This window comes from Carcharodon carcharias, chromosome 2 (genome assembly GCF_017639515.1).
Source record: "Carcharodon carcharias isolate sCarCar2 chromosome 2, sCarCar2.pri, whole genome shotgun sequence".
NCBI classification, from domain to species: domain Eukaryota; kingdom Metazoa; phylum Chordata; class Chondrichthyes; order Lamniformes; family Lamnidae; genus Carcharodon; species Carcharodon carcharias.
In genome coordinates this window covers 135426221-135497951 of record NC_054468.1, presented here as the reverse complement: position 1 = coordinate 135497951, position 71731 = coordinate 135426221, and the positions used below count along the sequence as shown (strand labels likewise).

General features: G+C 49.2%; 1 protein-coding gene and 4 pseudogenes across 1 annotated transcript; 4 read left to right on the top strand and 1 right to left on the bottom strand.

Moving 5' to 3' along the window:
• Positions 1–23755: 23755 nt before the first annotated feature.
• LOC121274372 (cystatin-like) lies at positions 23756–41557 on the bottom strand. The gene is made up of 3 exons (XM_041181657.1): positions 41300–41557; positions 26074–26190; positions 23756–24012 (listed from the first exon to the last, which is right to left on the bottom strand). The coding sequence occupies exons 1-3, from the start codon at positions 41507–41509 to the stop codon at positions 23923–23925; spliced, it is 417 nt and encodes a 138-aa protein (XP_041037591.1). The 5' UTR covers positions 41510–41557; the 3' UTR covers positions 23756–23922.
• A 13181-nt stretch (positions 41558–54738) lies between these two features.
• LOC121275562 lies at positions 54739–54857 on the top strand (annotated as a pseudogene).
• Positions 54858–56682: 1825 nt separating this feature from the next.
• Positions 56683–56801, top strand: LOC121275561 (annotated as a pseudogene).
• Positions 56802–58712: 1911 nt separating this feature from the next.
• Positions 58713–58831, top strand: LOC121275558 (annotated as a pseudogene).
• A 1825-nt stretch (positions 58832–60656) lies between these two features.
• On the top strand, positions 60657–60775 carry LOC121275548 (annotated as a pseudogene).
• The last annotated feature ends 10956 nt before the right edge of the window (positions 60776–71731 follow it).

The window sequence follows — 71731 nt, the reverse complement described above, 5'->3', positions numbered from 1 at the left end:
ACACTCCCCCTCACCAATACACACTGACACTCCCCCTCACCGATACAGACTGACACTCCCCCTCACCAATGCACACTGACTCTCCCCCCTCACCAATACACACTAACATTCCCCCTCACCAATGCACATTAACGCTCCCCCCTCACCAATGCACACTAACTCTCCCCACCCACCAATACACACTGACACTCCCCCTTACCAATGCACACTAACACTCCCCACTCACCAATGCGCACTAACTCTCCCCTCTCACCAATATACACCGACGCTCCCCTTCACCAATGCACACTAACTCTCTCCCCTCACCAATACACACTGACACTCCCCCTCACCAATACAGACTGACACTCCCCCTCACCAATGCACACTAACACTCCCCCCTCATCAATGCACACTAACTCTCCCCCCTCACCAATACACACTGACACTCCCCCTCACCAATACACACTGACACTCCCCCTCACCAATACACACTGACCCTCCCCCTCGCCAATACAGACTGACACTCCCCCTCACCAATGCACACTAACACTCCCCCCTCACCAATGCACACTCACTCTCCCCCCTCACCAATACACACTGACACTCCCCCTCACCAATACACACTGACACTCCCCCTCACCAATACACACTAACGCTCCCCCCTCACCAATACACACTGACTCTCCCCTCTTACCAATACAGACTGACTCTCCCCGCTCCCCAATACATGCTGACACTCCCCCCTCACCCATACAGACTGACTCTAACCCCTCACCAATACACCCTGACACTCCCCCCTCAACAATACAATCTGACACACACCCCGCACAATACACCCTGACTCTCGCCCCTCACCAATACACACTGACTCTACCCCCTCATCAATACAGACTGACTCTCCCCTCTCACCAATACAGACTGACTCTCCCCACTCACCAATACACAGGGACACTTCTCCCTTACCAAAATACACTGACACACCCCATCACCAATGCACCCTTACATTCCCCCCTCAAAATACACCCTGACACTCCACCCTCACCAATACAGACTGACTGTCCCCCCTCACCAATACAGACTGACACTCCCCCGTCACCAATGCACACTGGCTCTCTTTCCTCACCAATACAGACTGACTCTACCCCCTCACCAATACACACTGACTCTCTTCCCTCACCAATACACACTGACACATCCACTCACCATTACACAATAACAATCTCCTCTCACCAATACACACTGACTCTCCCCTCTCAACAATACAGACTGACTCTCCCCCCTCACCAATACACACTGACTCTACCCCCTCACCAATACCCACTGACTCTCCCCCCTCACCAATACCCACTGACTCTCCCCCCTCACCAATACACACTGACTCTCCCCCCTCACCAATACACTGTAACTGTCCCACCTCACCAATACACACTAACACTCCCCCATCACCAATACACACTAACACTCCCCCGTCACCAATGCACACTAACATTCCCCCCTCACCAATGCACACTAACAATCCCCACTCACCAATGCACACTAACGCTCCCCCTTCACCAATGCACACTAACTCTCCCACCTCACCAATGCACACTAACGCTCCCCCCTCACCAATGCACACTAATGCTCCCCCCTCACCATTACACACTAACTCTCCCCCCCTCATCAATGCACACTAACACTCCCAACTCACCAACAGACAGTGACTCTCCCCCCTCACCAATGCACACTAACTCTCCCCTCTCACCAATACACACTGACACTCCCCCCTCACCAATACACACTAACACTCCCCCCTCACCAATGCACACTGACACTCCCCCTCACCAATGCACACTAACTCTCCCCCCTCACCAATGCACACTAACTCTTCCCCCTCACCAATACACACTGACCCACCCCCTCACCAATGCACACTAACTCTCCCCCCTCACCAATACACACTGACACTCCCCCTCACCAATACAGACTGACATTCCCCCTCACTAATGCACACTGACCCTCCTCCTTCACCAATGCACACTAACGCTCCCCCCTCACCAATGCACACTGACACTCCCCTTCACCAATACACACCGACACTCCCCCCTCACCAATACACGCCGACACTCCCCCCTCACCAATACACACTGACTCTCCTCTCTTACCAATACAGACTGACTCTCCCCCTCACCAATACACACTGACTCTACCCCCTCACCAATACACACTGACACTCCGCCCTCACCCATACAGACTGACTCTAACCCCTCATCAATACACCCTGACACTCCCCCCTCTCCCCCCTCAACAATACAATCTGACACAGAGTGACTTTCCCTGGCAGAATGGAGGAAATCATTCATCCTTTTGTAGCACTGGATGGCTGTCCTCTTTTGCAAGGCATTGGCGCTAACCACCGCTGCCACCGCCTCCCAAGCTGAGTTAGTGCTGTTGCCTCCCATCCTGCGGCCAGAGCTGGGGCAGAGGACATCCCATCGGGCATCCAAAAGGTTCTCGAGGGATGCGTCACTGAACCTGGGGGCTGCAGCCTTCTTCAGTTTCAGGGCCATATCTTCCGTGTAGCAGGGGTGGACTGGGACCACTGAGACGTCTGCTTGCACCTGAACTTTAAGTATGATGCCCAATGTGATGCAGCGGCGGGGTGAAGCGGGCAGGCGAACGAAAGCCCGCTCGCCTGTTTCCCGGGAGTGCATAAATAATGTAGTGGGTTTGGGATGATGTGGCGTGAAAACCCACCATTATGGGAAAATTCCGCCCGTGGAATTAAAGGCAAATTATTGACCCGGTCAGGTAATTGGTTGACCGGCAGCAGACAAGTGATGTGTACTTGAACCTATATGCAGGGCCAGGGAGAGAAATGATGGGCCTTGGCGCTTCTCCTTTTTCTGGACCCCTTATTCCCCCTTCCCACTTTGACTCTCCCCCTCCAGTCATGCATGATATTTCTTCCCTTTTCAAGATCCACCAATCAATTCACCAGACGATCACAGGAAGGTCCTAGTAAAATGATAACGCCCATTGTTGTCACTTGGTTACAAATACTGTCTGCCAAATGTGCAGCATTTGTTATTAATATTAAGGGCAGCAAAAATAAAGCAGTGTTAGTTTGTGTGCACCCCATAGGTGACCCAACGCGGCTATTAAGCAAACCAGAGATTACAAATTTTACTTTAACAGCATTGTGCAATATTGTTCATTTTTTAGGAAATGTCCCATTAGTTATTTATAACACTGCAGATGATTGTGGTAATTATCTCAGCCCTCATTAACATTTTCTGCACATTGCACCATGTGGAAATGGTGACAGTACATTCATATTTGGGGAAAGACTCAAGACTTGCAACCCAGATAAACTGCACAAGATCTTTTCCATTCTGTAGCAGTAGAAGATTTCTTCTGCCTAGGTACATGATATTATTCAATATAATTATTTCATACAGGGGGTGTAATTGAATTCTATTTTATCAGTAATATCACAGGGCAGAAAGATCAAATGACTCCTGAGCAATAAACTGGAATGATTGAACAACATAGGTCTTCACTGTCAGTGAGAAGCATTGGAGCCTCCAATCATTTGACAACAAAGGTTGTAATTTGGAATGAGTTTTTCATCAGTGATCAGTGCTCATTGTCACCTTTTAACATCAAAGGTGATCAAAAGCAATCAAGGCATCAAAAGTGATCATTAGGCCAGCCCCTGACACTCACAGTCATGCCCTCCCTCCCCCGGGTCTCCGCTCACTCGTTCATGCCTTCCCTCTCTCCTCAGCCCCCATTCACTTACTCATGCCCTTCTTTCCCTCCCCACTGCACCCAATCACTCACACCTTCCCTGCTCACTCAGACCATGCTCACCCCCTCAACCCCCAATCACTCACTTATTCCTTCCTCCTTCTCCACCCTCTCCCCACCTTGCCTGGATGCGAGAGCTAACACCCCTTCCTCCCTGACCCCATTCCCACCCCAGGTCCCAAATTGCTACCCCAGGCCTCGCTCATAGCCTCAGACCATGGTCCAGCTTACGTCCTTGGGCTTGGTCTTGGCCCTAGGCCACGGTCCCACTCTCGGCCTCAAGTCTGTTCTTGGCCGCAGGCCAATGACTAGCTCACGGCCTTGGACCCGCTCTTGGTCTCAGGTTGCAGTCCCACTCTCTCTCCCCATCCCTCGGACCTGCTCCCTCCCTGGCTGCAGACCTGCTTTCTCCCAGATGGCCTCTGGCCAATCCTCTCCTGGCTGTGGTCCTGCTCTCTGCCCTGTATAGTGGCAGTGATTCACACAGGGGAGGAAGCACCATGAAGAAGACCGAGCTCAGGGAGGCACCCTGCAGGCTGCATATCAGCTGCTGGGGGCATGACCTCTGCCTCTCCTAATCGCAAAGTGAGTTAAAGATAGGTGACTTTGGTTCAAACAATGCCAGAAATGTATGCACCCATGTGCATGTTTCTTAGATGCAGTCACAGGGTATGTAAATCCTTTCTACTGAGGCTTGACAGTGAAAGACATGGATCGGAGACTGAAATGATTATATTTTTGTTGTTTGTTGTGCTTATGCCGTTGGGAAGTTGAATTGCCTTCCATTCAAATTTGTCTCTCATGTTGCTGCTGGAAATCCTTGGTGAATTGGATAAGTAGACTGCTGTGTCACAGCATGAAGCACTTACAAGTTCCCTAACACTGTGGTGGACAGCATATTGAGTTACAGCCTTTCTAGTCTATGGCAGGATCTAGAGATGTAAACATCAATGCAATCCTCAATTTTATTGCCAAACAGTTCTTTTTTTTTATTCATTTGTGGCAAAGGGGCATTGCTAGCTAGGCCAGCATTTTTGCCCATCCCTAGTTGCCCTTCAGAAGGTGGTGGTCACCTGCTTTCTTGAACCGCTGCAGTCCATACGGTGTAGGTGCACCCACAGTGCTGTTAGTGAGGGAGTTCCAGCATTTTGACCCAGTGACAATGAAGAAATGGTGATATATTTCCAAGTCAGGATGATGAGTCGCTTGGAGGGGGACATGTAGGTTCCCATGCATCTGCTGCCCTGGTCATTCTAAATGGTAGTGGTCGTGGGGTTAGAAGGTGTTGTCAAAGGAGGCTTGGTTGACCGTGTCTCCAGACCCGGATTTAGGAGCTAGGATAGTTTTGTGACTAATGGCCCAGATTTTCTTTTCCCAATAGTGGTGAATGCTGAGGTGTTTGCCACCATTGAGGGCCGCAATGGCGCTGCAACTTTTGGCAATCTCACTTGTGCCAAAATCCAGAAATTGCAGTGTGCCTCGATGGGCTCTGGGTGAGCACAATCTACTCAATGCATGTGTAACGTACTGTATGAGCTGAGATTTAGAAAAATCCATGGCATGATATTGTTGACATTTACTGATGTCTTCAGGTTAGCCAAATTTTTTCATGGTCATTAGAACTTCAAATTTTTCCTCATGAGCAAGCGTTGTTTGCTTTGAAGGTTATTAAATGACGCTAATTGATCACAAATGATGTTGTTTGAGCACTGTGTGCTTTCATTGATGTCAATGAATGACTAATGATGTCAGTTGATTGCTACCAAGGATGTTAAATGATGGCCAAATGAGCACTTCTGAATTCTGCAGATGATGTCTAATGGTGGCTAAATGATCACATTTGAATGCAGATGATCACAAATAAGCACGATGCCTTTTGAACACTATTGAATGCAAGTGATGTCAAAATTCTTTGGAAGGGAAGCGAGTGAGAGAAAGTTTGACAGATGGAGTACAATGTGAGGTTGTCTGCTTTGGCAGGGAGAATAGAAAAAGTAGAATATTATTTAAATAGAAAGAGACTGCAGAATGCTGCAGTACAGAGGGATCTGTGGCTTCTTGTACATGAATCACAGAAAGTCAGCATGCAGGAACAGCAAGTAATTAAGACAAACAGAATGTTGGCCTTTATTGCAAGGGAGATGGAGTACAAAAGTAGGAAAATCTTCTACAGCTGTACACAGCATTGATGAGACCACACTAACTGTGAGCAGTTTTGGTCTCCTAATTTAAGGAGGGACATGCTTGCATTGGAAGCAGTTCAGAGAAGGGTCACTAGGCTGTGATGAGGGGTTTGTCTTATGAAGAAAGGTTGAGCAGCTTGGGCCTATACTCTTGGGAGCTTAGAAGAATAAGAGGTGATCTTATTGAAACATATAAGATACTGAGGAGGCTTGACAGGATAGTTGCTAAGAAGATGTTTCCTCTCATGGGGGAATCTAGAATTAGGGGACAGAAATTCAAAAGAAGGGGTTTCCCATTTAACGTGGAAATGAAGAGGAATTTCTTCTCTCAGAGGATCATTGGTGTCTGGAATTCTCTTCCTTAGTGAGCAGTGGAGGTTGAGTCATTGAATATATTCGAGGCTGAGTTAGACAGGTTTTTATTTGACAAGGGAGTCAGAGTTATGGGGGCAGGCAAGAAAGTGCAGTTAAGGCTGCAGCTGGATCAGCCATGATCTTATAGAATGGCACAGCAGGCTCGAGGGGCCAAATGGCCTCCTCCTGCTTCTATTTCTTAAGTAAATCCTGAGGGGAGGCACAAGACTTAGACATGCTGCTTAATGAATACTTTGCATCTGTTATCATAAAAGAGACGGACAAAGTAGACATTGTATTTAAGGAATAAAAACAGAAAATGCTGGAAAAGCTCAGCAGGTCTGGCAGCATCTGTGGAGAAAGAAACAGAGTTAATGTTTCGAGTTCGTATTACTCTTCTTCAGAGCCTGAAAGTGCAACTCTGAAGAAGAGTCATACAGACTCAAAACATTAACTCTGTTTCTCTCTCCACAGATACTGCCAGACCTGCTGAGCTTTTCCAGCATTTTCTGTTTTTGTTTCAGATTTGCTGCATTCGCAGTATTTTGCTTTTAACGTATTTAAGGAGGTGTATGAAATATTAGATGGGCTGAACATAGTGAGCGGGGAAATATTAAGGTATTTAGCATCCTTGAAAGTGGATAAATTGCTAGGCTCTGATGAAATATATCCTAGGTTCCTAGGGGTAGCAAGGGAAGAAATAATATAAGCTCTAATCATCATTTTCCAATTCTCTCTGGCTAGAGACATGGGAAGACAGCAGGCATTGTACCATTGTTTAAAAAGTGAGGGTGGGTAGCCTGCATAATTAGAGGCCAGTCATCCTGTTCTCGGTGGTGGGCAATTTATTGGAAAAAATTCCAACAGGCAGCATAGATTGTCACAGAAAAGCATGGATTAATCAAGGACCATCAGAATGGATTTGTTAAGGGACATGTTTGACTAACTTCATTGGATCTTTTGAGGACATAACAAGGAGGGCCAATGAAGGTCACACATTTGATGTTGTCTACATGGAATTTTGCAAGGCTTTTAATAAGGTCCCACATAGCCATCTGGTCAATAAATCGGGTCCAAGAGAAAGACAAATTGGATAAAAAATTGGCTCAATGGCAGGAAGATGGGTGGTTCTGTGAGATTCAGTAGGGGTCATTCCTGGCTCCCTTTCAATTTGTGGTATATATCAATAATTTTGACTGAAATGTAGAAGGCACTGTTAAGAAGTTTGCAGATTATATGAAAATTGGCCATATGGTTAATAGTAAGAAAATAGTAAGGAAAATATCAATGGACTGGTTAGGTGGGCGTAAAAGTGGCAAATGGAATTCCATCCAGAGAAGTATAAGGTAGGCTGCAGCTAGAGTATCACGTACAATTCTTGTCACTGCATTACAAGAAGGATGTCTTTGCACGAGAGAGGGTACAAAAGAAATTCACGAGGATGTTGTCAAGAGTGGAGAATTTTAGCTATGGGAAAGATTGGCTAGGCTGGGGATGTCTTCTTTGGAACGGGGGAGGCTGAAGGGAGATTTAATTGAGTTGTATAAAATTATGAGGGGCGTAGAGAGAGTGCTTGGAAGGTCCAATTTCCATTAGCAGAGAGTTCTATAACCAGGAAGCATAGAGTTAAAGTAATTGGTAGAAGGATTAGAGGGAAATTGAGGAGTAAATTTTCCATTGAGACTGTGGTAGGGGTTTGGCACACATTGCCTGATAAGGTGGTAGAGGCAGAAACTCTCATCTCATTTAACAAATGCTTTTATATGTATTTGAAATGCTGTAACCTAGGGCTATGGACCAAAAACTGGAAAGTGGGATTAGGCTTTTTATGGCTGACACAGACATGATGGGACAAATGGTGTCCCTCTGTGCTGTAAATTTTCTGTTTCTATATCTTTGCCATCATTAAGATCTCCTATTTCCAACATTGCCTGACTCTGCTCTTGTCTCAGCTCACCTGCTGCAGAAATCTTCATCCCAGCCTATGTTACCTCTAGATTTGGTTTTTTTAAAAATTCTTTCATGGGATGTTGGCATCGCTGGCTGGGCCAGCATTTATTGCCCATCCCTAACTGCCCTTGTTCAGAGGGCATTTGAGAGTTGACCACATTACTGTGGATCTGGAGTTACGTGCAGGCCAGACCAGGTAAAGACAGTTGATTTCCTTCCCTAAAGGACATTGGCGACCCAGATGGGTTTTTACAATTGACAATGGTTTCATGGTCATCATTAGATTTTTAATTCCAGGTTTTTTCTATTGAATTCAAATTCCACCTTCTGCTGTGATGGGATTCCAACCCGGGTTCCAGAGCATTACCCTGGGTCTCTGAATTACCAGTCCAGTGACAATACCACTACACCACCGCCTCCCTGAACTCCAATGCATTCCTGGCCAGCCTCCCACTTTCTATCCTCTGTAAACAGAGGTCATCGGAAATCCGCTTCTTAATCGCACCATGTCCCATTGCCCTGTTGCCCCCTTGTGCTCGCTGACCTACATGGACTTCCAGTTCAGCAACATTTTGATTTGAAAATCCTTATCCTTGATTTCATATCCCTCTCTGGCCTCCCCCTCCCTATCTCTGTAATCTCTTCCAGCCCCACGATCATCTGAGATACTTGCACTTATCTAATTCTGACCTCTTGAACATCCTCATTTTTAATCACTCCACCATTGGTGGCTGTGCCTTCAGCTGCTAAAGCCCTCAGCCTTAAAATTCAACCCTAAACCTTTCTACCTCTCTCCCTCTTCCCTCCTTTAAGACATTCCTTTAAATGTTTGGTCATCTGCCCTCATATCTCCTCATGTGGCTCGGTGTCAAATTTTGCTCTATGATGCACATTTCATTGGACATTTCATTAAACTAAAGCTGCTAAACAAATGCAAGTTGTTAGTATTCTTGTTGCTTGATTGTAAATCATACACATACTTTCTCTAACCTCTAGATTTTCCTCCAACTGAAAACCATTAAAATAACAATCATATGCATCTATGAAGGCCCTATTAATATTTTATAATTTTTTTTTGTCCTTTCCTATACTGTCTCTGTACCTTTTAACACAAAGGCAGTGTTACCTAAGTGCACTGCTCTGTCCGGCTACAGAGAGTTGTCAAGATTTCTTGGATGGGCAACTCATATAGACTGGGGATACTCCCTGGTACAGGCCTGGCCCCCTGACAGGGCCCAACACTGTTGGGAACGATGGGAAAATGAGGTCTAGCTGCTGGCATCTTAGGACCAGGTATTGGGATCTTCGATAGAAGGTCCTGATCTCATTTGATAATGTTAGGAGATTGCTGAAAGTTGAAAAATTGGTCTTAATTTCACTCCTTCCACCCCACCTCCACAATCTCTGAGGTTTGAGGAGGTGGGCTGGGGGGGGGGGAAGCTGAGGGCATCCTGCACTCCCATTACACTGCCTGCTTAGATAGGAACAAACCAGAAAGTAAGATGCAAGACTAGTGAAGCTTTTGGCATCTCATCTACCTGCCTCCATTGGGCATGTTCATGCCCTTGTGCTCCAGGAAAGCAATCAAACAATGTTAAAGGATGATAGAACCCATGAACCAGGCCATTGTAGCTTTCCTGAACTTTTCACGCAGGGAATTGTGTGTTCCCTTGGCAGATAGGACAGGGAAAGTCCACCCTATGGTTGGCTATTAGTGCAGCATGAAAAATAATCACAGAATCACACAGTGCAGAAGAGGCCCTTCAGCCCATCGAGTCTGCACTGACATGTGAGAAACACCTGACCTACCTACCTAATTCCATTTACCAGCACTTGGCCCATAGCCTTGAATGTTATGATGTGCCAAGTGCTCATCCAGGTACTTTTTAAAGGATGTGAGGCAACCTGCCTCCACCCCCCTCCCAGGCAGCGCATTCCAGACTGTCACCACCCTCTGGGTAAAAAAGGTTTTTCCTCACATCCCCCCTTAAACCTCCTGCCCTTCACCTTGAACTTATGTCCCCTCTTGACTGACCCTTCAACTAAGGGGAACAGCTGGTCCCTATCCACCCTGCCCATGCCCCTCCTAATCAATGGAATTAAACTGAAACAAATCAGGAAATATTTGAACGACAATTCAAATGAACCCAAATGTGCTCTTCGTTACCTAATTGAAAAGTTCAGAGGTTGCTAAGAGTGGCTGACCTTCTGAACCTCGCCAGTATGGTTAATAATTTCTACTATTAATCACTCTAGTAAGGAGTATTAAAAGTTAAGGTTAACTGTATCCAATAGGTGCGAAATCTAAAAGCTCAATACCCAATTTTAAGGCTAACCATAGCTTTTTTCCTTAACTTATCTAAATTTGAAATGTTTCTTTAATAATTTACTGGTGATGTGATGCCTCCTCTGAAGCTGCCAGGCCTTGATTGGAGGCTAGATGTGAAATATGTCCAGTTGGGTCATTGTTTTTAAAATCCACATGACGAAGAAATAACACCGAGACGGGACTCCCAACAAAGCCCAATCACAATACGTTAATGATCAGCTGGTGTTCAGCCACGATTCAGTAGTAACTCTCTCATCTCTGAGTCAGAAAGTTGTGGGTTCGAGTCGTACTCCAGGGCAAAACATTTTAAATGCAGGACCATGAGTGCTGCATAGAAGGATAGAATGGTGAGACAAAGTTCATACATAAGCAAGGGATGGAATGGTGTATAACTGGTAGGGAAGCGCATAAATTTGCTCTGGATAGAATAGAGTGATATAGTACGGCTGTCCCCTAAATAGGCTTCGTATAGAATGATAAGTTATTAGGAGGGAATCCCAGAGGGTTGAACACAATATCTAGGCTAATGCTCCAGTGCATTGCGAAGGAAGTGTTGCACTGTCAGTTGGGATGGATGTATAAAATTGAATTATTTCAAAGAAGAATGGGGGAGATCTCCCTGGTGTCCTGGATAATACTTATCTCTCAACAACATCACTAAAAGAGATATTGGCTATGAAGTTTGGGGCGGGGTTTTTATACCCTGGTGGGGGTGAGTGTGGAAGTGAGCATGAGAGAAAATTCATCCATGGCTCCACCTCGGCCTCAGGCTATTTTCTCATAGGGATGATCAGAGATGGCAGGGGTACTGGAGATGCCTGAAAGCCAATTCGGGCCGATTGTCAGAAGCTGAATTTTCTAGTTGGCCTCCAGGCTACCCAGCAACCCGCATCCCCCCATCCCCCCATCCCCCCAGGCATTGGGAATTAGGCCAGCTGCCTAGACACAGCACTCCAGCACTCCCACCGCCCCAACCTGCAAAAGTCATAATTGACTCAATAACTCTGTTTCTCTCTCCACAGAAACTGCCAGACCTGCTGAGTATTTCCAGCATTTTTTTTTATCAAGCAAGAGATTCTGTTGCTCAGCCTCTGTTGTTCCTTTTTAAATGCTTTCAGCACCTTCCCTGTGCATGCCACTTAACAAAAGTACTGTGAGTAATGTGGCTGCACGTGTGCCAAGAGAGTATTTGAGGTGAAGCAAGGTTCTTACCTTGGCAATTCTGGTGAGGCTGAAGTTTTTTCTACATGTGAAGCATGTACTGGGGGCTAAACTTTTGTCAATGACCTCTTGAACAACTCTTCTGATTGGATCACAGAATCACAGAATCATACAGTGTAGAAGGAGGCCATTCAGCCCATCATGTCTGCATCAGCTGTCTGAGCATTTTAACTTAGTGCCAATCTCCTGCCTTTTCTCTGTAAGCCTGCACATTGTTTCTATTTAAATAATCATCCAATGCCCTCTTGAATGCCTCAATTGAACCTGCCTCCACCACACTTCTAGGCAGTGCATTCCAAACCCTAACTACTCGCTGTGTAAAAATGTTTTTTCTCACCTCGCATTTGCTTATTTTGCAAAACACTTTAAAACTGTGTCCTCTGGTTCTCGATCCATTTACGAGTGGGAACAGTGTCTCCCCATCTACTCTGTCCAGACCCCTAATGATTTTGAAAACTTCTATCAAGTTTCCTCTTAGCCTTCTTCTCCCCAAGGAAAACATTCCCAACTTCTCCAATCTTTCCTCATAACTGAAGTGTCTCATCCCTGGGAATCATTTTCGTAAACCTCTTCTGCACTTTCACCAATGTGTTCATGTCCTTCCTATAGTGTGGCACCCAGAACTGTACATAATACTCCAGCTGAGGTCTAACCAATGTCTTATATAAGGTCATCATAACCTCCCTGCTCTTGCACTCTATGCCCCTATTAATGAAGCCTAGGACACTGTATGCTTTAGAAACAGCTCTGTCCTCCTATCCTGCCACCTTTAATGACTTATGTACATATATACACAGGTCTCTCTGCTCCTGCACACCCTAAAGAATAGTACCCTTTATCTTATACTGTCTCTCCATGTTCTTTGTACCAAAGTCTATCATCTCACACTTCTCCAAATTGAACTTCATCTGCCACCTATCTGCCCACTCCACCAATGTGTCAGTGTCCTTTTGAAGTTCTACACTGTCCTCCTCACAGTTTACAATTCTCCCAAGTTTTATATCATCCGCAAACTTTGAAATTGTCCCCTACACACCAAGATCTAGATCGTTAATCTATTTCAGGAAAAGCAAGGGTCCCAATACCGACCCCTGGGAAACTCCACTACAAACCTTCCTCTAGCTCAAAAAGTATCCATTACTCTCTGCTTGCTATTTTTCAGACAATTTTGTATCCACGTTGCTACTGTCCCTTTTATTCCATGAGCAGTAACTTTTCTCACAAGTCGGTTGTGTGGCAATGTATCAAATGCCTTTTGAAAGTCCATGTATACCACATAACAGCATTACCCTCATTGACCTTTTCTGTTACCTCTTCAAAAAAGCTCCAAGTTAGTAAAACATGATTTCCCCTTTAGAAATCCATGCTGGGTCTTCCTTATCAACCCATATTTTTCCATGTGACTAATTCTATTCTGAATAATTGTTTCTAGAATCTCGCCCACCACTGAAGTTAAACAGACTGATTTGTAATTGCTGGGCTAATCCTTACAACCCTATTTGAACAAGGGCATAATGTTTGCAATTCTCCAGTCCTCTGACACCTCCCCTGAGTCTGGGGAAGACTGAAAAATTATGGCCAGTGCCCCTGCAATTTCTACTCTCACTTCTTTCCATATCATTGGAAGTATCTCATCCAGTTCCAGTGACTTATCAGCTTTAAGTACCAACAGTCTATTCAACATTTCCTCCTTATCAATTTTGAACCCTTCTAGTGACAGAGTTTCCTTGTCTGTCACCATTGCCTGGGTAGCATCTACCTCCTTGATAAAGAGGGGTGCAAAGTATTCATTTAACACCTCAGCCATGGCCCCTTCACCCACCTGTAAATTCCCTTTTAGGTCCCTAATAGGCCCTACTCCTCTTTTTACCACCCTTTTACTATTTCTATGCCTATAGAAGACTTTGGGATTCCCTTTTATGTTGGCTGCCAGTCTTTTCTCATAACCCCTCTTTGTTTCTTTTATTTGCTTTGTCAACTCCCTTCTGAAGCTTCTGTATTCCGCTTTGTTCTCAGTTGTATTTTCTACCTGACACCTGTCATAAGCACACTTTTTCATCTTTATCTTAATTTCTATCTCCTTTTTCAGTCAGGGAGCTCTGGATTTGTTTGTCCTACCTTTGCCTTTCGATGTAAATGCCTTGACTGTGCCAGAACCAATTCATTTTTGAAGGTAACCAATTGTTCAGCTACGGTTTTTCCCGCCAATCTTTCCTTCCAATCTACCACCAGCATAGACCAGCAAGCAAGGTCACCAATACAGCATGGGAGGCGATGACAGTGGTCAGAAAAAGTGGGCAGGCATCCAGTGCAGGAGGATGAATGCTCTTATCCATTCCCCCAGGGTATGTCAACTACCTCATCACAATCAATTCACAAACACATCACATATCTCATGCCTCAAGGGACAACCCCACTAACTCTCACACACACCCTTACATTTCCATCAGGCTCAAAGACTCTGGAGCTTGCTTCCTCATTCCACACAGCACCATGCGTCTGTTCTCATGCCGGAGAAGCTGGCTCACAACAGCAGGGAGCGATCCCAGACTGGGGTTGGAGTGGCCCACATTAGGCCCCACACTCACTTTGAGGAGCATGCCATCGCACTGACTGGTGAGGATGTGGACTGTGCCTGTGTTGATGGTGAAGTTGGCGGTGAACACCCACGTGAGGACTGTGCACCACATCATCTCTCTCTCAACACAAATGTGAGTGCTCTCTCTCCTGCTTTTGACTCTGCTGCATTGTTGGAGAGCTGTTGGAAGCCCTCAACAGAGTGGCAGGCAAGTCAGAGGAGTGTATCCGCCTGCTCTCTGATGAAGTGGTGCCCACATGTGCATGTATGGAGGTCTCCATGGGGAGGATGGCAGATGCAATGGAGACCCTGATCCAACAGAACACAGAGATGCTCGCAGACCTGCACTCCATTGCGGTAGCCATGGGTGAGTTCCTACAATGGCAACGTGAGAGGGAAACAGGGCACCTCAACGTCCCTCCAGGTGCTCCTTCCCCTCAAGGAGTCAGGTCGGGGCCCTTGGGCACCCAAAGGGAGGTGGAGCGGCAGCTGGATACCCCTGGGTCATCCACTCAGGAATCTCAGATGCTGTCCTCTCCCTCTGAGACCCCTTTGCCTGTGACCCCCTCAACCTTGTCCTCTGTCACTGCAGGGGGAGCAGCTGGCCTACAGGATGACAGCCAAAGCAAGGGCCTCGGCTCTCTAGAGGGCCCACGCCAAAATCATCAGAGACAAAAGGGACAACCATTGCACAGGCTGTCTCCACCCCTCTTGTGAATGTCAGGGCAGCACCTAGAAGAAGTGGTAGGTCTAGGAAAGTTAAGAAGTTCTGATCATATATGGTTGCATGGGTGAACACATTTCATCACTTTATAATCTGAAACTATATTCACTTTCACTGAATAATGTGTAATGTTGTCTTTCAGCTTCATTTACAAGCTTCCTGAGTCCTCCCCCTGTATTGGCCCCCCGTGCCCCACACCAATAGCAGTTCATCTCCCCACAGCTGACCCATGAGTGATCTGGAGGGAGAGGTGTGTGTGTGGCAGGGCCTTTTGGAGCTTTGTGCTTACATTCTCCCATGTACACAGATCCTTCCCACATAACACACAATTCAATGCCCTGAGCATTTCAATGCAGCCCGCTGGGGTTCTCTTTCAGTTATCCAGCTGAGCTGACCTACATCTCTGCCCACCCACCCACTGTTTGCACTCCCACGCAGCACCTGCGCCTGTCCAACACAAGGCTCCTCTTACTTTCAATTTGAGAAAAATGGTAGTAGTCACATTTCTGCTCAGCTCCCCTGTCTTTTCCCATCCCGTAGTCACTCATGTTTTGACCCCCATGACATCACCTTCCACCTCCTCACCGTCACCTATCAACCAGAAACCATTTTTCTCTTGGATGTCCAGGTGAACTTGTACGTTTCCTACCTTTCCAAGAATCCCACCCCCATCCACACTGAACTCCCCTACTGCCTCCTTCCCACCCCCAGGGTCTGTGCCTGCCTCTGAGTCCCCACCAACCACCCTCACCACCACTTCTACCACTACCATCGCACCCTCATCCTCCCATTCTTCTGGCTCACTTTGCCCCCTCTCACTCTCGCCTTTCCCTCCTAGCATGACCACCCTCAGTTTTCTCCCCAGGAGGCAGTCACTGACTACACAGCCCCTCCCTTGTACGTTCACCTGGACATCACTCCCTTACTCCATCCTCCACCCTGGACTCCTTCACCCCTTCAAACTCCTTCCACACACCCCCAGATTCCTTCCCCCTCCAAACTCCCTCCCCCCTTACACCTACCTCTCCAGTTGCTGTATCCTCTCCTTAACACCATCCTCCTTCTGTACTCCCTCCCCCCGTCAACCTCACCCCCCCCCCAATAACATTGTTCTCACCCCATCCCCGACACCTTCGTTCTCTCCTCCCAACCTCACCCCCCGACACCTTTGTTTCCCCATCTCAACTTTGTGCCCCTGTTATACCTTCCCCTCCAAGTGAAATCTAGATCCTTCCTGTTCCACTCACAGGTGGACCTTCCTCTCCCCACCCGCTCGACAATCGTCTATAGCACACTGTGGCCAAGATCGTGATGTCCTGAAGCAGACCCCAGACATCAACGGAGACCTCCCACCTTCTGTGAGCTGCTTTGCGGTGGAGCCATGTCCATCAGAATCCACCCAACATGTGACGCACACGCTCCTCCAGGGTCTGGTAGCTGCAGGGCTAGAGCATCTTCTGCTCCTTGGATGTCTGCGATGTGAGCAAGGTCCTAACTGTAAGTCCCGACGTTTGAATGTCAGGCTTGTCAAGACATTCTAGGCTGGTGTGTTTTCCCATTGTTGAGGTGGTAAATTTGACAGGGTGGAATGATTCCAGTGGGCAGGCAAGATGATGAGATGCAAGTGCACTGAAATTAGGTTCTCGACATTGGACAGCGACAAGGTGGCCTGCCATTGACAGGTGGACCAGATGATCGCAAACTGGTTTCACAAGGGCGTAAAAATGATTTTTGGCCTTCTCCCCATATTGTCTGCTCATACCCGCCATGAGGCCCAACGCCAACGGGGACAAAAAATTCCAGCCAAATATTAGTGCCGCTACTACCTTCCTGGTTGTGGTCATCTAGCTCAGCTGAGACTGAGAACTCTGCCAATGCACTTGTAAATTCTAGCTTTTCTACGATTGCTCTGGAAGAGTGACATTCAAATGGTACCACTTGCTAGTGTGTAATGAAGGCTGTGGGACAAATGTGAAGAATGCCATTACAAAAGAATAAAGACAAAAATACTTTCAGAACAGTTTAAGTGAGTGAGCAAGAACATGGCTGATGGAATATAATGCAAGAAGTTAGCTACTTTGGAAGGAAAATAGAAAAGCAGAATATTTTTTAAATGGTAAGAGACTGGGAAATATTGTTATAGAGGGGGATCTGGATGTCCTTGTACACAAATCACAAAAAATAAATATACAGGTACAGTAGACAATTGAGAAAGCAAATAGCATGCTAGCCTTTATTACAAATGGATTGGAGTCTAAGAATAGAAAAGTTTTACTGCAATTATATCAAGCCTCGGTGAGACCATGCCTGGAGTACTGTGTATAGTTTTGGTCTCCTTACCTATGCAAGGATATGCTTGCCCAAGAGGAAATGCAACAAAGGCTCACTAGGCCAATTCCTAGAACGTGGGAATTATCCTATGAAAGAGTGGGTAGATTAGGCCTATATTCCCTAGAAGTTAGAAGAATGGGAGGTGATATGAATAAAATATATAAAATTCTTAAGGGAATTGAGAGGGTTGATGCTGGGAGGATGTTCCCCCTGGCCGGAGAGTCTAGAATTACGGGCTACAGTCTCAGAGTAATAGATTGGCTATTTAGGACTGAGATGAGGAGAAGTTGCTTAAGTCAAAGGATGATGAATGTTTGGAATTCTCAATGATGCTTCATTGTTGAATACGTTCAAGAAGAAAATGATAGATTTTTGGCTACTAAGGAAATTAAAGGATATGCAGATAGTTCAGGAAGATCAGCCATGACCGTATGTAATGGTGAAGCAGGCTCAAAGGGCCAAAAGGCCTACACCTAATTCTATTCCTTAAGTTCTTATGAAACACTTAGCTCATGGACTGGACATAAAAATCTTCATCACTTCAAGTTGTAAATAGATTTCTCTACTTGAATTTGCTGCTCCATTTCAACAACAACTTGCATTTATATAGTGTCTTTAATGTAGTAAAAAGTTCCAAGACATCACAGATGTAGACTGTGGATGAGTTACTGGGCATTTAGGGGCTGGGTTTTGGAGGGAATTTAGAAAGTTATATTTTATATGCTCCTAGTTTAATTTTAATGTTGGGCGAGGGTGCAAAATTGGGGATACTGAATAGGTTGCTCAATTGCATCCTAAACGATTTTGATGTAGTATATAATGGACAGCTAATCGATATACAAAATATTTACAGCAGTATAAATGTACCAGGCAGCCTACATGACCTGTTGTGGCCGATTGTTTTTATGGGATGATGGGATGTGAGTATTTCTCACTCACTGTATATCATGCAAACTTATGAATGGGCCTAAGGCTGCCGCTTTTGGCACTGAAAAGTGTCCAGTCCGCCTCAGATTACCCTGGAAGGGTAAAATGTCTCAAAAATTTGAGCAACAGGTGAAGTTAGCTGTTTCATGCTGCTACTAGACAGTAGCAATATAAATGGCATTAGCCACTAACAGGATGTTGCCGTCAAGCCGAAAAGACATTCTACCTATCACACAAATGAGCAATGGAGCATATGACTTTCAGTGCTGGCGCGATGCCAGGTATGTAGGGTGTACATCCCAACGACTGGTGGATCGTATTAAACAGCACATTCCCTCAGCTGTTCACAACCGGCAAAGTACTGACCACACCCAACCAGCCTATGCTTGCAAAACTCAAAACACAGTATCCAACATTAGATTTGATTCCTCGATTGGACAATACCTGCTAAACAGTCCTGATTGTGCTAAAAATTACACTGACAACCAATTTAAGATTATCTTTGAAACATTGGAACATAGAAACTAGGAGCAGGAATAGGCCATTTGGCCCTTCGAGCCTGCTCTGCCATTCATTATGATCATGGCTGATCATCCAACTCAATAGCCTGCTCCTGCTTTCTCCCCATACACTTTGATCCCTTTCGCCCCAAGAGCTATATATAACTCCTTCTTGAAAACATGCAGTGTTTTAGCCTCAACTACTTTCTGTGGTAGCGAATTTCACAGGCTCACCACTCTCTGGGTGAAGAAATTTCTCCTCATCTCAGTCCTAAATGGTCTACCCCGTATCCTTAGACTGTGACCCCTGGTTCTGAACTCCCCCACCATCGGGAACATCCTTCCTGCATCTACCCTGTCTAGTCCTGTTAGAATTTTATAGGTTTCTATGAGATCACCCCTCATTCTTCTGAACTCCAGCAATATAATCCTAATTGACTCAATCTCTCCTAATATGTCAGTCCCGCCATCCTAGGAATCAGCCTTGTAAACCTTCGCTGCACTCCCTCTATAAGAAGAACATCCTGCTCGTAGCGTGGATCATTTATGAGTGCTTGAAGCCACATATATTCACATATGGGGCACTGTCCTTTGCCAACAGAAGGAGCTGTTCCACACAGTGTGCCTTTCTCAACTAAACAAAAGCTTGAGGGCAGACATTCCCTTGTTTATTTCCCATGGCAATGCCTTGACCAATCAGAATCAACCTGCCTGATTTGAATTTAAACAGAAGCTTGGCAGTTAACTGTTCCCTGGTGCATTCCCCATGGCAATGCCTTTACCAATCAGAATCTACTTGTCAACCAATCAGCATTCTCTTCTGATGCAGTATAAATTGTTGTTTCCTTTAAATCTGTGCTCATGAGTGCAAGACAAAAAGTTTTGACAGCATGGCTCCTTTTTCAACAATAAGTAATTGTTAATCCTGAACTTGCTATTCTGGATTTTTTGGAGAGTGCGATTCATTTTTTAAAATTGCCCTTTTTCCATGGGCACTTATATAACATAAGTTAGCAAAGTTGATTTTCCTCTCCCCCTCCGCCCCCACCCCCCCAGTCATCACCACTGAGGAGCAACCAAACTGCCGGCCATTGGACCTGATCAGTACTTGCCTGTATTTCCAGGCTCACGTAATTTCCAGTGGAGTGATATTCCCGTCACACAATCCTGTCCCTCAACAGAGGCCTGAAGCCATTAACAAAAGAGAAAAGCCTGCTGTTACTGCAGGCCAGCAGCATCAGTAATGGTGTCTGGCTTTCAGATCTACTGGTTCCTGGCATAGCGTCATTATATAATACGTTTTAGAATATAATTTTTAGTTTCAGGAATTAAAGTTTTAACTGTGGAAAAATGGGGGCATCTGGTTGAGAAACTGTTCTAAACAACTCTGAAGTAAATGCAACTCAAACAAGCCTGTGTTTACTTTACTTAAAAGGTAACCTGTGTTTGCCTTGCAAGATCAGAGTTGATAGTGAAAAACTTGAATAATGAAATATCCATCTCTAAGTTTCTAATGGAGCGAGGAATCTGGAGAAAAGGTCATAAAACTCAATTAGCAATGTAAGTTGTTCATATGGGTTATAGAATCAAAGGGTAGCATGGAGAGTAAAATGATTCAGTTACATTTCTGCCTGACAACGCCCAAAAGAATGCCATGTCACCGTGAATAATGGATGTGGGGGTAAAGGTTCTTTTGTTTAATTTATGCATGTATTTGCTGACAGAAGCTAGCAGTTCAGTTTGGGGAACACACAGAGGCAGTTGCAGTTTTGCTTTGTTGTAGAAAGTATCTCACTAGAGGGAGAAAGCCAACAGGAGATTATTGTCACATAGACCAGCATTTCAAACAGAGAAAATACTAATCTAAATAAAAGCAAAAAACTACGGATGCTGGAAATCCAAAACAAAAACAAAAATACTAATTTCATTGCTCATTGCATGGAATGTGAGTGGGTCTCTATCTCAATTTGGATTTCATGGGGGAAAAGCTGCTGAGAGATTTGCTCTAGCTTGCAGCTAGTGGAAGAAATCTACAGTGGTCTTCACTGAACTTTGTGGCAGAAAGCAGTCCGCAGTTTTGGAAAGCTGTGGGAAGGCAGTTGGTTTTCAGTTGGCAACTCAAACAAGGAGCTGAGGCATCCACAGTCATGAGATGAAAAGAAAAGATGGAGGGTCACGTAGCCAAAAGGCTAATGGAAGGACATCACAGAATCTTACTTCGGAAGAAAGCTGAAACACTGAAGAAAATCAAAGTAAATTCCAGAGGGCTGTGGCATAACTATGGGCTAGTCCCAGGGAAAATGAACCTTCAAAATTTTGTAAACTCTTAGGGAAAGTAAAAAGCGGAAATTAGTTTCTATTATTAGATTTTATAACCTACAGTGTTAAATTAATTGTGCTTCCTTTGTTTAATTGTTTTTCTTATACAATAAAGTTTGTTTTTGTTCAAAAATGTGAAATCTTGAGGTGTACTTCTATCGATTAATTGCTAGGTGTTTCGATTCCTTATTTAAATGTCAATAGTACCTAACAGGATTGTAACAACATGGGAACAGGAGTAGGCCATTCAGCCCCTTGAGGCTGTTCCAGCTGAGAGTTAGATCATGGCTGATCTATAGCTTAATTCATTTACCCACCTTGGTCTGTAACCTTAAATACTCTTGCTTTGTAAAGATCTATCAATCACAATTTTAAATTTTTCAATTGACCTAACCTGAGGCTTACTCAGGCTGTCGTCATAACACAACCCTTTTAGCCCTGGTATCATTCTGGAGGTGCAGCCCCTCCAAGGCCAAAATATCCTTTGTGAGGTGCAGTGCCCAGAACTGAACTCAGTCAAGAAGCAGCAGCTAGAAAGCTGTTTTTCTGAGGGCTCATCCCACTAGCCTTGAAAGAAATAATAGAATTCTATTGTTCACCCACAGGACTTTAAGGCTTGCCTCTCTCTCTCTCAGATCCTACAGTTTGAGGGGTCTGGGTGCACATGGTAAAGCACTTCAACATCTGTGAGCCAAATACAGATCCGGGATTAGGTGGCAGGAGGTGTGATGATACTACCCCTATCTGGTTAGAATAGTCAATGAAAGTTTGCACCTGTCTCTCCCTGGGTGGACAAGCCAGACATATACAAATATGGTCTCCTCTACATTGGAGAGACCAAATGTAAACTGGGCGACCGCTTTGCAGAACACCTGCAGTCTATCCGCAAGAATGACCCAAAGCTCCCTGTCGCTTGCCATTTTAATTCTCCACCCTGCTCTCTTGCCCACATGTTTGTCCTTGGCTTGCTGCATTGTTCCAGTGAAGCCCAATGCAAACTGGAGGAACAACACCTCATCTTCTGACTAGGCACTTTACAGCCTTCCGGACTGAATATTGAATTCAACAACTTTAGGTCTTGAGCTCCCTCCTCCATCCCCACCCCCCTCTGTTTCTTCCCCCTTCCTTTTGTTTTTTTCCAATAAATTATATAGATTTTTCTTTTCCCACCTATTTCCATTATTTTTAAATATTTTTAAATCTTTTATGCTCCCCCCACCCCCACTAGAGCTATACCTTGAGTGCCCTACCATCCATTCTTAATTAGCACATTCATTTAGATAAGATCACCAACTTTAACACCTATGTGTTCTTTTGTTCTGTTGTTTGTGACATCTTTTGATGATCTGCTTCTATCACTGCTTGTTTGTCCCTACAACCACACCAACCCCCTCCACTTCTCTCTCTCTCTCTCTCCCCACCCCCCCACCTTATAAAAAAAATCACTTGTTTGTCCCTACAATTACACCAATCCCCTCCACTTCTCTCTCTCTCTCTCTCTCTCTCTCTCCCCCCCCCCCACCCCACCCCACCCCCCCCACCTTAAACCAGCTTATATTTCACCTCTTTCTTGGACACACTCAAGTTCTGTCAAAGGGTCACGAGGACTTGAAACGTCAACTCTTTTCTTCTCCGCCGATGCTGCCAGACCTGCTGAGTTTTTCCAGGTAATTCTGTTTTTGTTTTATATACAAATATGGGGTGGAGACCAGGCAACAGCTGCATCTCCCTCATCTTTACACTCAGGGAATTAAAGTTCAAACCAGCCACCATCTGACATGACATTCTGTTGTGACAGGGTTTATAGAGAATGAGCAAGGTAAAAGTGGGTGCTTTGCTGTTACAAGCAAAACACAAGAATGTAAGAATTAGGAGCAGGGGTAGGTCATTTGGCCTCCCAACCCTGCCTCCGGATTGTGGGGAGGTTTGGGTGATCGGTTGGGGCAAGATTGGGAGGATATTCTGGGGATGGACAGGGAGTCAGGAGGGTGGATGACAGGGGCGGTAGTCAAGGGGTTGGGGGGTAGTCAGGGTGAGGGGTGGGGTTGTAGTCAGGGGTTCAGGAGGGTAGTTGGGGGTGTGGGAGAATAGTTGGGGGATCAGGAGGGTATTCGTTGGGGGGGTGGCAGTGGTAGTAGACAGGGGATGGGGGTACGGAGTGAAGTTGGGAGCTCCAGGAGAATTGGGGGATGAGTCACTCGTATAGTTACCCAGGAGTTAGGAGTGGTTCTAATTCTTCCAACATTTCCTGGGCAACTGTTCTGCTAAGCGAGTTTGAACCAATCAGAGTATCAGATGGTTCCCGGTACAGGGTAATCACCAGAAGTTTGAACTTCTCAGGCAATTCCCGTGCAATCCTTACATGGAGACTTCTGGGGGATCCCCCAACACATCTTCTGGGGTACCTCCCAGGTACAGCACTTGGGGATTGGAAGTTATGGGTCATTCTAAAACACGTGGTCTGAAAACTCCACAGAGAATCTGCACCATAGCCATGCAATGAAATGGCAGCATAATAACAAGCCATGGATAGTTGAAATAAGAAATTAACAACTGGAATTGTCATGGTGTGTAGACATATGTATTGTTTAATGTAAAGATTTGATTGAAGCTGTTTGATAGGTTAGCTGGATTGTGCTATTGGAACGCACACAAGTCCCCTTGCCTGCTGTGAAATTAGTAAAGTTTCTGGAGTTGAGTCGAGGCGACGAGGGACACACAATGTTCACCTCCTATTTGGTGACTGGGTTGCAGTCGCTGCGCAGAAGGTCTTTTTCATAACGCCAGAAAGCATTCAACACTTCAAAATGGCAGAGAAGATTCTGAAATTAAAAACAAAAAAAACATAATATTTCCAATTTTCATTCAGATTTAATTGGAGTCAGCAGGACAGGTTGGTACAACTGGTTAACACCTTTCACCTCTTATCCCAGAATGAATGTGATTTTTTTTTTCTGGTGTGGAAATCTGTCTGAGCTGCTCCTGATCTGCCAACATGACTTTCACAGAAATCCCATTGATTTCAACAGAGTGCCTGCTGCACCTTGCAAGGAGTAAAGCTAGAGCCGAAGGAGCCCAGGGGAATTTGCTAGCCTCTCCCTTTGCTTGTTGTGAATTGTGTCCGTGGCACTTTGCCAGTCTCAATCCAGAACAATGCCATTTGGCATGAATCTGATTGTGTTTGTACTGAAACAATTTGCACAAGTGAGGAGATAGGTGGTTAATGCAGGTTGGTGGAGCAGAGAAGGAGCATTACTCTCTAACTAGCTACCATGTTTGATGTGGATGAGCTACACAGACACTGGGCTTTCCTCATGGACAGTGAAGGTGCTGGCCATTTTCTTTCTATGTAACAGAGAGATCTGCCTCCAGTCAGCATGAACATTTCTCCCAATTAAAATTAAGTCAAACGTTCAGGAGAAGTTTTGCATTCAATGTTCCTGACTGACAGCTTCACACAGTGGGAACATTTGTCAGGAATGCAGGCTCCTAGGGCAGTCCTTTTGATTTTAACTGTGTGGGCTGCAAATTGCATGCATTGACCTCCATGCTATTTTGCACTCCCTTCAAACAAAGCTGAGCCTTTTTAATGTTAAATTGCATAATTCTGGCTGCTACCTCTTGTATATTTTTGCATCTGGAATAGCTATGGTACCAATATGAGGTTTTTCTTTGCTTAATTTGTTCATCAGAGCTCAGCTCACTTTTGCCTCTGAATCATGGGTTCAAGTCCCCTTCCAGAGACTTGAGTATATATTCTTGGCTAATATTTCAGTCTCAGGCCTGTGGGAGCTTTAGAGATAAAAACAGAAAGTGCTGGAGATACTCAGCAGGTCAAGCAGCACCCGTGGAGATAAAAGCAAAGTTAACATTTCAGATCTATAACCTTTCATCAGAACAGGCAAAGGCTAGGAATGAAATAGATTTTAAGTAAGTGAAAGGTGGGGGAACAAAAGGGGCAGTGTGCGATTGGAGAGAGCAAATGGCAAAAGAGCTGGTGGGCGGGCCAAAGGCTGTAGCATTGGAACAAATAATGAAACAAAAGATGTGTCTAGATGTTTCTCCCTCCTTGGAAGCTGCCTGACCTGCTGAGTATTTCCAGCATTTTCTATTTTTATTTCAGATTTCCAGCATCTGCAATATTTTGTCTTTGTAGGAGTGTTGGAGGTGCCGTCTTTCAGATGCGATGTATAAACTGAGGCTCTGTCTGTCCTCTCGGGTGAATGTGAAATATTCCTTGGCCCTACAGAACAGGGGAGTTTTCCCAGTGTCATGGCCAATAGTTATTCCTCACTACTTAATTGGCTGTAAAGTGCTCTGTGACATCCCGAGGTTGTGGAAAGTGCTGTATAAATGCAAGCCTTTCTTTTTGTAATGTCTTCTCACACTTGGGAAAACAAAACAATTAAGAAAATATTAAAGTATCACTCACTTAATCTTTTATTTTACTTAGCCTTGAGTCACTCTGCTTATTTCTGTTGCGCTATTGTTTCTGCACATCCCTTTCTCTTCCTTCTTGTGTTCCATTATTTATATTTGTTGCGTATGCACTTTCTTTGTCAGCTCATTCTTGCCCCACTTGGTCCCATTTCTCTTTCAGATTCTTTTATCAATCTTCCCTTCCCACAGGTCTCAGCTGCCCAGTGTCTCATGTGCTGAGATCCTCAGTGATAACATAACATCTTACATATATATGCTGTTCTCCCCTCTTCGCCATTCCCCACAATTTCTTCATGTATTTTATGTAGGAAAATTCTTTGCTGTTTCTGTTTTTTCATCTAAATCGAATACCTACCCCACACTGTCCCCCACCTCCCAAATGCAAAAGAACAGGATTACCTCAGTTAATGATCCAACCTCTCCAGATAAAGAGTCTCTCTTACCTCAGACCTTCCTGCTGTCTCGACTCTGGAGCAAGATGTCAAATTTTCATCATCACCCTTCCTGCACTGTGTCTTTCCCAGCTCAACATCCAGAATATACAATATTCCACCAACATCCTAGCAAAATACAAATGGAAACAATAATTTATTCAGCAGGAATCACTTGACTGCAGTCTGTGAACCATATCTACTACCCACAGCTTCTGAATGCTCCTTAATACTAAATTCTAGCTGTCGTTGTCAATCATGTTAGTGTTGGCAAAGCAGTCATTCCCAGTTGCCATAAGCATGTTAATGCAAGTTTCTGGTCCTGTTCACATACATTGAAAACAGGCTATGAGAACAGACACTCTGTGCTGAAAGGAAGCATTTAAAAAGGCACCAAGGGCAGAATTTTTCCCTCATTGGACGGGTGCACCCACAACCCGAAAGGGAGAAAAATAGCGTGCACTGATGTCGGGAAAGCGTCCTGATGTCATCACACACTCGCGCAATATTTCAGTCAGTGGGTGTGCGCGGGAGTCGGCAGCGTGCCCGCCAGCAAGAGGGCTGTAAAGCAAATTAACTAATTAATTAAATATAACTTTTCCCCGCCCGTCCAACCTTATGGTTGGCGGGCGGGCGAAAAGGCCAAGCGGCCTTTGGATTTTTGAGGAACCCTCATCCACAAGTTTTCCGGTGTTAATTAAAAATCAAATAAAAATTTTTAGGACTCATTTTCAACATGGCCCCTCATGACAGAGTCACATGATGGGGCATGTTTTCCTTCTTTTTGAAAACTTAATTTTAATGTGAAAAATCTTCAGCTCCGCTGAGGCAGTTCTCTGCTGAGCGTTTCAGCGCGCGTTTCACGCTGGCTGGCCCTTAATCGGCCCGATCGTGGGCTGCAGTCCATTGCGTGGCTGCTCCCAGGCCCACCCGCCACAGCTGCCCGACGAGCTGAAAGTTCTGCCCCAGCTGTTTTTGAAGACTATCTAAGGGTGAAGTTAGCCTTGACTTGAACTGCGAGAGCTCACATGTGGTAGCAGATAAAACTGCAGAGCTGAGGCTTCTCAATATACTGTCAGAACGGCAGTAGTGCACACCTCCCCTTAATATACAGAATTCTATATCTGATGACTGCCACATGCCACAAGCAGACAGGTGCAAGCTGGCTGCTTCCATCTTATCGGCAAGGGTGGTAGGGGCTGGTGGGGGTGGGGGGCACACTCTGTTGAAGTGGCTAAGAGAGAAGGCACCGCATTGGTCTTTGCACTGAGTGCTTCACCTGGGTTAATTCCATTGATGATTGTGTGCTTTGTAATTTATTAATAACAAGCCTGGCGTGTGAGTTTCCATTCTTTAATGGTAAAACTGGGAATGAGGGAAGGAAAGCCATGTTCTTTGAATGGGGATACTGAGACCAATGGAGAGATGTGTTCCGTACATTGTCAGTTAAAAAGGAACTATTCAAGATTTTCTGTTTAATGGAAGTGTTCTCACAATCACAGCAAAGCGAGTTCTGGAGCATGCAGTTCTGCTAGATAAGCAGCACTCTAGCGGTGTGCCTGGATCAAATGTGCCCTAGCATACACATCATCCTAATGAAAGTTTAGACCCCTGAGCTGATCCCAGCCACTTGCCTGCTCAGTATGGGTGCTGTTTTGCTCTCCATCCTCCTTCCCCTCTTCCTCCACCATTTCCACCTTTCCGATGAGTTCTGTCAATCTAACATCTCACCACGTCCCCTCCTCTATGGAGGGCAATGTTATGTAATGCGCTGCAATGCATGAGAGACTTGCAGGAGTGTACTGCAGAACTCCAATCAACTGGTCCAGGCACCGGAACCATAGAAGACCAGTGATCTGCTCAGTGGCATTCCTTGAGGGCAGATAGCTTCAGTTGTGATGCCTCTGTGCATCTGTTTTGGGGTCATGTATAGAGGTGAGTCTATTTGAGAATGCTAGGATCCATACATGGAGCTTGGGTGGTAGCATGAAGTGTTGTGGCACCCTGAACTGCTGAAGGATGAAGGTATATTGGCAGTTTTCAGGATAACAAATCCGTAAAGCTCTTGTTGTGGTTGCAGACCACCTGAATGCTAAGGTAGTGGAAGCCCTTCCTATTGATGAATCTCACTGGCCATTCGCTCAGCACCTTGATGGCCACAATCACTGATGTCTTGCACCTGCAGGAATCCAGCGATGGAGGTGAATCCCATTTTGTTCCTGTCAGGCCCCATTTGTTTGAAATGTATGTACTGCTCAGCTCTTGCAAATAAGGCATCAGTGGCCTTCCAGATGCAATGGTATGTTGATGCTTGCAAGATGCCACCAAAGTCTGCACCTGATCCTTGGAATGAACCAGAAAAGTTGTTCAAGGCCACAGTGACTTTCACGGCTACTGGCAGGGCGTGACCGTGCGGTCTGAGGTCTTCCTGAACTGGAGAACAGATCTCAATGATCATCTACCTAGATAAGCATAGTCTCCTGGGATACTGATTGTCTGGCAAGTCCAGGTCGCCTCTCCTTCTGCAGTACACTAGAGGCAGAGGGTATGGCCTCCAAAGCCTTCCTGCTCCTCATTCCTCTTCTCTGCCCTCCTCATATATGAGGGCCTGCGATGATCCTCATAGCTACTCAACCCTACCTCCTGGACTTTAATCTCACATCCAGCTGTTGCTTTGCTTGTGGCCAGCTGCACTCAATGATGACTGGAACACCCCCACCCTTCATATCAACCCATGATTCTGGAGGGTCATTAGCCCTTCCACTGACCAAGCGCACATAAGCCACTTGCTTCACCAACTCACCTCACCCAATGGCACCTGTGTGCCTATGGATGAATGCCGCTCTCAGTCTTGCATCCTTTTATGGGCTCATATAACTGAATGGCACTGCTCTGGTTGTTTCCAGGGGTGGATTTACAATGAAACATGCCATGCCATGGCACAGGACCCCCAAATGACAGAGGGGCCCCAAAATGACATGTGAGTGACATGTGAGTAAACACTTTATATAAAGTTTAAGGTATGTCAGTGCAGCTTGGCCATGTGGGATGTGCATCTTGCAGGATGTGGGAAGTCATGGAGGCACAAAGTGCCCTCAATGACTACATCTGCAGGAAATGTCATCAGCTGCAAAAACTTGAGCTCTGGGTTGTGGAACTTAAGCCGTGGCTGGAGTCATTGTGGTGCATCTGCAATGCTGAGGACTACATGGATAGCATGTTTAGAAGGTGGTCACACTGCAACTAAGAAGTACACAGGCAATGGGTGACTGCCAGAGTATCTAGGAGAAACAGACAGGTGGTACAGGAATCCTCTGAGGCCATCTCTCCCTAACCGCTTTTCCATTTTGGATACTGGTGAGCAAGATGGTTCCTCAGAGGACTGTAGCAAGAGTCAAGTTTCTGGGATCATGGGTGGCTCAGCTGCACAGGAGGGGAGGAGGAAGAGCGGAAGTGCTATAGTGGTAGAGGATTCCATAGTTAGGGGAGCAGACATGCGGTTCTGTGGCTGTAGATGGACTCCAGGATGGAATGTTGCCTCCTTGGTGCCAGGGTCAAATACGTCACAGACCGGCTGCAGGGCTTTCTTTTGGGAGAGGGTGAACAGCCAGAGGTCATGGTCCACATTGGGATCAATGACATAGGTAGGAAAAGAGATGAGATCCTGAAAGCAGATTTTAGGGAATTAGGAAGGGAATTAAAAAGCAGCACCTCAAGAGCAGTAATCTCAGGATTACTCCCAGTGCCACATGCTAGTGAATATAGGAATAGGAATATTGGCTGGAGAAATGGAGTAGGAGGGAGGGCTTTAGATCTCTGAGGCATTGGGATCAGTTCTAGGGCAGGTAGGACCTGTACAAGAAGGAATGGTTACACCTTAACAGGACTGGAACCAGTGTCCTCACAGGAAGGTTTGCAGGGGGATGGGAACCTGGGGGGAAATTCAGAGAGTAAAGGAGAAAAACTGGCAGCGTGAAGCAGAGAAATATTAACTGATAAGGAGGATATATCAGTGAGTAGTATCAACGTAAATAGAATACTTGGAGAGTTTGATAGAATTAGAGTGGGCTAGAGTAAATCATTAGATGGGGTCAGAGTAAGGGCAAAAGTTAAAAAGCTTAAATCAGGATTGATATGCATGTGCACGAATGCTTGGAGAGTGTGGTTAATAAGTTTGGTGAACTGCAGGCACAGGCTGACAAATGGAATTATGATATTATTGCTATAACAGAGACCTGGCTCAAAGAAGGGAAGGACTGGGCATTAAATATGCCTGGGTGCAAGGTGTTTAGGAGAGACAGAAAAGGAAGAAAATGTGGGGGAATGGCAATATTGGTTAACGATGGCATTACAGTGCTGGAGAAAGAGGATGTACCAGAGGGGTCAAGGACAGAATCTCTCTGGCTGGAAGTAAGGAATGAAAAAGGTGCAATAACATTTATCAGTGTAGTATATAGACCACCTATTAATAGAATGGATGATGAGAAACAAATTTGCAAAGAAATTACAGAGAGGTGCAAAAGTTATCAAGTAATTATAACAGAGGACTTCAGTTAACCAAATATAGACTGGGATAGGAATAATGCAAAGGGACAAAAAGGGCAAGAGTTCCTGGAGTGCGTTCAAGATAATTTTATGCAGCAGTATGTTTCCGGTCTGAGACAGCAGGAACTGTTGGACCTGGTTCTGGGGTATTAGTTGGTCAAATAAGAGTGGGAGAGCATTTAGAGGACAGTGACCATTGTATTGTAAGGTTTAGGTTGGCTATGGAAAAGGATAGGGAACAATCCAGAGCAGGGATAATTAATTGGGGGAAAGCCAACTTCGATGGGATGAGAATGCATCTGAGTCGAGTGAGTTGGAACCAAATGTTGGCCGAAAAGATGGTGGCTGAGCAATGGGCTATCTTCAATGAGATAGTATTGCAGGCAATGTCGAGATATATTCCCTTGAAGGAGAAAGATAGGACAAATATATCTAGAACGCCCTGGATGATGAGAGAGATAGAGATGAAGATAAAAAGGAGGAAGTATGTGTATGACAGATGTCAGATAGAAAATACAATGGAGAATCAGGGTGAATATAGAAGGACCACAGGGGAAGTGAAAAAACTAATCAGATATAAACAGACTCTGGAGGGAGGGAGGGAGCATGAAAAGAGGCTGATAGCTAACATAAAGGGAATCCCGAGGTCCTCTATAAGCATGTAAATAATAAAAGGATGGTAAAACGAAGGGCAGGGCTGATTAGGGATAAAAAATGAGACTTTCACGTGGAAGCAGGAGAAGTAACAGAGGTATTAAATGAATACTTTGCATCTGTCTTTACAAAGGAAGAGGATGCTACCCAGGCGGAGGTGAGAGAGGAGGTAACATGTGCAGTTGAGGAATTTACAATTGGGAAAGAAATTAGTTAGAAAAGCTATCCTTACCTAAAATTGATAAGGCACCAGGACTGGGTGAGATACATTTGAGGATACTGAGGGAGGTGAGAGTGGAAATTTCAGAGACACTGGTGATTGTCTTCCAGTCTTCCTTAAATATAGGGGTAGTGCCGGAGGACTACAGAATTGTGAATGTTTGAAAAGGGGTGCAAGGATAAAGCTGACAACTACAAATCAGTCAGTTTGACTTCAGTGGTAGGGAAACTTCTGGAAACTATAGTTCAGGACAAAATCAATAATCACTTAGACAGGTGTGGGATAATTAAGGAAAGCCAGCATAGATTTATTCATGGAAAATCATGTTTAACTAACTTGCTGCAGTTTTTTGAGGTGGTAACAGAGAAGGTTCATAAAGGCAATGCTGTTGATGTGGTGTATGTGGATTTGATACAGTGCCACATAACAGACTTGTGAGTAAGCTCATGGAATAAAAGGGAAAATCGGCACTTAGATAGGAAATTGGCTGAGTGACAGAAAACAGAGTAGTGATAAATGGTTGTTTTTCAGATTGGATGAAGGTTTGTAGTGGAGTTGCTTGAGGGGGGGATGGGTGGGGGGTGGGGGGGTCAATATTGGGACCCTTTCTCTTCCTGATATATATTAATGACCTTGACTGTGATGTGCAGGACATGATTTCAAAATCTGCAGATGATACAAAGATTGGAAGCATTGTCAACCACGATGAGGATAGTCTTGAACTTCAAAAGGATACAGACCTATTGGATTGGGCAGACAAATAGCAGATGAATTTCAATGCAGAGAAGTGTGAGGTGATTCATTTTGGCAGGAAGAATGTGGAGAGACAGTATAAAATGAAGAGATAAACTTCAAAGGAGGTGCAGGAACAGAGGGACCTCGGTGTGTGTGTACATAAGTCATTAAAGGTGGCAGGGCATGTTGAGAGCAGTTAATAAGGCATATGATATTCGAGATTTTATTGATAGGGACACTGAGTGCAAGAGTGAGGAGGTCATGTTAAACATGTATAAGACACTGGTTAGGCCTCATCTGGAGGACTGCATCCAGTTCTGGGTACCATACTTGAGGAAGGATGTGAAAGGCATTGGAGGGAATACAGAGGTGATTCACAAGAATGATTCCGGGGATGAAGAATTGTAGCTATGAGGATAGATTGGAGAGGTTGAGTCTGTATTCCTTGGAGAAAAGAAGGCTGAGAGGAAACTTGATACAGTCATTCAAGATCCTGAGAGGTATGGACAGAGTAAATAGTGAGAAACTGTTCCCTCTCAAGAGTACATCAAGAACTAAAGGGCACAGATTCAAAATAGTGGACAAAAGGAATAGAGGTCACGTGAGGAAATTTTTTTTCACCCAGAGGGTGGTTGGAGTCTCGAACAACTTCCTGAAAGGGTGGTGGAGGCAGGTTTGATCGAGGCATTCAAAAGGGAATTGGATTGCTACCTGAAAAGAGAGAATGTGCAATATGTGCCTATGGGATATTTGCCTTTATTAGCTGAGGCATAGAATATAAGAGCATGGAGGTTATGTTGGAGCTGTACAAAATGCTAGTTAGGCCACAGCTGGAGTACTGTGTGCCGTTTTGGTCGCCACACTATAGGAAGGATGTGATTGCACTGGAGAGGGTGCAGAGGAGATTCACCAAGATGTTGCCTGGGCTGGAGCGTTTCAGCTATGAAGAGAGATTGGATAGGCTGGCGTTGTTTTCCTTAGAGCAGAGAAGGCTGAGGGGGACCTGATAGAGGTATACAAAATTATAAGGGTATAGATAGGGTAGATTGAAAGAAACTCTTCCCCTTAGTGGAGGCGTCAATAGCATGGGGGCATGGATTTAAGGTAAGGGGCAGGAGGCTTAGAGGGGATTTGAGGAAATTTTTTTTCACCCAGAGGGTGGTTGGAATCTGGAACACATTGCCTGAGGGGGTGGTAGAGGCAGGAACCCTCACAAAATTTAAGAAGTAGTTAGATGAACACTTGAAACGCCATAGCATACAGGGCTACGGGCCAAGTCCTGCAAAATAAGATTAGAATAGATAGGTGTTTGATGGCTAGCACAGACGCGGTGGGCTGAAGGGCCTGTTTCTGTGTTGTGTGACTCTATAACTATGTTATGGGATAAGGCAGTGGAGTGGGATTAGGTAGATTGCTCTTTAGCCAGCCAGTGCAGATTCTATGGGCTGAATGGCCTCCTTCTGTACTGTAAAGATTCTGTGATTCTGAGTGCTGAACTGTTGGAAGTGCCGTCTTTTAGCTGAGAGGTTAAACTGTCCACTTGGCTGTGTACAAAAAATCTCCTGGCAGTTTCCCCCCGCTCTCAAGAAACTATAACAAACCATTACATGATTTTGCGAGTTTGATGCGGCTGAAGCGAAGGGTGGGGGGAGGGGAAGAGCTAGGGGAAGGAGGATTCGGGATCAGCAACCTCAGTGTGCTTTAGCCAATGTAGATGGAGGGCGGAGATCTAAGAGACGGGGTACACTCTCCAGTGATGTCCCTGTAATAATGTCACCTCTTGCAGCTTTTAGATTCACCTTTCTGTGGTTGTGCGGTTGAAGTGTGCGGGCTGCTTTCACCAAAGTGCTGCAGGTTTCAGTCGTGTAGGGTGAGTACAATGAATGCAACATGGTTCCAGGGAGAGGAATGGTGACACGGTTATAGCTTTCAGAGGCACCAGACTGCATTGCTGGGCGGTTAGTTTTCAATGTAGGTCATAAAACGAGAGGGGTTGGGGGGAGAGAGAATTGATCGGGATGCACAGCACATTCATTTTACTGCATAATAACCCTTCTCTTTGTGGGCAGTAAGGCAGCAGGGCAAGAAAGCCTGAATATTGTAAAGACGGATTGGAGATCTGAGTTGAACTGAACAATGACTCGGAGGACAGTGGGGGATAGAGCGTGAGGCAATGGGGATGCCATTCCATTGCGGTGCTTTTCATTCAGAGGGAAATGGGTGGGAGAGAGGATAGTTTTGATGTTTTCTTGAAGCTTCAGCCCTTTTCGCTGTGTGTGTTTATGGGTATTCAGGCTGGCACTAGAAGAGCAGGGGAACTTCCCCTGCAGCCCTGCTATCCATCAACCAGCATCACAAAAGCAGGTTATCCAGTAAAGGTCACATGTTGTTTGTGGGAGCTTAAGACCATAAGACATAGGAGCAGAAGTAGGCCATTCGGCCCATTGAGTCTGCTCCACCATTCAATGAGAACATGGCTGATCTGATAATCCTCAACTCCACTTTCCTGCCTTGTCCCCATAACCCTTGATTCTGTTACTGATTAACAATCTGTCTATCATGGCCTTGAATATACTTAATGACCCAGCCTCTACAGCCCTCTGCAGTAAAGAATTCCATAGGTTCCTGTGTGAAACAGTGACTGCATCTCAGCAGTATTTTATCGGCTATATTGTCCTTGTTCATGACCACCAGAAGTCTCAAAGCATCACTACAGTTCAGTCATTCTTTTAAAAACTCCAACATAAAGACAGGGAGAGAGATCGAAGAGAGTCACAGGTTAAATTAACCTGGAGACCGCCAGTTGGGAAGTTACATGATGACCCCCCCCTCCCGCCCACACCGTCTAATGTATTTCGCGAATTCTATTGTCTACTTCATGGGCAGAATTTTACGTCCCAGGGGCGGGTGTGTGCTTGACCTGATCAGGTGTAAAATAGCGCGCAATGACGCGGGTGAGCGTTCGGACTTCATCCCACACTCCCGCGATATTTCACTCGGCGGGCGCAAGCGGATGCCGGAAGCACAGCTGCCATTAATTAAGAGGCCACTTACGGCCATTAAAAACCCAACTGATGACGATTTTTCGTGGTCAGTGCGATTTCGTGTTCGTCGCACAGGCAGGCGGCCAGCTGGCAATTTCAAAAACCTCATCCATGGGTGGGATAAAAAAGGTGAACAGCATTGCCGGTGTCAGTAGAGGGGAGTTTGGTACATAGTTTGCTGCTGGTTGCTTATTGGTACTTGGCAGCTTCATCTCTGTTCGGGGCTTCACTGATAGCATTTCCAGGCTTCATTTCAGGACTCATTGGTGTCTCCAAAGGCCCCTGGAGGATTCTGACTGTGTGAACACTTCCAGGTATCAGACAGCCTTCCGTTATCTTGGTAATGGGGATTGTGGTCTCCGCTGGTTGCACCTCCTCTGAGGAGGAAGAGAGGGGCAGAAGGGAGAGGAGGCCACATGTCCCCATGCAGCTTCCTGGGGAGGGACCTGTGAGAGGAGAGGCGCAGGCACAAGGGGTGCAGTGCCCGTAGGAAGTCCAAGGTGGAAGGAGCCGCAGAAGATGCCACTATCCTGCTGCCAGGGTTTACAGGCAGTGATGCAGCTACCTCAATATGTCTGAGGTACAAAGAAGGCTCCATCTCTCAAGGGAGACCGTGACCTCCCTTGGTCAGATGATTGGGCCTGAGATCAGCTCCGACTATGTGGGTGGACACCCCTCAACTTCTATGCCCCCGGCTCTTTCCAGGGTTCAGTGGGGGATCTTTGTGGAGTCTCCCAATCAGCTGTCCATAGTTGCTTCAAGCTGGTGACAGAAGCTCTGTTCAGGCAGGTACTGACCTTTATTCTTTACCATATGGATGAGGCTAGCCAGGCACAGCAAGCCAGAGGCTCCACAGAGATTGCTGGGTTCCCCACATCCAGGGTACTATAGACTGCACACGTGGCCACTAAGGTGCCAGCAGGTGAACTCAGTGCCTTCGTCAACAAGAAGGGCTTCCACTCCATGAACGTGCAGATAGTGTGTGATCACAGGATGTTGATTTTACAAGTCTGTGCAAGGTACCCAGGCAGGTCCCATGACGCCTACATCCTCAGACACTCCCAGGTGCCGGGGCACTTCAGTGCTCCAGTCTGATTGGATGGATGGCTGCTGGGTGACGAGGGCTATCTGTTAAAAAGTTGGCTCATGACACCTCTTCACCACCCAAGAACAGAGGCACAGCAGTGTTATAATAAGAGTCATGCCTCCACAAAGAAGGCAGTGATAGAGAGGACCATAGGTCTTCTTAAGATGCTTCCAATGCCTACCATATCCCCCAGAGCGGGTGTCACTGATAGTGGTTGCATGCTGCGCTCTCCATAATCCGACATTGGCAAGAGGGAACCCACCGGAGGAAGAGGATCTTGACGCAGCTGCACAGGCCACAGTTGATGAGTCCAGTAGTGAATCAAAAGGGGAGCATGGTGAGGGCGTGGAGGCAGACCTTGGTAACTGCCAGGGAGGCAGGGAAGCATTGATCCAATGGTCTTTCATCTAGGCTACCAAAGATCAGCTTCTACCTCATGCCAAGGCTGCCACCTCCATCCCAGATGCCTGAAATGACCCTTTCATTTGCACCTAAAGTCCACTTAATGCCTGTACAATAAAATACCTAGCCACTCACATCCAGCATTACATACTGGCATACCCTGCACCAGAACAAAAAAATGTGAAGCATACTCAGGCTATCAGAACCAAGGCAAATTTAATGTTATCATCACATTGAAATCATTATGATGTTACAATTACTGGTGTTGATATCCACACCAGCAAACATATAAACCAAACATAAATGAACAGAAAATCACCGGTGAACTGTCCCTCTCATGCTCATCGTGCCTTAAACTCACGTCTGCGAGTGCTACATCTTGGTGCCCCTGCCCCTCGCTGGCACCAGCATTGGAGGCAGCCTGCTGACTCTGGTCTCTTGTTGGTGGTGACTTATTGATGCCCTTGGCAGTTGTCCTCTGGCGAGTGGAGCCTGTGCTGGCCCCGCCTGGAAGGGAGCGGACAGTGCCATGGCTGGCATCTCCACAGTCATTGCAGCCTTAACAGATGCCACGGTCCTGGCAAAGGGGCGGAGGTGCTGCTGCCATCATCCAGAGCATACTGAGAAGAGCCTGCGGAGGCAACAAGCAGCTCGTGCGCCAATGTGAGGTCGCTCTGGACCTCCCTGCTCTCCATTGATGGATTGGGACCTTGCTGGGACACTGGGTGCCTCATCCATCTCACACACTAACACTGACCACCTGAGGTCAGTATCTGTGAAAGGGCTTGCAGGTCCAAGCACAACCCTAGGAACACCTGATTCTGCCCCGGAGTTGCCTCTCTATCAGAGTCACCACTCTGTCAATGGAGAAGATAGTGCTCTCGGTCATGATGATCAACGGAGACCATGGTACGCAGACCCTCATCGATCTCCGCCAGATCCTCCCGTGCATCTCACTGGACATCCAGCATCTGCCGCCTAATGGATGACTCCAGAGGCCCATCATCTGTCTTCGACTGAGCACCACCCTGACCCTCTCCAGTCCTCTGACTGCCAGTGCTCTGGGCACTCTCTGCCTCCGGCTGCATCTCAAGCAGTTGTGAAGTGCCCTCACCAATGTGCAGTGACATTCTAGCCACTGGTCTAATCCCACCGAGGTGCTATTATCTGCACTGGTGCCTGCTTCAGAGAGCAGGTGTGGCGCAGGTGCAAGTGAAACCCGGTGGTCCTCCGGCATCACGGGTGACCCTTCGGGGTCCAGAGAGTGAGCGCATGCTAGAGAACAAGGACATGTCATTAGTTAAAGTCATCACACTGTCACCTGGTGAGACAATGCCAGGCACCCTGGTGAGTCAATGGAAATCTGCATCATGGTGTCATCATCTTTCAATGTCAATGGAGACTCCAGGTTTGAGGCTCCCACCAGTGAAGAGACTACACTAGAATCCAAAACCCATCTCTGTGCACTTCACTCTTACCTTCTCTGACACCCCCACCTCTCCACACCCGGTTGCACAGGGAGCGTGCCAGCTCTCGAGCTCCAGGGCTTAATTGGCCTGACAGCGTGAAATCATGGTCGGGGGCCAATCGCAGGCGGTGGGCCATTTCCCGACCACTCCTGGTCCCGCTAACCGTGCCCACCCACCAACCTCAAAATTCTGCCCCATATATTGATGCATTTTAAAGGTCAATAAATAAGTTGTGAGGTGAGAGCGGGTATAAATTAACTGTTTTATAAGATTTAGCTTAACCATGGACTTTAATCTCTATCCTGAGTGTTTAATCTATTCACCATATCTTTATATTTCCGATAAACATCGGATGGTTTAGATTTTAGTAATCATCGCTGTGACATTTTTCGGACACGGAAGGGTCACCCGTGATGCCGGAGGACCACCGGGTTTCATTTGCACCTGCGATCCGAGAAATTGGCAACAAATTGAACATGAAATGAGCTAAAGGGTCAATACTGAGATGAAACACGCAGTGCAGGGTCAGCGATATCAGAAGGATATTTGTTTCCTTTGTTTCTCTCTCCACAGAAGCTGAGTATTTGTGGCATTTATGTTGATCCTTGAGGCATTTAACTGGGAGAGATCCATTCTCAGTTTACAGAAATTGGTCCCTTCCAATTAAATTATTTTATTGCTCAAGATTGCACCGGGTCCCGTTCCATGGCCTGTCGAAAGCTCATGTTTTTTGTAACATGAGCTGCTCAATAGAAGTTCCTGAGGGTTTGGCTTGAACTCACAACCACGGTATCGCACACGCCTCAATCCTGCCTTTAATGTATCATGTGCCAACCGATTGTCCCACAAGGGCAAAGCATTGCTCATTTGCATACGTTTTAAGTTGCATCATCTTGTTAGAGACACTAAGTTTTTTCGATTGAGTGATGTGAACTGAGGTTATATGATCTTGTGCAGGAGTATTCACATGACTGGGGAAAAGCCAGTGAAATAACCAACGCCCTGTAGCTTTGGGTTGTGTCCGGGGTGGAGTGGGTGCAAAAATGAAGCTGGGCACAGGGCCCCACTAACTGTAAATCCTTCACTGGTTGTCTCATTCCACTTGGCCTGTTCCAGTGCCCATACCTCCCCTCAAAGTTTCAGACCAGTCCTCAAAAAGGGGACAACAAGCTCAGCAACAGGCTTAATTGGTCTTCACTCCGATTCAGGTTGCTTTTGGGGTTCCGCTCTAGGGTGTGGGGGCCAGATAGCTGAAACAGAAAGAGGAAAGAACTCAAAGGGGGCCAGAGTTTGAAAGGGGAGAGGGTCTATACTGGGACACCAGACTGGAGAAAGCTGCAGCGGTTAGATTGGGTGAGAGAGTGGATAGATTTGTAAATGACCACAAGGATTTTCATTCAATATGTTGGGGGAAGGAGAGGGAAGAAGAGTGAATGAGATTTGGGCCAGACTGTTATGCCTTGTCCGGGAGCAGGCTGGGTGGTGGTGGGAGATGGAGGATAAAATTAGGTGGGGGTGTGCTGTGTCTGTCACATTCAGGCCTTTGCTAGTATTTTATCAGTGGGATGGACACTTCGCCAACTGGGGAGCCCACCCAGTAAAACTTGGAGGCGTCCTTACGTGCTGAGGTGGGGGAGGATCCCTCTTGATCGGGCACCAGTGAGCTATGGAGGGCACCCCCAGCAGCAAGGGTTGCCCTCTCTGGAAGACCACCCACCTCCGATGCTCTTGCCAGGGCCCGCACAATTGGCCCTGGTGATCCATGATCCCAACTTAGCTCCACTTCGGGCCTGCTTCAGTCCTAGCAGTGGCCACCACTCCCAGTAGTGTTGCTGCTTGTCCTCTGATAAGCCGGCAGCCCTTGGAAAGCGGGACGTCAGGCAACTGCTTGCCCGAGCAGCATAAAGTCATCACCAGTGTGTTATTTCTTCCAGGGCTATAGTGCTTAGCCTATCCACCTCATCAATTCTGTTGAAGAGTCATAAGGACTTGAAACGTTAACTGTGCTGTCAGACCTGCTGAGTTTTTCCAGGTATTTTTATTTTTGTTTCACCTCATCAATTGGATGGTTGCGGTTATAAGCCACCAGGTCAGTACCCAAGATCTCCTGGTGCATAGCTGCCTGGGTTGCCCACCCTCTCAACATCCATGAGTTTAAGCCCAATATCCTTGAAGGGCTTCCACCACTGCTCACCAGTGTGCACTCTCACTGTGCTGCCATTTGCCAGTGCTGCTGGGAATATAGAACCACCTAGCATCATAAAGCCCAACTTTGCACTCAAGAACATCATTACATCACAGGTCACAAGGTGCCATGGCAACCAGACGTCGAAAACACTGGCTGTTTGTGAAATGCCATTTTCCTGATCGATTTGACTAATAACAACAAAACAACAACAGGTTATATTTATATAGTTTCTTTTAAGGTAGTAAAGTGTTCCTTGTTGCTTCACATGAGGATTATCAAGCAATATCTGAGCCACGTAAGGAAGCATTAGGTCAGATGAAGAAGGCAAAGGTTTTAAGGTGTGTTTTGAAACAAAAGCCAGGCATGGAAAGGTGGAGAGCTGTAGAACACAAGTTCCAGAGTTTAGGGCCTTGGCAGCTGAAGGCACCAATGAAGTGATTAAAATCAGGGATTCTCAAGAGGCCGGAATTAGAGGGTCTCATATATTTCAGATAGTTGTAGTGCCAGAGGAGATTATAGAAATAGGGAGGGGGGGCAAGGTCATGCAGGGATTTAAAAACGATGAGAACACAGATAAAACACATGGCAGAAAACACCACAAATATGTTAGATAATTCTCCTTCATTACAACATTCTCTTTATGCAATGGGAGCAGGACCCAACTTGCTAACAGGGTGGCAGGAAAGGGCAGGAATAACATGAGGGGCGTCACCCATTTGAAGCCAATGGGTGGCCCCCCTTGTGAACCTTTAGGGTGTGATGAAGTCAGGGTGGCAGTCACGTGAACTTGCAAGAAGTGATAAGCCAGGGGTGTTACCCTCATCACTTTCCCTTCCCTGTTGTATGCAGGTTTCACCTTACCGTTTAAAAGGCTCCGAATCCTGGTTCAGTTACCTGTGTTTGTGCTGACACGACCCGAGTGACTTTGAAGAGATGGTCATCATTTGAAAATGTGTTGAACGATTCCACTGCAAAATCTAGTGAGCTCTGGACCTCCTCGTTATTAGGATTAATGGGTTCAAATCCTGGCCCCTCATTAATGGTAGAGACTGAAATGAGAACGATGTTGAACAGAGCACAGCGAAACTGCCAGCTGACATCCATGTTTCATGAAGCAAAGTGTAGTGACTCAACTGCAAACAGCAGGCGTTTATTTGCTCAGTGGCTAGAGTGCGTCAGACTCATTTGCATTAATAACAATCTTGCTGTATCATGCTGCTGGCTTGTATACTGCTGGACAGATTAGCCTACTCTGCACATAATACAGGGCTGATTGATTGATTGGGGATGAATAGCTAAAATGCAGATCAGATCAAGCACTTTAGTTCCTTTCTGAATACACTCATTAACTCAGTAACAAATCACCAGTTTAATAGGCCATAACTTCCGAGCTCCCGGGCAGAGTAACTGGGGGTACCCCAAAGATGTGCTACGGAACCCCCAGCACCCCTCCAACCCTCACTCACAGCCCCCCACCACACCCCGCCCACACCCCTCCCAGGGAGGTTTGCATGGCGATTGCCTGGAGATGCAAATTTATCCTGTGCTGTTGCCCTGCACTGGGATCCATCTGAAGATGCGATTTAAATTGGAAACTTCGGGAGGTCCTGACTGTGTTATTTCAATAGTTACCCAGAAAAAGGCAGAAGAATTAAAATCACTTCTAGCTTCTGGGTAACTGTTGTACTGACCCGCACCAACCCACCACAGGACACCCTCCGCCCCCCGACTAGCACCCCCCCACCAACAGGGACTAACCACCACCACAAAGTCTCCCTGCCCCCACAGAAATCCCCATGCCCACAGCATTCCCACCCATGGGACTCCCCACCGTTAGGGCTTCACCCGCCCCCAGCCAACTGTATTTCCTCCTCAGGACTTTTTCCCCCCACATCGACACTTGCCCCCACCCCCCCATCCAAAGCTCAACTCCTGACTTTCACTGCACTGCCCACTCCCCCATCAAGACCTGACCTGATCTAACCCTTCTTGATGCCCAGCCCAATCCCCCCACCCAAGGCCTGACTTAACCCTCTACCGATTCCTGGCTCCATGAGCCCCAACCAGACATGACTGCCGTTCCCCGAAGCCTGACCTGACCACCATACCTGGGTTTAAGCTATGCCTAAGCCCCACCCCAACAAGGCCCAGCCCCTCAACCACAGAAGCCCGACCAATTCAACCCACCCGCCGAGGCCCAACCCGACCTTACCCGACCCAAGGCCTAACACCACCGCCCCCAACAACCCGTGGCCTAGCCCAACCCCTCCCACTGAGGCCTGAACACCCACGAGGCCTGGCCCAACCCAACCACCCCCACACCCGCGAGGCCCAATCTGACCTAACACCCCCCTCCCCAAAGTCTGACCCGAACACTCTCAAAGCTCGACCCCACCTCTAAGCACAACCCAACACCCCCCACCCAACCAAATCACCAAATCTAGACCCCACTTACCTTATACACTTAGCTTCTCCCTGGCCTGTCAAGGACCGTTAACCCTGGCTGGACCTTTAGTTTATCTGGTTTATAGCAGGTTGTGTCATAAAGAAGTGAGCATGGTCTCCTTACGTCTGACTGAGCTATCCTCGGTGCAAGGCCTGGGGGTGCTCTGCACTGCCCGCATCGCACCCAGCTAGAGCCAGAAGGTCGGGTGAGATAGGATCGAAACACAGTTCAGGTAAGAAAGTAGGAGCAGCCCAATGTTACCAATGTTACCAATTTTACCGGTTGCTTCTGTTTTGCCCAGTCATTTCCCATAAGGGTGACTTACGCCGTTCCGAAAACAGATCCATAAATTTGAGAAAATTTTCGACCAATTCATAACAGAAGCAATCAGTTGATTCCCCTCCTTGGGAGAGAGAATACTAGCTCAATGCATGGAGGTGCAATGCACTGAAGAGAACTCAATCTTTCCAGCTTTTTTGGCATTTGCAAAGCCTTGCACTAAGAGGAGTGCCCTGGTAGCCAACACCAGTTTCTGGAGAGCAGCAGCCAAAAGTTCCTGAGTCCCAGAGGTTTTCCTGGTGGCAGGGGGATATGGGGAGTGGGGAATCTGAAATACCTTGATCATATTCAGGTGCTCTTGAGACACTTATAGGCTCTCCCAGTTCTTTGCCAAGTGCCAGTTCAAACTCCAGAACTCACTAAAAGTCCTCAGACAGCATCTTCCAAACCTGTTACCATCTAGAAGGACAAGGGCAATAGACGGATGGGAACACCACCACCTGCAGTTTACCCTCCAAGCCATTCACCATCCTGACATGGAGTATATCGCCATTCCTTCACTGTCGCTGTTTCAAAGTCCTGGAACTCCCTTCCTAACAGCACCGTGGGTGTACCTACACCACATGGACTGCAGCGGTTCAAGAAGGCAGCTCCCCACCACCTTCTCAAGGGCAATTAGGGCTGGATAATAAGTGCTGGCCCAACCAGCGACACCCATATCCCATGAAAGAATATTTTTTAAAAAGAGAGCCACACAGGGGCAGAGAGACTGGAATGTGAGGCCTTCAGTGAAGAAGGGAAGGCCCTCCCCAAACCCCAGTTGTATAGCTAATGCTGCACCTACTCCAGGTCCATGCTTCTACTCGCTAGACAGAGTTCCAGATTTCGTGGGGTGCATGGAGGCCTGAGGCAGCAAGGTTACTGCCCCCCATTTCTTCTCCATGGAAGATCCATGTGTTTCCCAAAGGCAACAAAAAGAAAGAGAGGCCCTCCACCAAGTGGAATTTATTCATGACAAATTACTAGTAGGGGCCTAGCTCAAGATCTGAATCAAATATTCCTGTGCAACTTTACAGTAGGGTGTACATTCAAACACCAGATTGCCTATTATTAAAAGTTTGTGTCTAAAGGAGAAAAAAAGACTTTTACTTATGTGTGATTCACAGGCTCAGGTGGTTCAAATGGCACGATAGCCAATGAAACGTAGAGTAATTGCTTTATTAATGCAGCAGCCAACTAATGAAAATTAATGAATTGAATGAGCAGGTCATTTAGTTCAGGTGTTCCTTGAGGGATACACGTCGGCCAGGACACTGAGGAGAACTACCTAGTCCAAATAATGCTGTGAAATCTTTTACACATGCCTGAGAGAGGAGATTTGTATGTCCGGATTTAACTGAGAAGCAACACATCCAACAATGCAACTTTCCCTCAGTGTTGCACTAGAATCCTGTGACTAGTGCTTTGAGCATCAAGACATGATTATTAAAGGTCTCACATTTAACAGGATCACATTTCTATATTGTGAGGATGAGCTTTTGTCTGAAACAAAGCAAGGCGTTTGGTTTTTAACCCTATCCACTCTGGGAACATGGACTGTTAAAAATAGAGTCATAGAGTTATACAGCAGTGAAACAGGCCCTTCGGCCCATCATGTCAATGCTGGCCATCAAGCATCTATCTATTCTAATCCCATTTTGCAGCACTTGGCCTGTAGCCCTGTCTGCTGTGGCATTTCAAGTGCTCATCTAAATACTTCTTAAATGTTGTGAGGGTTCCTGCCTCTACCACCCCCTCAGGCAGTGTGTTCCAGATTCTAACCACCCTCTGGGTGAAATAAAATTTCCTCAAATCCCCTCTAAGCCTCCTGCCCCTTACCTTAAATCTATGCCTCCATGTTATTGACACCTCCACTAAGGGGAAAAGTTTCTTCCTATCTACCCTATCTATGCCTCTCATAATTTTGTATACCTCCATCAGGGCCCCCTCAGCCTTCTCTGCTCTAAGGAAAACAACGCCAGCCTATCCAGTCTCTCTTCATAGCTGAAACGCTCCAGCCCAGGCAATATCCTGGTGAATCTCCTCTGCACCCTTTAGAGTGCAATCACATCATTCCTATAGTGTGGCGACCAGGATTACACATGGTACTCCAGCTGTGGCCTAGCTAGTGTTTTCTGCAGCTCCAACATAACCTCCATGCTCTTATATTCTATGCCTCAGCTAATAAAGGCAAGTATCCCATATGCCTTCTTAACCACCTTATCTACCTCGGCTGCTGCCTTCAGGGATCAATGGACATGTATACCAAGATCGCTCTAGTCCTCTGTACATCCTAGAGTCCTATCATTCATTATGTATTCCCTTGCCATGTTAGTCCTCCCAAAATGCATCACCTCACACTTCTCAGGATTAAATTCCGTTTGCCGCTGCTCTGCCCATCTTACCAGCCCATCTATATTGTCCTGTAACCTAAGGCTTTCCTCCTCACTATTTATGAGTGGGTTACTTACTTGTTGTTGAGCTCAGTTGGCGAGATAGCTACAGTGTGTTACAGAATGATGCCAATTAAGCTTGGGTTCAATCCCCATATCAGCTGTGGTAGTACATGGAGGCCTGCCTCATTGCCTTGCCCCACACTTGCAGCATGGTGCCCCTCCAGTTATAACCAATGATTTCTTCCTAATGGAGAGAGATGCCTGTGGTCCTTTGTGGACTACGGCTAATTTGTTTCCCTGTCACACTGTCATTGATATTAGGGTTCTGCAGGCAGACAAGGTACCTGCCTATTGCAGGTCTGAGTCTCAGGTACGCAAACCAGGGTCCATTGATGGTCTTATAACTGGAAAACAGAGGAACTGCTGTAACTCCCTGACAGGCTTTGGCAGGTCGGCAGCCAATGGGATGGATGAAGATGCCAAGGCAAAATATGTCCTATGTTGACCGGCAGACGCAGGATTGCTTCTCTCGGCCCCATAAGAAAGTCACAGCCTCCCGTCCCCAAACTCCCTTCTCTCCTGCTAGATCCTCCCAAAAACCCATTCCTTGCTGGCTAACAGGAGGATGGTTTGACAGCCTGATTTTCAGCTGCTCCCAACTGCCCTTTGGCCTCTTCCTGTCCTTTCCAGATAGGAAGTGTACCTGTGGCATTTAAATAAGGTCTGGGAGTTGAAACATGCTAGGCCTGAAACACAGGTGGGTGAGTGAGTTTTACACTTTGCTACACTCTCCAGCCTGCCTGAAGTCTGCTCCAGGTTAAAATTTACACTAAGGTCTTACCTATTAAATCATCCTGCAAGCATTTTAATGAGCTAAAAGTAAATGAATCTTTAAGCCGGTAGTAAGTAGCAATGAGGAACAAACAAACAGGTGAAAATTATCTGATCTTTGTTTAAAAAAAGCTATCAGTCCCAAATTAATGATCGGGGATATGTCACCTTAAATTGTGCCAAAGAATTTCTGAAGTTGGTTTGAGCTGCTGTCTTGAGTCCTGCCCCAATTTGACTTTTACTGGTAAGAGAGGCAGTAACTAAACCATAAAAAATTCATCAGCAGAATCCATGCCCTTGCTAAAGTCCTATCCTCCATGTGTGGAGGTCTTGTGGTGCAGTGGGTAGCATCCCTGCCTCTAAGCCGAAAGCTCTGGGTTTGAGTCCCACTCTGGACTTGACGGCTGTGGAAGGTGTGTTTATAATGTGGCCAAAAAGGCAGATTGTCAGCCAATATGCCTGTGGTATGTGGTAAGAGTGGGAGAGTCTCTTGGTCAGTTGTGCTTGATGTAGAGGTGCCCTTCAAGCTATAGTTTCTAGTGACAGGCTAGTGACATGCTCCAGGAAAAGCTAGCTACAGAAACATGGGCATGTGCTTTGTCTGCCTTACATGTAGCAAGAGGAAGATTTGCCATGCTTCCTTCAATAGCCTTTTATCTGTGTTCCTTTGAGTCCATCCAGCTTCTAGCCATTTCAGCCCAATAGTGGCCTGCGTTCTGTTTGCTCACCCATGTACTTCCTACTAATCCTGAATTCATCTCAAAGCACCCGCCCATCTACCTATCCTGAACGCTTTGCAGTTCCTTCTAGCTTACCTATCCCAAGTACATCCCAATACTGCTCTGAAGAATGGTCATACGGTCCCGAAACGTTAACTCTGTTTCTCCCTCCACAGATGCTGCCAGACCTGTGGAGTTTTTCCAGCATTTTCTGCTTTTGTGACATCCCAACACCCCCTGACTATGCTATTCTTAGCCCACCAAAATCAATAAGGTGAAGACTGAGAGAAACTGAGAGATGGCGGCAGAGAGTGGAAAGAGAACAGGAGGAAAATGGAGAGAATAAAAGAGTGAGAGGTGAAGGAGTAAATTAGCGATATTTGACTTCAACAACTAAGTATGCAGGCAAGTAGAAGATAGGGTTAATGAACAAATGAATAGCAGAGGTTACAATCGCAGTTATTAGGGATGGGCAATGATTACTGACTTTGCCAGCAACACCCAAATCCCTTGAGCAAACAAAAAAATGTTAGTTATGTCACAGTAATTCAGTATTAACTGCTTGCTGATTATAAATTTACAGTTGAGATTAGTGCCTGGCACTGAGGTTCATTTAAAATTAGTATTTAGATAGCTGATATGTTAACAGTATCAGATAGCAAATCTTTTAATAGATTAAAACTCTATATCCATTGTTTGCAGGACTCATTCAACCTCACCCTTGTAAACTGATATGGATGAATTGGCTGCCTTACCTTACTAAAACAAAAACAGAATTACCTGGAAAAACTCAGCAGGTCTGGCAGCATCGGCAGAGAAGAAAAGAGTTGATGTTTCGAGTCCTCATGACCCTTCGACAGAACTTGAGTTCGAGTCCAAGAAAGAGTTGAAATATAAGCTGGTTTAAGGTGTTGGTGGGGTGGGGGGGGGAGAGGGAGAGAGAGAGAGATAAAGAGAGAGAGAAGTGGAGGGGGGTGGTGTGGTTGTAGGCAAAAGCAGTGATAGAAGCAAATCATCAAAAGATGTCATAAACAACAGGACAAAAGAACACATAGGTGTTAAAGTTGGTGATGTTATCTAAACGAATGTGCTAATTAAGAATGGATGGTAGGGCACTCAAGCTATAGCTCTAGTGGGGGTGGGGGGAGCATAAAAGATTTAAAATATTTAAAAATAATGGAAATAGGTGGGAAAAGAAAAATCTATATAATTTATTGGAAAAAAACAAAAGGAAGGGGGAAACAGAAAGGGGGTGGGGATGGAGGGGGGAGCTCAAGACCTAAAGTTGTTGAATTCAATATTCAGTCCGGAAGGCTGTAAAGTGCCTAGTCGGAAGATGAGGTGTTGTTCCTCCAGTTTGCGTTGGGCTTCACTGGAACAATGCAGCAAGCCAAGGACAGACATGTGGGCAAGAGAGCAGGGTGGAGTGTTAAAATGGCAAGCGACAGGGAGGTTTGGGTCATTCTTGCGGACAGACCGCAGGTGTTCTGCAAAGCAGTCGCCCAGTTTACGTTTGGTCTCTCCATTGGGAGCAATGAATGCAGTAGACTAAGTTGGGGGAGATTGCAAGTGAAATGCTGCTTCACTTGAAAAGAGTGTTTGGGCCCTTGGACAGTGAGGAGAGAGGAAGTGAAGGGGCAGGTGTTGCATCTTTTGCGTGGGCATGGGGTGGTGCCATAGGAGGGGGTTGAGGAGTAGGGGGTGATGGAGGAGTGGACCAGGGTGTCCCGGAGGGAGCGATCCCTACGGAATGCCGATAGGGGGGACTTGAAAAAATTTATTAATTTTGCTTCCAATCTCCACCCCTCCATCATTTTCAAGTGGTCCATCTCTGACACTTCCCTTCCCTTCCTTGACCTCTCTGTCTCAATCTCTGGTGATAGACTGTCCACCAAAATCCATTACAAACCCACCGACTCCCACAGCTACCTCAACTACAGCTCCTCACACCCCGCTTCCTGTAAGGACTCCATCCCATTCTCTCAGTTCCTTCGCCTCCGTCGCATCTGTTCCGATGATGCTACCTTCAAAAACAGTTCCTCTGACATGTCCTCCTTCTTCCTTAACTGAGGTTTTCCACCCACGGTCGTTGACAGGGTCCTCAACTGTGTCCGGCCCATCTCCCGCGCATCCGCCCTCACGCCTTCTCCTCCCTGCCAGAAACATGATAGGGTCCCCCTTGTCCTCATTTATCACCCCACCAGCCTCCTCATTCAAAGGATCATCCTCCGCCATTTCCGCCAACTCCAGCATGATGCCACCACCAAACACATCTTCCCTTCACCCCCCTATCGGCATTCCGTAGGGATCGCTCCCTCCGGGACACCCTGGTCCACTCCTCCATCACCCCCTACTCCTCAACCCCCTCCTATGGCACCACCCCATGCCCACGCAAAAGATGCAACACCTGCCCCTTCACTTCCTCTCTCCTCACTGTCCAAGGGCCTAAACACTCTTTTCAAGTGAAGCAGCATTTCACTTGCATCTCCCCCAACTTAGTCTACTGCATTCATTGCTCCCAATGGAGAGACCAAACGTAAACTGGGCGACTGCTTTGCAGAACACCTGCGGTCTGTCCGCAAGAATGACCCAAACCTCCCTGTCGCTTGCCATTTTAACACTCCACCCTGCTCTCTTGCCCACATGTCTGTCCTTGGCTTGCTGCATTGTTCCAGTGAAGCCCAACGCAAACTGGAGGAACAACACCTCATCTTCCGACTAGGCACTTTACAGCCTTCCGGACTGAATATTGAATTCAACAACTTTGGGTCTTGAGCTCCCCCTCCATCCCCACCCCCTTTCTGTTTCCCCCTTCCTTTTGTTTTTTTCCAATAAATTATATAGATTTTTCTTTTCCCACCTATTTCCATTATTTTTAAATATTTTAAATCTTTTATGCTCCCCCCACCCCCACTAGAGCTATACCTTGAGTGCCCTACCATCCATTCTTAATTAGCACATTCGTTTAGATAACATCAACAACTTTAACACCTATGTGTTTTTTTGTCCTGTTGTTTATGACATCTTTTGATGATTTGCTTCTATCACTGCTTTTGCCTACAACCACACCACCCCCCTCCACTTCTCTCTCTCTTTCTGTCTCTCTCTCTCTCTCTCCCTCCCTCCCTCCCTCCCTCCCCCCCCCCGCCAACACCTTAAACCAGCTTATATTTCAACTCTTTCTTGGACTCGAACTCAAGTTCTGTCGAAGGGTCATGAGGACTCGAAACGTCAACTCTTTTCTTCTCTGCCGATGCTGCCAGACCTGCTGAGTTTTTCCAGGTAATTCTGTTTTTGTTTTGGATTTCCAGCATCCGCAGTTTTTTTGTTTTTATGCCTTACCTTACTCTTTTTTCTCTGAAATAGCAGCATGGTGAACCCAGTTTAAACTGTTGTGTGAATTCCCATTCTGGTGGGCTGAACTGTTATATGAGTTCCAGTTCTCCCTTTCTTAATTAATGTTTAAGTTTAAATTCCTCTGGGTTGCCTGCTAGTTAAGATTCTTTGAAGTTCTCCCCTTAGTTGGATGCAAGTCCAGAATTAATCTTATACTTGTATTCAGCATAGCTTGGCCTGGGGTCATCAACGCGGGTTTTGCATTTTGTCTTTCTGTATGGTTGAACCTGTTTTCTTATGTCTAGTTGCTTCATGCCCACCCCCCCAACCCAGGCTACACTTTTCCATTAGCCTCTCACCTAATGTCCCACATCGATTCCATACTGGAATGAGGTCAGATAATATTAAATGGAACTTTGCATCCCATGAAGTTGAGGCAAACAGGTGGTGTTTCTCTCTTGGCAGGACCCCAGTTACATTGGCAGCCTTTACACATTGAGTAAATCTGCCTATATCCACTTCATAATTTAGCGTAGGTAATTTATGAACAAAATAATCTTTCAATTCTTTGATCTTCATCAGGCATTTAGTTTGACCCACTCTACCTGTTGTGCAGAATCATCCCAGATTTGCATTCAGTGTAGTAGCGGGCGGGTAAAACATCCCTTGAGCGCCTTTTGGATGCAGTGGAGGCCCACGGTGATGTCCTCCACCCCTGCTCTGGCCGTAGGATGGGCAGCAACATCACCAATCTGGCTTGGGTGGTGGTGGTCAGCGCCAGCGTCAAAGGAGGAAAGCCATCCAGTGCCGCGAGAGGATGAATGATCACTTCTGTTCCGCTAGGGTAAGTCACTCTTCTCATCACTCTCAACTCGCACAGTCACAAACTCATCACACGTCCATAGGGACCTCACTGCCAGTTCAAATGACATCACCATTCGCTCTCTCACACACACCTTCATTGTCCTCATCCCGCCAATGGATCACTCACCACCCACACATGCCAGGAATACTTATCATCTGGCCTGGCAGGCGTCCTGATTACACTCACTCCATCTCTATTCACGTAGGACAAGCTGGCACACAATAAAAGGGAGAGGCCACTGACCGGTGGAGGAATGTCTGAAATCAAGTTCCTCATGGACTTTGAAAATAGAGCTATCCAGCTGGCCGGTGATGATCTGGACTGGTCCTGTAAATCTTTTGAGTCAACTAAATAAACTAAATTAACAAAATCAGGGACAAAGCAAAAAGCAGTCTCTTAAAGGGAAACTGCAAAAACAAAGACAAAACTTAAAGAAAACTTCCAAACATTAAACCAAAATGTGATAAACAGGGTCAATAAAACACCCCAGTCCCCACGGTGCCCACTGGGCATGGAAGGCCTTGACAGTCCTGGCAGACACCGCGTGCTCCCTCTCCAGGGACATCCAGCCACAAACATACCCGCGGAAGAGGGACAGACAGTCGGGTGGGACGGTTTTTTTAAATAGCTGAAATGGGAGTGCAGCCCGCAACACCCAATGTAGACATGGTCCACGGGCTCCACAAGGCCGCAAAAGACGCAGGTATCTTGGGAGTCTGTGAACCGATACAACTTACGATTGTATGGGACTGCTGCATGCAACACCCTCCAACCCAGGTCCCCAATGGAAAGTGGTAGGTCACCTCTGTAGAGGCTCCCCTGTTGTGGACCTCCACATGTCCAGGCAGAGGGTAAGGGCAAGAAAGTGAAAGGTGTGCAGCAACAGTCCATACAGGAAACCCCTCCACATTGTGCTAAAGGGCACAGATGGCATTTCCACAAGGTGACTCAGGTTGCGGGGCATTGGCTTCCGAGGAAGGGTTCGAGGTTTGGGGCCAATGTGGAATTCCATCCAGAGGTATGCTCAGACGGAAGACCACCTCGCACCTGTGCCACCTTAAATCCCAGTATGACATCGGGGCCGAGCACGGCCGTCCTAAGATCTTGAATGGCATTGGCCGTGAGCCGGACATCCACGGACGTGGGATTCTCCAGATCCTGTGGTAGCATCCAGCCCACTCCTCCACCACCCAGCACGTCCCTGATCCTGGTCACCCCGGCAGACACAGCCTTCTTCTCCGCCAGCCACTGAAAAGGGCGGAGGGGCGGATTTCTGAGCAGCGGCTCTCTGACCGCTCTCTGGTGTTTGGGCAGGTCCACCCTCTTTAATAGGACCACCAGCTTGGGGTTACACACCCCACCGCCGCCGGACCCGGGAGACCGCGCGGGGATGACGCCGGGCCCAGCAAATGGCACTGAGGCACACACTGGCTCGGGAGGACGGGTGGACATGTTGCCGGGGCCAAATGATGTTTTTATCCTCAAGTTCTCAGGGGTCTGGGGATTGGGGCTGGTTTGGGGGTCCTGGGGGCGGGGGGGGGGGCCACATCCAGCTGGTGGGACATCCTCCATGCCTTCTTACAGAGCAATGTCATTGACCCCGCCTCGCCGGCAGCTGAGATGGCGGTGGCTGCCAGCGGCACTGGAGTGGTGGCAGGGGGTAGATGCCAGCCGCGGCCGCCTGGATGGTACTAGTGGCCTTGGAGGTGGGGCAGGTCTTACAGACGTGCCCCACCTCCTTGCAGGCATGGCAATGCACACCATCCGCTGACCAGCAGACCCTGTAGGTGGCCCCCTCATATTCTACATGAAAGCACCCCCCCCGCCCCACACACAATTCTCCCGGGCCAGGTGGACAAAAACCTGGCACCGGAAGGAGTACACATGTCAGAGGGACACATCCTTAAGGCAAGCGGGATTGGCACAACACATCACCTAACCCCAGTTGATGGAGGTGGGGAAGGAGGAGCACACTGGGGACAAAGGGCAGGACGTTGGAAAGTATAATCCTCCGGGCGGTGGCCTCCAAGGTGTTGACCGCCAGAAACATCCCAACCACACTGAGCCCCTTTCTCACTCCCCCCCTCTCTCTGTCTCCCTCCCCTCCAGGCCTCAGGCCTGCAGACTCCAGGTCCCAGCAACACAAAGAATGGAAGAAGACTTGACCCAAGGCAGCAACACAATAATAGGAGCAGCCACAGTAAATCCCACAGCAGCAGGAACAGCCACTGGAAATTCCACAGCAGCAGGAACAGCCACCTGAAATTCCACAGCTGCAGGAACAGCCACTGGAAATTCCACAGCAGCAGGAACAGGCACAGGAAATCCTGCAGCAGCTAGATCAGCCACTGGAAATCCCGCAGCAGCTGGAACAGCCACAGGAAATCTCCCAGCAGCAGGAACAGCCACAGGAAAACAGCAGCAGGAACAGCCACAGGAAATCCCACAGCAGCAGGAACAGCCACAGGAAATCCCACAGCAGCTGGAACAGCCACAGGAAATCCCGCAGCAGGAACAGCCACTGGAAATCCCACAGCAGCAGGAACAGCCACTGGAAATCCTCCAGCAGCAGGAACAGCCACTGGAAATCCCGCAGCAGCAGGAACAGCCACTGGAAATCCCGCAGCAGCAGGAACAGCCACTGGAAATCCCCCAGCAGCAGGAACAACCACTGGAAATCCCCCAGCAGCAGGAACAGCCACTGGAAATCCTCCAGCAGCAGGAACAGCCACTGGAAATCCCGCAGCAGCAAGAACAGCCACTGGAAATCCCACAGCAGCAGGAACAGCCACTGGAAATCCCCCAGCAGCAGGAACAGCCACTGGAAATCCCACAGCAGCAGGAACAGCCACTGGAAATCCCACAGCAGCAGCAATAGCCAATGGAAATCCCACAGCAGCAGCAATAGCCAATGGAAATCCCACAGCAGCAGGAACAGCCACTGGAAATCCCACAGCAGCAGGAACAGCCACTGGAAATCCCCCATCAGCAGCAATAGCCAATGGAAATCCCACAGCAGCAGCAACAACCACAACCAGCACCAAGCACAACCACAACAACAGCACACAGCTCAGCATTAACAAGCTGCAGCTGAGACCAATCAGGAAGCATAGCCTGGCCTAAATAGCCAAGTGGTTATGGTACTGGGTTTGTAACCCCAAGATCAAGAGTTCAAATCTCACAATGGCAAACTATGAAACAATATAACTTCATCTGAAACAGATGGAAACAGGTTTACTCAAAAGAGTATCAAGAGTTCAAATCTCACAATGGCAAACTATGAAACAATGTAACTTTAGCTTGGCCTAAATAGCCAAGTGGTTATGGTACTGGGTTTATAACCCCAAGATCAAGAGTTCAAATCTCACAATGGCAAACTATGAAACAATGTAATTTCATCTGAAACAGATGGAAACATGTTTGCCTACGGCCATACTACTCTGAAAAAGCCCGATCTCGTCTGATCTCGGAAGCTAAGCAGACTCAGTCCTGGTTAGTACTTGGGTGGGAGACTGCCTGGGAATACCAGGTGCAGTAGGCTTGCCTGCGGCGCTGGACAGGACTGCTCCGAGTGCTATCTTACCGGGGTCGAGTTCTGGTCATAAACCAGCTGATCGCCGCCATGTTGTGGTATCGGCTGGTCACTTTGACCCCTCCCCCGGACTTTGTCACAAGAATCCAGAGATTGTTAGTCGACTTCTTCTGGGACAAAAGATTGCATTGGGTCGCTGCCGAGGTTCTGAGTCTCCCGCTTAGGGAGGGTGGTCAGGCGCTAGTGTGCCTACGCACACAGGTGGCGACTTTCCGCCTTCAGACCCTGCAGCGATACCTCTACGTTGAGCCTCCTCCTAGATGGTGTGCCCTGATGACGTATTTCTTCCGTCAGGTGCACGGCCTGAATTATGACGTGCAGCTCCTGTTTATAGAACAGCTGGGCCTCGGTGGCTCCTTGCAGGCGTTGCCCGTCTTTTACCAGGACCTGATCAAAGTCTGGAAAGTGGTCGCCTCGCGACGCAGCTCTCCCCCGTCAGGAGTAGCGGCTATCGTCAGAGAGCCGCTGCTCAGGAATCCGCCCCTCCGTCCTTTTCAGTGGTTGGCGGAGAGGAGGGCTGTGGCCGCAGGGGTGACCAGGATCGGGGACGTGCTGGGTGGCGGAGGACTGGGCTGGATGCTCCCACAGGAGTTGGCGCGACGCGCGTCTGTGAGTGTCCAGGTCGCAGCCGATGCCATCCAAGACCTGAGAACGGTCGTGCTCGGACCCGACGTTATTTTGGGTCTTGAGGTGGCCCAGGTGCGCGGTGGTCTTCCGTCTGAGCGTTCCCCTGTTCGGACGGAATTCCACATTGGCCCCAAGCCCCGAACCCTCCCTCGGGTGCTGGTGCCCCGCAATATGAGCCGCCTCGGGGACATGCCCTCTGTGCCTTTTGGCACGGCAAAGAGGGGCTTTTTGTACGGACTGCTGCTGCACACCTTCCATTTTCTCGCCCTTGTCCGTCGCCCGGACACGCCTTGGCGTGCCTTGTTGCCGTCCGGCGGCGGAGGCCCCCGATGGGAGGCCCTCTACGGAGGTGTCCTCCCCCTTTCTATCGGGGACCTGGGTTGGAGGGTGTTGCATGCGGCAGTCCCTTATAATAAGAGGATGCATAGGTTCACGGACTCTCAGGACACGTGCCCTTTTTGCGGTCTTGTGGAGCCCGTGGACCATGTATACATAGGGTGTTGTAGGCTGCACTCCCTTTTTAGTTATTTGAAAAACCTTTTATTGATGTTTTGTTTGCACTTCAGCCCCACGCTCCTGATCTATGGGCACCCGGTGCGGAAGGGGGTCGGGAAGGAGGAGGACCTCCTCGTGAACCTGCTCCTGGGCCTGGCCAAGTTGGCCATTAACAGGTCCAGGCAGCGGGCGATCGACGGGGGAGTCCCGCCCGATTGTTTGTCCCTCTTCCGCGGCTACGTTCGCTGCCGGATGTCCCTGGAGAAGGAGCACGCGGTGTCTGCTGGCACTCTCGAGGCCTTCCGTGCTCGGTGGGCACCGCGGGGACTGGGGTGTTTTGTTGACCCCTTTAATCACATTTTGATTTAAAGTTTGTAAGTTTCCTTTAAACTTTGTTCTTGGTTTTACAGCTGACCTGAATTAGGGGCTGTGCCTGATTTATCCCAATTTTGTTGATTTGGTTTTCATTTAAAAGATTATCAAGAGTTCAAATCTCACAATGGCAAACTATGAAACAATGTAACTTTAGCTTGGCCTAAATAGCCAAGTGGTTATGGTACTGGGTTTATAACCCCAAGATCAAGAGTTCAAATCTCACAATGGCAAACTATGAAACAATGTAATTTCATCTGAAACAGATGGAAACATGTTTGCCTACGGCCATACTACTCTGAAAAAGCCCGATCTCGTCTGATCTCGGAAGCTAAGCAGACTCAGTCCTGGTTAGTACTTGGGTGGGAGACTGCCTGGGAATACCAGGTGCAGTAGGCTTGCCTGCGGCGCTGGACAGGACTGCTCCGAGTGCTATCTTACCGGGGTCGAGTTCTGGTCATAAACCAGCTGATCGCCGCCATGTTGTGGTATCGGCTGGTCACTTTGACCCCTCCCCCGGACTTTGTCACAAGAATCCAGAGATTGTTAGTCGACTTCTTCTGGGACAAAAGATTGCACTGGGTCGCTGCCGAGGTTCTGAGTCTCCCGCTTAGGGAGGGTGGTCAGGCGCTAGTGTGCCTACGCACACAGGTGGCGACTTTCCGCCTTCAGACCCTGCAGCGATACCTCTACGTTGAGCCTCCTCCTAGATGGTGTGCCCTGATGACGTATTTCTTCCGTCAGGTGCACGGCCTGAATTATGACGTGCAGCTCCTGTTTATAGAACAGCTGGGCCTCGGTGGCTCCTTGCAGGCGTTGCCCGTCTTTTACCAGGACCTGATCAAAGTCTGGAAAGTGGTCGCCTCGCGACGCAGCTCTCCCCCGTCAGGAGTAGCGGCTATCGTCAGAGAGCCGCTGCTCAGGAATCCGCCCCTCCGTCCTTTTCAGTGGTTGGCGGAGAGGAGGGCTGTGGCCGCAGGGGTGACCAGGATCGGGGACGTGCTGGGTGGCGGAGGACTGGGCTGGATGCTCCCGCAGGAGTTGGCGCGACGCGCGTCTGTGAGTGTCCAGGTCGCAGCCGATGCCATCCAAGACCTGAGAACGGTCGTGCTCGGACCCGACGTTATTTTGGGTCTTGAGGTGGCCCAGGTGCGCGGTGGTCTTCCGTCTGAGCGTTCCCCTGTTCGGACGGAATTCCACATTGGCCCCAAGCCCCGAACCCTCCCTCGGGTGCTGGTGCCCCGCAATATGAGCCGCCTCGGGGACATGCCCTCTGTGCCTTTTGGCACGGCAAAGAGGAGCTTTTTGTACGGACTGCTGCTGCACACCTTCCATTTTCTCGCCCTTGTCCGTCGACCGGACACGCCCTGGCGTGCCTTGTTGCCGTCCGGCGGCGGAAGCCCCCGATGGGAGGCCCTCTACGGAGGTGTCCTCCCCCTTTCTATCGGAGACCTGGGTTGGAGGGTGTTGCATGCAGCAGTCCCTTATAATAAGAGGATGCATTGGTTCGCGGACTCTCAGGACACGTGCCCTTTTTGCGGTCTTGTGGAGTCCGTGGACCATGTATACATAGGGTGTTGTAGGCTGCACTCCCTTTTTAGTTATTTGAAAAACCTTTTATTGATGTTTTGTTTGCACTTCAGCCCCACGCTCCTGATCTATGGGCACCCGGTGCGGAAGGGGGTCGGGAAGGAGGAGGACCTCCTCGTGAACCTGCTCCTGGGCCTGGCCAAGTTGGCCATTAACAGGTCCAGGCAGCGGGCGATCGACGGGGGAGTCCCGCCCGATTGTTTGTCCCTCTTCCGCGGCTACGTTCGCTGCCGGATGTCCCTGGAGAAGGAGCACGCGGTGTCTGCTGGCACTCTCGAGGCCTTCCGTGCTCGGTGGGCACCGCGGGGACTGGGGTGTTTTGTTGACCCCTTTAATCACATTTTGATTTAAAGTTTGTAAGTTTCCTTTAAACTTTGTTCTTGGTTTTACAGCTGACCTGAATTAGGGGCTGTGCCTGATTTATCCCAATTTTGTTGATTTGGTTTTCATTTAAAAGATTATCAAGAGTTCAAATCTCACAATGGCAAACTATGAAACAATATAACTTCATCTGAAACAGATGGAAACAGGTTTACTCAAAAGAGTATCAAGAGTTCAAATCTCACAATGGCAAACTATGAAACAATGTAACTTTAGCTTGGCCTAAATAGCCAAGTGGTTATGGTACTGGGTTTATAACCCCAAGATCAAGAGTTCAAATCTCACAATGGCAAACTATGAAACAATGTAATTTCATCTGAAACAGATGGAAACATGTTTGCCTACGGCCATACTACTCTGAAAAAGCCCGATCTCGTCTGATCTCGGAAGCTAAGCAGACTCAGTCCTGGTTAGTACTTGGGTGGGAGACTGCCTGGGAATACCAGGTGCAGTAGGCTTGCCTGCGGCGCTGGACAGGACTGCTCCGAGTGCTATCTTACCGGGGTCGAGTTCTGGTCATAAACCAGCTGATCGCCGCCATGTTGTGGTATCGGCTGGTCACTTTGACCCCTCCCCCGGACTTTGTCACAAGAATCCAGAGATTGTTAGTCGACTTCTTCTGGGACAAAAGATTGCATTGGGTCGCTGCCGAGGTTCTGAGTCTCCCGCTTAGGGAGGGTGGTCAGGCGCTAGTGTGCCTACGCACACAGGTGGCGACTTTCCGCCTTCAGACCCTGCAGCGATACCTCTACGTTGAGCCTCCTCCTAGATGGTGTGCCCTGATGACGTATTTCTTCCGTCAGGTGCACGGCCTGAATTATGACGTGCAGCTCCTGTTTATAGAACAGCTGGGCCTCGGTGGCTCCTTGCAGGCGTTGCCCGTCTTTTACCAGGACCTGATCAAAGTCTGGAAAGTGGTCGCCTCGCGACGCAGCTCTCCCCCGTCAGGAGTAGCGGCTATCGTCAGAGAGCCGCTGCTCAGGAATCCGCCCCTCCGTCCTTTTCAGTGGTTGGCGGAGAGGAGGGCTGTGGCCGCAGGGGTGACCAGGATCGGGGACGTGCTGGGTGGCGGAGGACTGGGCTGGATGCTCCCACAGGAGTTGGCGCGACGCGCGTCTGTGAGTGTCCAGGTCGCAGCCGATGCCATCCAAGACCTGAGAACGGTCGTGCTCGGACCCGACGTTATTTTGGGTCTTGAGGTGGCCCAGGTGCGCGGTGGTCTTCCGTCTGAGCGTTCCCCTGTTCGGACGGAATTCCACATTGGCCCCAAGCCCCGAACCCTCCCTCGGGTGCTGGTGCCCCGCAATATGAGCCGCCTCGGGGACATGCCCTCTGTGCCTTTTGGCACGGCAAAGAGGGGCTTTTTGTACGGACTGCTGCTGCACACCTTCCATTTTCTCGCCCTTGTCCGTCGCCCGGACACGCCTTGGCGTGCCTTGTTGCCGTCCGGCGGCGGAGGCCCCCGATGGGAGGCCCTCTACGGAGGTGTCCTCCCCCTTTCTATCGGGGACCTGGGTTGGAGGGTGTTGCATGCGGCAGTCCCTTATAATAAGAGGATGCATAGGTTCACGGACTCTCAGGACACGTGCCCTTTTTGCGGTCTTGTGGAGCCCGTGGACCATGTATACATAGGGTGTTGTAGGCTGCACTCCCTTTTTAGTTATTTGAAAAACCTTTTATTGATGTTTTGTTTGCACTTCAGCCCCACGCTCCTGATCTATGGGCACCCGGTGCGGAAGGGGGTCGGGAAGGAGGAGGACCTCCTCGTGAACCTGCTCCTGGGCCTGGCCAAGTTGGCCATTAACAGGTCCAGGCAGCGGGCGATCGACGGGGGAGTCCCGCCCGATTGTTTGTCCCTCTTCCGCGGCTACGTTCGCTGCCGGATGTCCCTGGAGAAGGAGCACGCGGTGTCTGCTGGCACTCTCGAGGCCTTCCGTGCTCGGTGGGCACCGCGGGGACTGGGGTGTTTTGTTGACCCCTTTAATCACATTTTGATTTAAAGTTTGTAAGTTTCCTTTAAACTTTGTTCTTGGTTTTACAGCTGACCTGAATTAGGGGCTGTGCCTGATTTATCCCAATTTTGTTGATTTGGTTTTCATTTAAAAGATTATCAAGAGTTCAAATCTCACAATGGCAAACTATGAAACAATGTAACTTTAGCTTGGCCTAAATAGCCAAGTGGTTATGGTACTGGGTTTATAACCCCAAGATCAAGAGTTCAAATCTCACAATGGCAAACTATGAAACAATGTAATTTCATCTGAAACAGATGGAAACATGTTTGCCTACGGCCATACTACTCTGAAAAAGCCCGATCTCGTCTGATCTCGGAAGCTAAGCAGACTCAGTCCTGGTTAGTACTTGGGTGGGAGACTGCCTGGGAATACCAGGTGCAGTAGGCTTGCCTGCGGCGCTGGACAGGACTGCTCCGAGTGCTATCTTACCGGGGTCGAGTTCTGGTCATAAACCAGCTGATCGCCGCCATGTTGTGGTATCGGCTGGTCACTTTGACCCCTCCCCCGGACTTTGTCACAAGAATCCAGAGATTGTTAGTCGACTTCTTCTGGGACAAAAGATTGCACTGGGTCGCTGCCGAGGTTCTGAGTCTCCCGCTTAGGGAGGGTGGTCAGGCGCTAGTGTGCCTACGCACACAGGTGGCGACTTTCCGCCTTCAGACCCTGCAGCGATACCTCTACGTTGAGCCTCCTCCTAGATGGTGTGCCCTGATGACGTATTTCTTCCGTCAGGTGCACGGCCTGAATTATGACGTGCAGCTCCTGTTTATAGAACAGCTGGGCCTCGGTGGCTCCTTGCAGGCGTTGCCCGTCTTTTACCAGGACCTGATCAAAGTCTGGAAAGTGGTCGCCTCGCGACGCAGCTCTCCCCCGTCAGGAGTAGCGGCTATCGTCAGAGAGCCGCTGCTCAGGAATCCGCCCCTCCGTCCTTTTCAGTGGTTGGCGGAGAGGAGGGCTGTGGCCGCAGGGGTGACCAGGATCGGGGACGTGCTGGGTGGCGGAGGACTGGGCTGGATGCTCCCACAGGAGTTGGCGCGACGCGCGTCTGTGAGTGGCCAGGTCGCAGCCGATGCCATCCAAGACCTGAGAACGGTCGTGCTCGGACCCGACGTTATTTTGGGTCTTGAGGTGGCCCAGGTGCGCGGTGGTCTTCCGTCTGAGCGTTCCCCTGTTCGGACGGAATTCCACATTGGCCCCAAGCCCCGAACCCTCCCTCGGGTGCTGGTGCCCCGCAATATGAGCCGCCTCGGGGACATGCCCTCTGTGCCTTTTGGCACAGCAAAGAGGGGCTTTTTGTATGGACTGCTGCTGCACACCTTCCATTTTCTCGCCCTTGTCCGTCGACCGGACACGCCCTGGCGTGCCTTGTTGCCGTCCGGCGGCGGAGGCCCTCGATGGGAGGCCCTCTACGGAGGTGTCCTCCCCCTTTCTATCGGAGACCTGGGTGGAGGGTGTTGCATGCAGCAGTCCCTTATAATAAGAGGATGCATTGGTTCGCGGACTCTCAGGACACGTGCCCTTTTTGCGGTCTTGTGGAGTCCGTGGACCATGTATACATAGGGTGTTGTAGGCTGCACTCCCTTTTTAGTTATTTGAAAAACCTTTTATTGATGTTTTGTTTGCACTTCAGCCCCACGCTCCTGATCTATGGGCACCCGGTGCGGAAGGGGGTCGGGAAGGAGGAGGACCTCCTCGTGAACCTGCTCCTGGGCCTGGCCAAGTTGGCCATTAACAGGTCCAGGCAGCGGGCGATCGACGGGGGAGTCCCGCCCGATTGTTTGTCCCTCTTCCGCGGCTACGTTCGCTGCCGGATGTCCCTGGAGAAGGAGCACGCGGTGTCTGCTGGCACTCTCGATGCCTTCCGTGCTCGGTGGGCACCGCGGGGACTGGGGTGTTTTGTTGACCCCTTTAATCACATTTTGATTTAAAGTTTGTAAGTTTCCTTTAAAACTTTGTTCTTGGTTTTACAGCTGACCTGAATTAGGGGCTGTGCCTGATTTATCCCAATTTTGTTGATTTGGTTTTCATTTAAAAGATTATCAAGAGTTCAAATCTCACAATGGCAAACTATGAAACAATGTAACTTTAGCTTGGCCTAAATAGCCAAGTGGTTATGGTACTGGGTTTATAACCCCAAGATCAAGAGTTCAAATCTCACAATGGCAAACTATGAAACAATGTAACTTCATCTGAAACAGATGGAAACAGGTTTACTCAAAAGAGTATCAAGAGTTCAAATCTCACAATGGCAAGCTATGAAACAATGTAACTTCATCTGAATAGGAACAGATGGAAATGGGTTTGTACTTGAAAGTGTTACTGAAACTAGTTTTAAAAGATTATCAAGAGTTCAAATCTCACAATGGCGAAACAATGTAACTTCATCTGAAACAGATGGAAATGTGCTTGTACTCCAAAGAGTTACAAGAGGGCATGATGGAGTGTCAGGCCTAAGGAACTCAGAGATGCATTTATCAGGTAGCTTGGAAGGGTAAGGAAACAAGCACTGTTAGCTCTGCCAAGAGATCAAGAGTTCATTTTCTTAACGATCTCGTGGAGGTAATTGTGGATTCAGTTGGTTTCCTGATACTGAGGAGAGAAGGTGTGTGGTGTTGGTGTTGCTGCTCCTCAGTGTTTCAACTGTTTCTGCTGCTGCCTTTGGGGTTGTTGCTTCTGCTGTGTGCTGCTGCTGCCCCTGCACTTGAGGGTGTTTGCTGCTGCTGCTGGACCTGCACTTGAGGGTGTTTGCTGCTGCTGCTGGACCTGCACTTGAAGGTGTTTGCTGCTGCTGCTGGACCTGCCCGTGTGGAGCAAAAGGAGAGAGAGGGAGAGAAGAAGAACAGCTTCTGTTGCTACAGGACAGGAAGGCCAGGAGGCCAGGACTGTGTCTAAAAACAACATCCTAGGTGGGTGTCCAACATTATTGTTTGTGTAAGGTGGGGGCAATAAAGGACTGTGTTTTGTAGGGGGAGGAAAGAAGACTGTAGGAAGGTTTGGGGAAGGAAGAGAGGGGGGTGTGTGGTTAAAACCACCATTCTGCTACCCCCCCGCCCCACCCAGCCCTTTCCCAGTAAGGCCAGCGGTGGCTGGTGAAGACATCGCCTCCCCCTGCAAGAAGATCATCACACCCCACCCAACATCCACCTTTCACTGGAGACACCCACCTGGACTCTTCCCTTTTCCCTCCTGTGCCTCCCTGTCCTTCACTCCTCTCCCTCCTCTCCTCTCCTGTACAAAAGGGGGAGGTTATTACTACCTCCCTCCCTAGGGAGGAACATTGTATATTTAAAAAAAATATATATATATTAAAAAATATATATAATTTAAAAAAAAAAATGGCCAATCCTTCCCAGGGTGGGCGTGGCTCTGGCCTTAAAGCCAGTTCAACATCTCCTGTGGCCGGGCCCTCGAGGGCTAATGTGGAGGCGGCTTTGTCACCGGTGGCAGGGCCTACAAAAAAGACTTATGCGGGGGTGGTTGCTTCTGCAGCTCCTGCTGCTCCCGCTGCCCTGTCGCCATTCCGTCTCCTCACCAGGGCCCTCGGGGTAAAATGCTACACTCACCCTGAGATGACTATTGAGGCCTGCGTTAAGGCTATGGCTGGGGTTGTCGGCCCCTCAGCCATTGTCGCGGCCTCAAAGATGTATGGGAGGGCCATCTTTTTCTTGAGGTCCGAGCGGGCGGTGCAACTCGCCCTGCAGAAGGGGCTCACTGTAGGCGGGACTTTTCTGGCGGTGGATCCCCTTGAGGCCACCGCCCAGAAGATTGTTATTTCAAATGTCCCGCCCTTTATACCATGTGGGCTCCTCCTCCCCCACCTTAATAAGCTGGGGGAGGTCAGGTCAGGGGTTGCACCAGTCCCGCTTGGCCTCAAAGACTCGGCCCTCCGCCACGTGTACTCCTTCCGGCGCCAAGTTTTCGTCCGCTTGGCCCGGGAGGAGTGCCTGGAGGGGGCCTTCTCAGTTAATTTTGAGGGGACCGCCTATCGGGTCTTCTGGACCGCGGAGGGTGTGCGGTGCCATGCCTGTAAGGAGGTGGGGCACGTAAGAAAGAACTGCCCCGCCTCCAAGGCCACGAGCCCCACCCAAGCGGCCGCGGCTGGCACTGCCCCTCCTCCCCCCGCCACCACTCCATCTCGCTCCCCGCAAGGGGAAGCGACCCCGGCAGCAGCTGCCATCTCGGCTGCCGGTGAGGCGGGGGGAGAGCCCCCGCGCCGTAAGAAGGCGCGGAGGAAGACCCGAAATTTGGAGGCGGCCCCTGAAACGCCCCAAACCCCCCAAACACATGGAAAAACCGGCTCGGGGGAAAAAACATCATCCGGCCCCGGCGTCATGTCCGCGTGTGCTCCCGGGTCCGTGGGCGCTAAGGCGCCAAGTGCTGGGCCCGGCGTCGTCCCTGCGCGTGCTCCCGGGGCCGGCGGGGAAAAGACGCGGGACCCCGAGCCGGGGAAACAAACATCAAAAACCCAGAGGGTGGAGTGTCCGGGAGGGCTGGACAAGGAGGAGGGGGCCTCGGAAATGGAGGTCTCCCTAGCCCCCAGCCTGACCCGGAAGAGACGTCACGCTTCGGAGGAGGAAGTGGGCGACGCCCAAACTGAAGAAGTTGGGCGTGTCCCTTCCCCTGATGAAGAGGTGGTGGCGTCTCCACCCAGTAAAACCTCGCCCTGCCCTCTGGGGGAACCCAAAACTCCTACCCCTACCACTGGTCCCCCTACCAGTCTGCTGCAGTCCCCTGAACAGGACCCCTCGGGGGTCAATGAGGGCACCTCCCTTGAGGTGGTATCCATCTCCAGTGCACTTAACACCCCTGAGGTACCTTCTGGCTCGTCGGGGGACTGCAACTTTGAAAATTTAAAAAATATAAATGCGTCATTGGGTGGCGGCGAAAAGGAGGGCCTTCCCGCTCCCTCCCAAACCTTGACACCGGGCGTCCTATGTTTAGGTCAGGAGCTTGTCCTGAGCTCCCCGGACGACCCGGTGCCGGGAGGAGAGCGGGCATCAGAACTGCCGCTGCCCTCTGGCCCAAAAAGTTTAGAGGAGACCAGAGAGGACTCCTCTGGCCCTGATCCTGGGGGTGGGATCGAGGCACAGATAGAGCCAGCTGGCAGCTCCGACTCAGCCCCTGTACTCAATGTGGGGGAGGGGTCGGAAGCTGGAGGCGACGACCCGGAGGAGGACGAGGTGTCGGTGGTGAGCGTTGGGGATTACGCGGAGTCGCTCTCAAGCGAGGCGGTGGATCCCCTGGTGCCCTCTACTGACTCCCCCCTCATTCCCCCAAGGGAACTCCGGGACTTTTTGTCGGGGCACCGCGGTCGCCAAGACAGGGTTCAGTTGGCCTTGGACTGGTGGCATTCGTTTCCGCTGGTGTTCTGGTCCACTCGCGAGGCTCTCAAGTCTCCCGAGTTGGATAGGAACGCGCGGCGGAGGGTCCAAACGTTTCTCGCTGGGCTCCTGAAGGAGAGGAAGGACTAAAAAGTCCTCTTCTTCTTTTTAATGACTTAAGGTGAAGGTTTGATGTACCTTTGACAATGAAGACGACTATAGCCAGCCTCAACATCCGCGGCAGCAGGGCCGCACAGCGCAGGTTCCAGAACTTCTCGGTCCTCAGGGACGGGAAGTATGCGTTGTGCTTCCTGCAAGAAACCCATACCGCTCCGGGAGACGAAGCCACGTGGCTCCTGGAGTGGCGAGGGGGGGTCTACATGAGTCACCTAGCCTCCAATTCTGGCGGGGTGGCTATCTTGTTGGCCCCGCATTTTCAGCCGGAGATCTTGGGGGTCAAGGAGCCGGTGCCAGGCCGGTTGCTGCACCTGACTGTGCGTCTGGGGGGGGCGGTGCTTCACTTTGTGAATGTGTACGCTCCCCTGGGCATGCAGCAGCAAGCGAGCTTCTTTGAAGAAGTGTCCACTCATCTTGGCTCCATCGACGCTGGCGAGTGCATCGTCCTCGGGGGGGATTTCAATTGCACCCTCGGGGTCCGGGACCGTCACGGTACCCCGCACTGCACACGAGGTGTGAGTAAGTTGCGGGACCTGGTCAGGTCCTTCGACTTAGTGGACGTCTGGCGAAATCTCCATCCTGACTCCAGCGTGTTCACCTTTGTGTCACCTGGAGTCGGAGCGTCCAGACTCGACCGCCTTTACGTTTCGAAGGCGTACGTGTCCTGCGTTCCGGCTGCTTCTATACAGCAGGTTCCGTGCACGGACCACTGTCTGGTGTGGGCGGAGCTCACTTCGTTCTGCGCTCGGACGGGGTCCGCGTACTGGCATTTTAATAACCTGTTGTTGGAAGACCAGCGGTTCCTGGACTCGTTCCGTCGCTTCTGGGCCGGCTGGAGAAGGAAGCGGGGAGGCTTCCCCTCCTTGAGGCTATGGTGGGACGTGGGCAAGACTCACGTCCGAGTTTTCTGTCAAGAGTACGCGAAGGGGTCGACAAAGAGACGCAAATCCAGGGTCGAGGAGTTGGAGAAGGAGGTGCTCGACCTGGAGGCACGTCTCCGTCAGCCCGACGCGGACCCGGCCCTGCGGTCGGTGTACGATGAGAGGAAGGGCGCGCTGCGGGACCTGCAACTGGTCGGGTCTCGGGGCGCGTTCGTGAGGTCGCGGATCTGTTTCCTTAAGGAGATGGACCGTGGCTCTCCCTTCTTCTACTCACTGGAAAAAAGGCACGGGGTCCGTAAGCAGCTCTTTACGCTGCTGGCCGACGACGGATCACTTGTCTCGGATCCGGAGGGCATCAGGGCCATTGCCCGAGATTACTACACTGCCCTGTTCTCTCCGGATCCGTCCAGTGAGGAAGCTTGCAGAGTTTTGTGGGAGGACCTGCCGCAGGTCGGCCCGGAGTGCACCGGAAAGCTCGACTCCCCTATAAGTCTGGGGGAGCTGACCGGCGCACTCGACGGTCTTTCTAGGGGCAAAACCCCGGGACTAGACGGGCTGACCGTGGAGTTCTTCAGGGCGTTCTGGGACGTCTTGGGGAGCGACTTCGCGGGGGTCCTGGGGGAGAGCATTGCTACCGGGGAGATGCCCCTCTCGTGGCGCAGGGCCGTGATTGCCCTGCTGCCGAAGAAGGGGGATCTCCGCCTTCTTAAAAACTGGCGCCCGATCTCCCTCCTCAGCACGGACTACAAAATCTTCGCCCGAGCCATGTCTTCTCGGCTCGGCACCGTGCTGGACCACATGATCCACCCTGACCAGTCCTACACCGTCCCGGACCGAACCATTTATGATAACATCCATCTGGTCCGGGACATCATCCACCATTCCCAGAGGGCTGGTCTGTCGAGCGCCTTCCTGTCTCTCGATCAGGAGAAGGCGTTCGACAGGGTGGATCACGAATACTTACTCGGAACTCTGCGAGCTTTCGGGTTCGGGACGCATTTTGTCGCCCGGATCCGACTTCTGTACACCGCCGCGGAGTGTCTAGTGAAGGTTAACGGGTCCCTGACGGCGCCCCTTCGCTTTGGGAGAGGGGTACGTCAGGGCTGCCCCCTGTCTGGCCAGTTGTATTCTATCTGCGTGGAGCCTTTCCTGCGCCTCTTGCTGAGGAGGTTGTCGGGATTGGTTCTGCGCGGGCCGGGCATCGGGGTGGTCCTTTCGGCTTACGCCGATGACGTGCTCCTTATGTTTAGTGACCCGGCTGACCTGCGGAGGATGCGCGAGTGCCAGGAGGTCTACTCTGCCGCTTCTTCTGCCAGGATCAACTGGGGTAAGTGTTCTGGACTCCTGGTCGGTCAGTGGCAGATGGATCCCCTACCCGAGGAGCTCAGGCCTTTCACCTGGAGCAGGACCAGCCTCCTCTACCTGGGGGTCCATCTCTGCCCCGCTGAGGAATCCTGGCCGGCAAACTGGCAGGAACTGGAGACGAAAGTCACCGCTCGCCTGCGGCGCTGGACAGGACTGCTCCGAGTGCTATCTTACCGAGGTCGAGTTCTGGTCATAAACCAGCTGATCGCCGCCATGTTGTGGTATCGACTGGTCACTTTGACCCATCCCCCGGACTTTGTCACAAGAATCCAGAAGTTTTTAGTCGACTTCTTCTGGGACAAAAGATTGCACTGGGTCGCTGCCGAGGTTCTGAGTCTCCCGCTTAGGGAGGGTGGTCAGGCGCTAGTGTGCCTACGCACACAGGTGGCGACTTTCCGCCTTCAGACCCTGCAGCGATACCTCTACGTCGAGCCTCCTCCTAGATGGTGTGCCCTGATGACGTATTTCCTCCGTCAGGTGCACGGCCTGAATTATGACGTGCAGCTCCTGTTTATAGAACAGCTGGGCCTCGGTGGCTCCTTGCAGGCGTTGCCCGTCTTTTACCAGGACCTGATCAAAGTCTGGAAAGTGGTCGCCTCGCGACGCAGCTCTCCCCCGTCAGGAGTAGCGGCTATCGTCAGAGAGCCGCTGCTCAGGAATCCGCCCCTCCGTCCTTTTCAGTGGTTGGCGGAGAGGAGGGCTGTGGCCGCAGGGGTGACCAGAATCGGGGACGTGCTGGGTGGCGGAGGACTGGGCTGGATGCTCCCGCAGGAGTTGGCGCGACGCGCGTCTGTGAGTGTCCAGGTCGCAGCCGATGCCATCCAAGACCTGAGAACGGTCGTGCTCGGACCCGACGTTATTTTGGGTCTTGAGGCGGCCCAGGTGCGCGGTGGTCTTCCGTCTGAGCGTCCCCTGTTCGGACGGAATTCCACATTGGCCCCAAGCCCCGAACCCTCCCTCGGGTGCTGGTGCCCCGCAATATGAGCCGCCTCGGGGACATGCCCTCTGTGCCTTTTGGCACGGCAAATAGGAGCTTTTTGTACGGACTGCTGCTGCACACCTTCCATTTTCTCGCCCTTGTCCGTCGACCGGACACGCCCTGGCGTGCCTTGTTGCCGTCCGGCGGCGGAGGCCCCCGATGGGAGGCCCTCTACGGAGGTGTCCTCCCCCTTTCTATCGGAGACCTGGGTTGGAGGGTGTTGCATGCAGCAGTCCCTTATAATAAGAGGATGCATTGGTTCGCGGACTCTCAGGACACGTGCCCTTTTTGCGGTCTTGTGGAGTCCGTGGACCATGTATACATAGGGTGTTGTAGGCTGCACTCCCTTTTTAGTTATTTGAAAAACCTTTTATTGATGTTTTGTTTGCACTTCAGCCCCACGCTACTGATCTATGGGCACCCGGTGTGGAAGGGGGTCGGGAAGGAGGAGGACCTCCTCGTGAACCTGCTCCTGGGCCTGGCCAAGTTGGCCATTAACAGGTCCAGGCAGCGGGCGATCGACAGGGGAGTCCCGCCCGATTGTTTGTCCCTCTTCCGCGGCTACGTTCGCTGCCGGATGTCCCTGGAGAAGGAGCACGCGGTGTCTGCTGGCACTCTCGAGGCCTTCCGTGCTCGGTGGGCACCGCGGGGACTGGGGTGTTTTGTTGACCCCTTTAATCACATTTTGATTTAAAGTTTGTAAGTTTCCTTTAAAACTTTGTTCTTGGTTTTACAGCTGACCTGAATTAGGGGCTGTGCCTGATTTTTCCCAATTTTGTTGATTTGGTTTTCATTTAAAAGATTATCAGGAGTTCATTTTCTTAACGATCTCGTGGAGGTAATTGTGGATTCAGTTGGTTTCCTGATACTGAGGAGAGAAGGTGTGTGGTGTTGGTGTTGCTGCTCCTCAGTGTTTCAACTGTTTCTGCTGCTGCCTTTGGGGTTGTTGCTTCTGCTGTGTGCTGCTGCTCCTCCAATGCTGCCAAAGGAGAGAGAGGGAGAGAAGAGAACAGTTGCTGCTGTTGATACAGGACAGGAAGGCCAGGAGGCCAGGACTGAGTTAAAAAACAACATCCTAGGTGGGTGTCTGAACTGTGTATTTTTGTTTAAGGTGGGAGCAATTAAGGACTGTGTTTTTGTAGGGGGAGGCAAGAAGACTGCCAGAGGAGTTGGGGAAGAAAGAGAGGGAGGGTGTGTGTGTGTGCTGAAACCATCTTTCTGCCACCCCTCCCCCCAACCCAGCCCTTTTCCCAGTAAGGCCAGCAATAGCTGGTGAAGACATCGCCTCCCCCTGCCTGAAGAACATCAGGCCCCCACCCACCGTCCATCCACCATCGAGGACACCCACCAGGCCATTTACCTCTTTCCCTCCTGTGCCTCCCTGTCTTTTACTCCTCTCCCTCCTCTCCTCTCCTGCCTAAAAGAGGGGAGGTTGTTTCTACCTCTCTCCCCCACCCCCTTTCCTCCCTATATTTCTAAAAAAAAAATAAAAAGAAAAAAACAAAATGGCCAATCCTTCCCGGGGTGGGCGTGGCTCTGGCCCTAAGGCCAATTCACCATCGCCTGTGGCCGGGCCCTCGAGGGCTAATGTGGAGGCGGTTTTGTCACCGGTGGCAGGGCCTCAAAAAAAGAAAACTTATGCGGGGGTGGTTGCTTCTGCGGCTCCAGCTGCTCCCGCTGCCCTGTCACCTTTCCGCCTCCTGACCAGGGCCCTTGGGGTAAAGAGCTATGCTCACCCTGAAATGACAATAGAGGCCTGCGTAAAGGCTATGGCTGGGGTCGTCGGCCCCTCAGCCTTTGTCGCGGCCTCTAAAATGTATGGGAAGGCCATATTCTTCTTGAGGTCCGAGCGGGCGGTGCACCTCGCCCTGCAAAAAGGACTCACTGTGGGCGGGACTTTTCTGGCGGTGGACCCCCTTGAGGCCACCGCCCAGAGAATTATTATTTCGAACGTCCCGCCTATTCTATCCAGTGAGCTCCTCCTCCCCCACCTTTAATAAATTGGGGGAGGTCAGGTCGGGGGTTGCACCAATCCCGCTCGGCCTCAAAGACTCGGCCCTCCGCCATGTGTACTCCTTCCGGCGCCAGGTATTTGTCCGCTTGGCCCAGGAGGAGTGCCTGGAGGGGGCCTTCGTTATCAATTTTGAGGGGACCGCCTATCGGGTCTTCTGGACCGTGGAGGGCGTGCGGTGCCGTGCTTGTAAGGAGGCGGGGCACGTGAGGAAGAACTGCCCTGCCTCCAAGGCCACGAGCCCCACCCAAGCGGCCACGGCTGGCACCGCCCCTCCTCCCCCCGCCACCACTCCATCTCCCTCCCCGCAAGGGGAAGCGACGCCGGCGGCCACTGCCATCTCGGCTGCCGGTGAGGCGGGGGGAGAGCCCCCGCGTCGTAAGAAGGCGCAGAGGAAGACCCGCAACCTGGAGGCGGCCCCTGAAACGCCCCAAAACCCCCAAACACCTGCAAGCACCGGCTCGGGGGAAAAGACATCATCCGGCCCCGGCGTCGTGTCCGCGTGTGCTCCCGGGCCCGTGGGTGCTAAGGCGCCGAGTGCTGGGCCCGGCGTCGTTTCTGCGCGTGCTCCCGGGGCCGGCGGGGAAGGGACGCGGGACCCCGAGCCGG

Coding starts and splice junctions, on each gene's coding strand:
- LOC121274372 (XM_041181657.1), bottom strand. CDS start 41,509: ATGGATGTCAGCTGGCAGTTTCGCTGTGCTCTGTTCAACATCGTTCTC. Junction 26,191..41,299: donor TCGTGTCAGCACAAACACAG/GTAACTGAACCA, acceptor GTATTTTGCTAG/GATGTTGGTGGAATATTGTA. Junction 24,013..26,073: donor AGACAGCAGGAAGGTCTGAG/GTAAGAGAGACT, acceptor TTTTAATTTCAG/AATCTTCTCTGCCATTTTGA.